The following is a 72,089-nucleotide window of genomic DNA, read 5'->3' on the forward strand; positions in this document are numbered from 1 at the left end:
AATTCTATCTAATGGAGTGAATGTGGATTAGATTTGGATTGCTTTATCAGCTATAAATTCTGTATGGTAGGGGTGTTTGCATCAAGGACTGTCTTATGCAAACTAAGTCAAAGGCAAACTAAGTCAAAGTATTTCAAATCCTGCTTGAAGTGAAATACCTGAATCACAAATACTGGAGGTGTAGGGATCTCAGTAACAATTGTTTCTATCTACTGATTTGTGTGTGTGTGTGTGTGTGTGTGCACGCCAAATACCTGCTAGGATGGATATGGCCTAACAAGCTTCCTCTTCAGGGATGCCTCTGATCTCTGACTTGTAAGCAGGCATTTGTTATGGTCAATTTATATCCATTAAGTGCTCATTATGTCTCACAGAATAACAGAAAATCTGATGTGGGAAGGCATCAGTGAAGACGGTTTTGTCCAATCAGCCCACTAAGATCAGGACCAGACTGAGTAGGCTGTTTGTAACCAAATCCAGGCAGGTTTTGAATTTCTCCAAGGACAGAAACTCTGCAACCTCCATTGACAACATGCTTCACTGCTTGACCAACCTCTCAGAAGAAAAATGTTTCCTTAGATTTACATGTAACTTCCTATATTTCTGTTTATTTCTGTGTGTTCATTGCCTGTTGTTCTGTCAGTGGGTATGACTTGGAAGTGTTTGATTCCATCTTCTTTACTTCCTCTATCAGGTATTTATACACATGAAAGAGCCCCCTGATTCTTTTCTCCTCAAGGCTGAACAGCCCTACATCTCTTAGTGTCTCCTCTCTCTTTGAAGGTCTCATCAACTTTTGCATTCACTCAAACTTGGGCCTTCTATAAATACATGATTTTCATTTTAGGGTATTCAATACACCTCTGAAATCCCATGCTGTGTGTGTTTAAAATTTTATTTAGACATAGGTCTATACAAATACCATCATGCTGACACATAACATTGAGTGTAGATTAGCTGGAAGAATAAGGCTGACAGAAAAATAAAAGCAATTCTACAATAATTTAATAGCCTTGCCTTCAAAGAAATAATTTAAAAACAAGTACATCGAGACTGCTTCCCTGTGTCATTAACTGCAGCTAGCCAGAGCTATCGTCTTGGTACTTCATAACAAGAGACTTCAGAGGAGTAAGTGGCAGGAGGCAAAAGGGGAAGGCAGGACCACTGGGGATTAAAAACAAAAGCTGTTGTGTATTCCCTCTTAGATCTTCAGTGGAAGAAGTAGCCCTATCTGAAAACCAGTGGGCAAAGTAAAGCGAGTGTTTAGCTGCCTGTGGAATTCAGTCAGTATCTACATAAGTGCATGATACCTTTCATTCCTATCAAGAAACATAATGTCAGATATCTGTGAGAGCACACGCGACATCTCAGGCTCAAGTCCCTAGATCTCAATTTCTTTCTTTCTTCTTTTCATTTCCATGTCCAAAAATGTCACTCATTTCTTATGTAATCAAATCTTCCTTTTAAGAGTTGAACAGATATTCCAGTAGCATATTCTTTGTTATTCACTAATGCTAGAAGGGAAGTCACCCTGATGGTGTCCAAATAAAGAATAAGGGGCAGCTTCCAGGCCAAATCAATTTAAAGGATAATGTAAAGAGAAGCAAAGCAAATACAGGTCCCCTGAAAACCCAAGATAGATGCACATTTCAACAATAGAACATTGAAGCAGAGATCTAAGACCCAGAATTAGATATATTTAAGATATTTAGTCAGTGTCCAAAACAGAATTTAAATGTCAAGAGAGACTAATTCCCATCTTCAGAAGATTTATATCTAGCCAGATTTTTCAAGTATTAAAGCTAGAGATCTGGTGATATTTTCAAAAGCACTTGATCACTCAGCTGTGATTGAATAAAGATGTGATTATACTTTCCAACCAGTTGTGCAGTTTTTCTCATGTCATTGGGAATAGCTGCCACTTCAGATGTGACATGCAGAAGCCATCCTAGTTAATTTTACCTTGCAGTAACCAAACAGAAATATGAGTTTTCCACTGGGAATTAAAGATCTTACTGACTCAAAAAATCATTTCAGCTGCATCATTCGTTTTCCTCTTTTTGACTAAATTTGGCAGTCATGCAAATGTCCGTAAGTTATCAGGTAAAGGCTATTCAGTTGCAAATATAGAGTTAAAATGAGTCAAGTTCAAATTCTCCAAAAAATTGTCATAGTTTATCAGTGATAACAAAATAGCAGTTAAGTGTTAAAGCAGTGCAAAGTTGTTGAAGAATTAAAAGATAATGGAGGGAAAGTGCAGTAAGTGTCCAGAAGTTCCAGACAGACTGTAGTCTGCAGTATACAAAGCACTGGAAATGGCTGAAGATGTCAAAAATACAGGATTTTCAGAAATGCTAGAGGAGTAATGAGAAGCTAAAATTGTGCCAAGCATTAAATCTCAAAATAGACTGTGAGAAATAGCCTCATGAGAATATATAAAAAGAGAAGACAGGATAAGTCTAAAGAGAGTTTCTGATGCCACAGATGACCAACAAGATAGCAACTGTCCAGAAGATGCCCATCTGTATTTAGTGCTTCAACACTAGAAGGACTCAGATGAGGAATTTTGCTTGGATGAGTACTTTCGTGCAGCTGTTGTTTCTAATTGAGTTTATGGTTCTCAAGCTTTCTTTGGGACTCATCAACACTATGCCTCTAATAAAATTGTGTATATTTTTCTGTTCCATTTGTAGAAAATGAAACCCATTTGTTTCCATTGTTAATCCTGTCTTCTTTGTAATGTTTAATTTCATTTGTGAACCTGCCTACTGAGCCCTGAGATGCCTACATACAGAAAAAACGTTTTTCCCCAGGTCACAAGAAGATTCCTCAATTTGAAGATAACCTACATCAAAGTGCGTACACAAGAAACAGTTCTAGTGCTAGGCTTCACTTCTTTTTGTAGCACTGATGTCCTACTTTTTTCAAAACGTGAAGAACTCACAGCAGGCATAAAGTGACTTAAGTTATTCAAGAAAAACTGATGGGAAGAAGTAGAGAAAGACTGAAAGAACAGTTGAGCACTATTAGAACAGATTAAATTCACCATAGATAACAAACTAATGTGGTCATCTAGAAGCAGTCAGGACACCCAGCATGAAGGTTTAAATATAACTTTGGTCAGCTCAGAGTTGGTCAAAAAGTAAGTTAATGTGCTAAGCACAAGTTAATGTGTGACTTAATGTGCCACATTCTTGCCCTAAGAAAGGTATAGAGAAGAATGACCTCATTTTTTCAATGCCATTTTATACATGAATGACAATTCATATTTGCATATGGCTCTAGTTCTGAATTTCAGCAAAGGAGCATCACATTGTCCATGTATGTATATGTGTTCATAAGAAAAGTTCAAGCTTTACTGTAAATACATGTAAACTTTACAGTTACATCTAATTTGGACTGCCAGAAAAAAATACTTCATGTTATCAGTGTCATGATATGCCTTATAAAATTTTACCACAGCTCCTTTTTCGATCTCCTGCTTAGACTTTTCTTGCTTTGGCTGACAAAGTCTAGCTTTTTGCCAAGCAAGAATGCTTACTTAGTTACCTACTTCATTATTCTTCATTACTGTCCCTGTTTGGCTAACATCTATACAGGTGTCTTCTAATGGACCAAGAATATCACACTTTCTTCAGAGTAAGCAACAGTACATCTTTCTCTTGCCAAAATCAAAATAGTGTAATAAGATCTTTAAAAAGAAAATAAATTGATGGCTATTTTCTTTCTAACACTAGGAGTGTGGAAACCTAATATTGCAAAGTGCTCCATTTCATTCCACCTCTTACACTGTTTAATTTTGTTATCTCTTGAAATGGCAGGTTTATTTTGGGCAGCATTTGGTCTGAAAAAATCAACAGTTTTCCCTGCCACTTCAGACACTTTTATTTTCCATAAACTGCCTGCTTGCCATTAGCTGTCTCACTGCCGCTGTTTGATGTAAGCAATAAAAACAGTTAAGTTTATGCTTCCTAGCAATGCTGGGTATTTGGGATGTGAATAAATTACAGGACAGAAATGCTGAAGATTTCAGTCAGGTAGCACTTTGCTCAGATTACTGGGAGTCCATATGTGAGCCACAACATTTGCAGTCCATCAGCATGTTTTGTTTACAGCTATTTAAAATGCAGTTTTAAAACACAAATACTGGTTACAGTTCTTGTGGTTGTTTGAAGCAAATTAGCTTTCACTGCTAAGAATAACATTGCCTAAAAATCTCAATGGAGCTTAACTCATTCTCCTTTGCTTTCAGCAAAAGAAAATTATAAAGATTTGTTACTTTGTAGCTTTACAGTCTCATTAAGTTTTTGACCAGAAGTCTGAAAATTAATGACACTCCTTAAGTTATTTTATTTTAGCTATTTTACGGTATTTTACTTTTTGCTACAGGTATTGGATTCCTACATGTCTTAGTTACCTTTCCCTAGTGGAAATTATCTGGACCTCATTTCTAGGATTTAATTATCTGGAGTGGAAGTTTAAAAGTTCTGCTCCTCTATCACAGAGAGACAGCAGGGAGCCCATCAATGTTTTCTGTACTGGAAGTTTTTCAGGGCTGATCTGTTCTCCTGCACATTGGGGTAAATCAACAGTAGCTCCACTGTTATGAGTAGATTTATATACCGGAAAGTATATTTGGATCATGTGGTATTTTGTAATTAGCTTTTTTCTCCTGGTGACTGATAAGAAGTGCAAAGGCAAGAACAAAACAGCCCATAATGCACAGAAGGCAACACTGTTTCATAGAGGAGCTCTTGATCTGTCCAGGCTCCTGACAAGTCTTACTCCATTGCAAAGATGCCCAGAGCTCAAATTTTGCCTCTGATCTTGTGGCAGAGCTTACAGCTTAGATATTTCTTTCTGTATTGCAGTACAGAGGGAAAACTCCTATTGACTTCAAAGTGAGCATTATTAGACCTAGGAGTAAAGCCAAACTCAAAAGCAATATGTATTCCTAAAGCAACTCAACTGGAAATGTCTCACTGGACACTTCTCTGTCCCAAACTTCTCAAGCACAGAGTGGAGATGCATTTCTTTAAATCTCTAAATCCTGTGTTCACTCTAAGGTCCAGAAACCCACATCTCACAAACAAACAATCTAACTGTTGATGGAAAAGCTACACATGCAACTCAGATTCCCATCAGGTTTCGAAGCCTCCTCTTCTCTTAGCCAGCATTGCTGGGCATATATCCTGCCTGCAGCAGTAGATTAAAGCTTCTAGCTCCAGATAGACACTTGCACAAATATGAACAAACCCGACAAGAGCAGGAAGTGAGTATGGAGACTAAGGCTTATCACTGAATAACGGAATATGAGCCTCTGCTTAATGTGACAGATGCAGTAGTGACAGACGTAGAGTCCAAAAATGACGCAATCTTTGAGGATACATTAGTAGGGAAAAAGTAGGATCAAGTTATCCAGCAGCTGAATAGCACTTACTAAGAGAACTTACTTAGAAAGTGTCTTTTGATTTCAGGAGTTGTGTGCATCTTTTTCTACTTCCTGTCAAGAATCATTTTTGTGAAGTCACCAGTTTAAGGCGCAAGCATTTAAAAAAGTGGCCTTATTTCCTCTAGTCCAAATATTATATCCTGATAGTTCTTAGTTTCCAAATTCATTTTTATGTACGAAGTCTGATTTGAGCCAAGAAAGCAGCTGTATGTAAAGAAAAGCAAGTATGAATATCAAATTCCTTGCTATGATGGTGAAGAGGTCCTTTTGAAACATATCACACACTGTACACTTGGTGATTTGAAATTTCTTCACAGAAAGTGTTTTCCTTGCTTGTAATGAATTTAGATGCCCAAATTTAAACTCATTTCATCTGCTGGTTTGTTTTTTTAAATTAGTTTACTGTTCAACTATGTACTACCCATTGTTTTTATTTTATTAGATATACTTGAAACTGTTACTGCCTAAGGATTTCATTTTTAATTTATGAAATTTACTTGAGAAAATGTCATGCCCAGGGATCTTTCAGTTTACTTACAATTTCTTTTTTAATTTACCTTTTATTCACGCAAGCATATCACACTATATATGAACAGGTCAGCTACACCAAAAATGTATATAAAGCCAATTATACCCAAGAATGACTGTTCATTTCAGTAAGTTCCTCTAAGACAAAAGCCTTTCAAAATATTAAACAATTAATATGCTTTTCAGTAAGTTCCTAGCTCTGTCTATGTTTGACAGAGTATCAAAAGTTGAATCAAGCACATTCAAGGGCTTTATTATTATAAAAATATGGAGCAACTACCTGGTAATGAAACCGGGAACATAATTTCCATTATACCGTAATTTCATCAGTGACAGCTTTTTAGCTATTTAACACCAATACCTCTTTTTACAGACTGGAGTGAACATTCTGATTTTTCCCTAAAAACACAATATGAAGCTTTTTCATCTGGGAAAGACCTGAAATAATATTTTCTATCCAATAAGATTAAGTATATAAGCAGCTGTGAAGTCTATGAGTTGAATCATATTCTTGGCCTTCATGGTTAGTCCAGTATAGAGCAGATGGCTGTATTCTAATCCGATATAGAGTTTTTGATAACTGCAATGGTAAAAATAATATTTTGAGAGGACCATTAAGTAGGCAGACTGACACAAATGTGAGACAGCAATCCTGACTGACAGCATCATCTGAGATCTCCAAGGTGTTAAAGGATACAAAAATCAACGGAGATTTAAGAGTTTTGGTGTGAAAAATAGAAAAACAACCCTGTTACAAAGTAGAAAAAATATATCTTTCCAGAGCCTGTGTCTTTCTTTTACCTCACTGTGTATATTTACCTTATCATCTTGGCCTCTTATACCCATTAATATTCAAGTATCTAAAGAACAATATGAAGACATCACATTTCATTTTCATAGTGGTAGGACAGAATTGTACATCATCCATACATTACTTTTCTGAAGCCATACCCTTCTCCACCAATTTCAGAAAGAAAATATATAAGGGCTGCTTCAGAAGAGAAGCTTCCTATTTCATTGTGCTGACCCACAACATCAGAGATGGATGTTGGTAGCATGGCAGTAGGGGTTGAACCTTCCCACAAATATTCCATAACATTTCTTTGCTGCGCAACAGATGGCAGTGGATAGGTAGTCTGACAAAATGGCATCTGACATGGAAGTGCAGATGAAGCAAGAGTATGGAATTTAATTCCTCCATGCAGAAAAAATGGCACTGATATTCATCAATGCTTGCTGAGCACTTATGTAGACCAATCAGTGAATGTAAGCACAGTGAAGTGGTGGTTAGTGCATTTCAGCAGAGGAGAAAGTGACATGAAAGACAAGCTACATTCCTGATGGTCATGCACAGATGTCATACCATGAAATGAAGTGCATCTCCAACAGCTCATCTGTGCAAATCAGCAGGTTAGAACCAGGAAACTGTGTATGGAACTGAATATCAGTTTCAGTTGAAAACAATGGAGCCAGTGTTGGAATACTGCGAAGTTTGCACTAGGTGCAGACCACAAATACTCACACAGGAACAGAAAAAACACACTAATTTTGTCAGGACCTGTTGTACCAATACAAGGCTGAAGATAGTAGTTACCTGGATCTCATCATTACCAGTGACGAGATATGATGTCACCACTATGAGCCAGAATAGAAACGGCAGTAATGACTGGTAACATATAAATTCCCCAGTGAAGAAAAAGTTCAAGATGCAGCTCTCAGCAGATAAAGTGATGTGCAAAATAACACCAAATAAAGTAGGCTGAAATTTCTTCAGTAAAAATGGAAATGAACAGCATAATCTAGATGTTCCATGAATCCAAACTTTCATGAGTAATGAAAGAAGGGAGAATTATTGTGGGATTGAAGGTGGAGGGAGGTTGCCCTTCAATGTGTTTGGTTTTTTGCAGTTTTCATATTTCTGCAAGTGTGAATGGATGGGAGTACTGTACACAGGAACTAGAATTACTTTGGAGAATGGTAGAGATGTTAACATAAACAACATCTCAGACAGTATCAGGCTCAAAGACACCCCTAAGAATAAAAATCCTTAGATTCCTTTCCTTCAGGATTAACTTCTGACACAAATTAGAGCAGAAGGAACAAGTTATGAACATGGATATATGGTTTCTGAAAAAGTGTTCCAAGTTTTGCTTTTCTTTAGTGTTAAAAGCAATAGCAATATAAGAAATTGCACATACAAGTGCACTAGTAGTTCCTAGCTTTGCTTAGTAGGAGTACACAGTAATTTAATTTGGTGTAACATGATAATAAGATGATAACCAAGGTGGCATAATAATATATTGTGGTTTCCACTGCCATGGCAAACTGGAATAGCTATTCAAACTCTTCTGAAAATAAAGTGACAAACATAGCAAAAATATTTGCCTTATTGACAGGACCAATTGGTGAATGACAGTGACTCTCTGCTTGTGTGCAAGCATCATCAAAATGAATGTTGAATATATTAATCTTTTGTTTATGAATGTATAATCAAAGAATATAAAAATAGTGTATAATCAAGGAAAATTGTATAAAGGAATATTGTATAATCAAATAATATTAAGATGTTATAATAATAAAATAAGCAAGAGAGTTAGGCAATGCAAGACAAAGAGAATAGATAGGATGCTTACCCATATCATGGGCTTGCTCAGGAAACTCCAGTAGAGTGGATCTTCAGAAGAGAGATCCTTCCCCACTGGTAGTCAGCTCTTAAATGGGTCTAGGAGCCTGGCTCCACCCCTTCCTGCAGCACAGGTGAATTGCTTTCACCTGTGCCCCCATGGCTGACTCATTGCTTGCTTCAGGTGATTAATCAGAGGTTCAGGCCGTGACTCAGCAGTTCCCATACAATGAACAATGCATCTCAGCTAGATCTAAGGACAGTGTTGGTCAGAGATATATAGACATGGAGTTTTCATCATTTTAAAAATGGCAATCAGCAGAAAAATCAGCAGCTGAAACCTTTATCTTTTCAGACATTTATTGTGATGTTCTCTACTAAGCCTATTGCAACTTTGAGAAATGAAGAAATCATAATATAATAAAATACAAACCAGAAAGAGTTACTGGAGATAGTTTATGTCTTAAGACATTTCCAAAGTATTGTTGACTCACAATTTGACTATTGGGTATAAAATGTTACTGCTGACTGAAATTCTTCTTTTAACTTTAATAGTTGTGGCACTCCTCATAGCTCAAAATTCTTCACAATTCTACTGGATGAACCAACTGATGCGCATTCCATCTCTTTTTTATGCCCACTGTTAAGATACTTATTTTCTAAATGTAAGTGAAAATATGATCTTCTTTTATTATTCCTGCTGGCAAGTTTTGATTTCTCTTATCTTTCTGTGTTGCTTCTTGTAACACTTGATAATATGTATACATCATAAATAACTTCTACATTTTTCTGCATGGACAGTTTTTTCTCGAGATATCTCTGCCACTTTTCCGCTTTCACACTTAATCCTGTTCAATATTCGCTCTGCTACCTTACCTCTCCCATTTTTCCTTTACCATTTCTATTTATAAATCTAATAAAATACCAAGGTATCATTCTGACCTTTCCAAGCAATCAATATTAAGGATAGTCAGCTATCAGCAAATATTGTTTTAGACAATAATTATATGGAAGAGCGACAGGTTCTCATTCATCACCTTAAGCAGATGTCTAGGGGAGGAAATAGGAATGTTTTAAGTACCTGAGATTCTGCTTCAGAAACATCATTTTTGACACATACCCATTAGGCAGGCTGGGTTGTGGATAGTGTCTGCTTTCAAGCAGTGTTGGCACTATTAACAGAAAGTGGTCCATTCTGTCAACTCTTTCTCAGCATAATTGCTCCATGGATGACAAATGACTGCTCGAACTATTAGCACAATGGTTTATTGTCTTTTTGCAATGGAGGCACTTCTCTGAAATTAAAAGTGAAATAATGCTATTGGATTCCCATCTTATTAGTAAAAGAGCAAGGAGAAACCAGGGTGAGAGGCAATGCCTACTGTTCAGCCTGAAGAATGAAGTATTTGGAAGCATATTGGTGTAGGGGGAATTATAGTGAAATGATGAACATTTCAGAATAGGAAGCATGGGATTTAAAAGAAAAAGAAAAAAGAAAAAAAGCAATGCTATCCCAAGGAGCACTTTCTGAGGTATAAAGAAACAAATGGTTCTTCCTATAGGGTTATTGTATTTGTCCTTAAATAATGGTACCAGGAGAATAATAATCAGTCAGTGTCCTTAGTTGCTCCCTGAAGTGGAGTAGAAAGATAAGCAATTTTTGGCAGATAAACACAAATCTATAATTCCTACTCAAAGAATAAATACTTTAGAATATTTCTTTAAAAAATAAAATATTCCACTATTCGGGGGGGAGAAGGGGAGAGATCACAAATATTTCAAGATGTCCAATTAGAAAAGATAAAAGACCATTAAGAATGATGATGCTATCATGTTTCAATAACTCCTTGTACCTTGAGGCTTAAATTGTTTCAGCAACTCTTACTTTCCTCTTTTCTTTACCTTTTTATAATACCCCCTTCATTTGTACTAGGCTTTCCTGATTCCAAAACTGATTCCTCATAGCTGAACATATTTCCCAACTTAACATTTTCCAAACTTAGCTCTAATCAAAAATTAGACATTTTCTTATTGCAGAAAGAGAGGAAACTGTGTTTCATTTACTCCAGATGTCCCATTCTCTATCTAGAATAATTGATAATGACAGAATCATTTCTATTTTAAATGCAAGTTGTTTCTGTCAGCCACCTCGTATTCACAGAGCTCCTTTGTCAGCAATATGAGGCCTTCTGCTAATACTGCAGATATTGCTGAAGAAAGGTTTTGATTCCTGGTTGTCATGATCCTTAAAAGAACTCAAAAACGAGACAATTGAGAAAGCCATTGAACCTTTTCCATATTTAGCCCATGAAAGTGGAGCAGTGAAATTATTATCTGAAGTATTAAGTAGCTGATACCCTTGATTTAGCCTACCTGTATTGTAAGATAATTATGATACATAAATGATCAGCTAAATAAATTCTTCTGCACAAAACCAGCAATGATGATCTTTGATCTGATCATGGGCCAAATTTACAATTATCATCTCAACAAACTTTAAATATCTCTAAAGATCTCATGCACTTCTGAGCTTATCACAGGGCAGAGCTCCCTATATAGATATTGGAGATAAATAGGCATTGTAGGTGTAAGTCACCTGAATTTTTCTGCATAGCTCTGTAACAAGAGACTGATTCAGCAAGTCTACATATAAGTGCTGATTATTCCTACATCTAGGAATTTAGGGTCTAAATGGTCTTTTGCAGAAATTTCAATGCAAGTACATAAAATGTCATCTAATGCCTTATACCCTCTACACACAGCTTAAATCAAGTTCAAGATGAGAACAGTATTGGGTAAGCATCCTTATCTTTTTTATCTAGAGACACAGATCATTAAAAAGATCCAACCACAAAGATGTACTTCCCTCACCACATGTCAATGTGCCTACAAAAAAAAAAGAGCTATGCTATAGAAAACTCATGCAGTACACAGATGTCAGAAAGTGCACACAGAATGAATAGAAAGATCATAATTCTGCAGCAGCATCGTGACTGTAGACTATAAACTATGCATTATAGCTGGGATTTGCACAGTTCATTTCAGTGGAAAAAGTCAACCTCACTTGTTCTTAATTCGGGGAAGTTGCCATATATGCAGAGAATATACACAAAGAATATACAAGGTAAATCCAATGGAACTGTCACTTTTATCTTTGCATTTGCCGTGCAAATGTTCTTTAGTCCAACTATTATACATCAGTCGTATTCCATCAGTTAAACTCTCTACCTTTATGTTCATGCTTTGTGCTCACTGGTCAGACCCAATTCATAAAATCCAGATAAGCATTCAAACACCATGTAGACTAAATTTCTAAGGGGATGCACAATAACTATAAACAAGTGGATCTGAACTAGGTCATTATAAAGTACTGAAAAAATGATAAGGCAAACAACATATAGATCAAATATATATACTTGCACTAAGAAATACAAAAGCTACTCCAAAGTCTTGTTCATTGTAGCACTACTGTTTTGAGGTAGGCAGATCTTTTTCTCTATCCTCCAAAAAGTCCACAGAAATTATCATCACCAAAAAAAAGCAAAACACAAGAGAATATACATTAATGTGAAAGGAGTAGATGGGAAGAGATTGCCTGTTGAGTATTTTTTTCAGTTTTAAACATTGCCAACATTTCCTTAAGTCTTCTTGTTCAAAGGTTATTTGTTGTTCTGTAGTTTTACTTAGAGGCATATCTGAGAATACTTGTAATTGGAAGAACGTTGGATTTGGAAAGAAGCAGGAAACTTGCACTCTGCTGGACATTTTTCCTATCTTTTGCATGAACCGAGTTGGGAATTAGGCAACCATAGTCTGCTTTCCCTCTGCAACATCTCTCTGGGCAGAGAATAGGAGATGTAGTATTGTGCTTCATCATGAGTTTAGTATAAACAGTGTCACACTGTAATCCAGAGACAGTTTACGGCTTCAATATATCTATTTCATGCTTTAGTAATATCACAGATTTCCCTACCAGGGGGAGATTTTTTGACCTGAGAAGGCTCTACCCAATTCCAATCACAGTCTGATTTTAGAGTCAAAACATAACACCAGGCTGACAAAATAACCTAATCCAAGCTCCTATGGAGTGGTCTCACCATGCTACCAGACACATGGCTCAGACTATATTGTCTTCTATTATGAGTCTTAAGAAAGACAAGAGGTTGCCTCTGGAAGTCAGACTCTCAGACAACCAAGTTGATGACAACTTATTCCTGGACAAACAGGTTTTCCACAGCATTTATCACAAAGTGCAGAAATATTCATATTTGGTCTCAAATCTTAGGTTGTAAAGGTGTCTTTGTAGTAAGGGAAAAACCTCCTCTTCTTATCAAGGTAGAAAGCTTCACTGTTCTGCTAATGCTAACAATGGGACCGAAGGTGGTTTCTCAGTGCTATGTTGAGTGCACCTTCCATTTTCTCCAGAGACATCTTGGACACGTTTAACAGCACTGCAATATAGTATGTGAATGCAAGAGTCTATCCGGGCTCAACAAAGATTCCTTTTCCACCACTCTGCCACATAATTTATTGCAAAACAAAACTGCCATGAACACTCTCAGTCCTCTGTGCAGCTCTATCAAGCAGATGACGATAATTACATATTGATTCATGTTTCAAGTTCTTTGGGAATATTTGTTTAAAAGTTAGAAGTAATTTTTCAGGTTTTTCCTGCTATTTGCTCTGACTTGTACAACATCTTTCTTCAGTTTACATATTCTTCTATGATACTCTCCAATGAATTAAGTCACTGCAAATGTCATGGAGTCATTTATCCATGGCATAATTTTATAAAAACATAAAAATTAGTACAATGTTTAATTGAGAAGATTGTATATTATAAAATGCTTAGAAATACTTAGGATAAAAGAATTTAGATAAAACACAGTTGCGCTTTGTTTACGCAGTGTTTAATTAAATCAGCCCCAGTCCGCCTCCAAGATGCTACCACAAGAGTGACATGGCTTGGAGGAGAATCAGAAATCGAGGCTATATTTACCAGGTCACTCAGTCAACTGGTTTCCACATCCTATATGATAGCTTTAAGAGGTATTCAAAACTGTAAGACTTCTATAGGCAATTTCAGTAGTAGAATAAAATTATCCATAGTACACTTTGCATTTACACTTAAATTCCATACAAGCATGTAAAATACATGTAGTATATATAGAAGTTTATACGTAAATAATTACTGTCGAAAAGTGTCTAGTTGCTCATTGGATTAGTCGAAATGAAAGTTCAAGGCATTTAGGATTCAGGAAAAAAAGCATATAAGAGCAAAAAGATACATCTAAAAGTAAGAATTCTATGCAGTGTGTTTTTCCACAGCACTTCAATTATTTGGTGCTTCACAAAAAGTTTGCTTTACAAAACTCTCCTATTGTCATTTTTTATTTTTATAGAGCCTGAAATAAACAAAGCAGAATGGATGATTATATCTTTTTTTAGGGAGAGAAGCTTCTACAGGGAACATGGTGCAGAAAACTGCAACAAATGTCTTACCATCTCTCCTGGTATAACAGGAAAATTGATATGATGAAATCTCAGTTACCAGAAAGAAACAGAGGATCAGTGGGAGGTAAGATGTTAAAATGGCTTAGAAAAACTATACATCAAATGAAATGCATTGGATTGAAGGCCTGGAAAACAGTAATCAACCAGTCTTTGAGGTGTCCTGTTATTTTTATTTTTTTGAGCAGAGACAGCCTCTTCAGATCCTAAAGTGATCTGTCTAATAATCTCTGACAGTCTTCCTCACTAAACAGTGATCAATGAGTGCTCCATTTAAATACTTTGTTTGGAGAGGTATCGTGTAAAATAGACAACTAGTGTCTACATAGCTCAAGTAAAGTACTGTAAATAGCAGCTGTGGACTGCAGAGTGAAAGGATAAAGGATCGTTCCCATATCCTAAACCACTCCCATATGGCCACAGAGCATGTGTGGAGCAAAGATGAGATGTTAACAAACACTGAGGAAGTTCAGTGTCAAAAGTGTAGCAGGACAGAACATTTTTCACTTTAACCTCTGTGCTGTTCAAATGTATAGTAAACCTGACCACCCTTCACAAGTCAGATTCTCCAAATGCTGCCACCTGCAAGTGTACAACAGCTCTGAACAAATCAAGTTTGTGAACGTGAATCTTGCTGACAGCTGAAGTATAGCAAGAATGGGCCCTAAATACAGGTTTTAGAATTGCAGATAAAAAGGTACAGTTTTGTGCAGTATGAGAAAGCTAGCAAGACCTTCAGAGTACACAGATGAATCCAAAAAGAACAGAGCTAACATTTATATTCACAGTGAAGTACGTTCACGCTTTTTAAACCTATCCCTCCATACTGTAGCAGAACCACTAAGAACTATTAGCACACATACATATGCACACATTTCTAACTGGCATCCAAAAGTTTTTTATCCCTTTGTATGTTTGCTTATGTTTATGTGTTATGGGTCATTATGCTTATTCTCCAGGGCAGGAGAGCTCAGTGGATCAATGCATTGTGCTCCTTTCTGTTGGGAAAGACTAGCACCCTTAAGGTTTTATATGTTGCTTGGAGAATAAATAAGTACATGAAGTACCACACAAGTTTGAGTGTCCTCCTCAGTCTTGGTGGCATTCCTCCTTTAGACAAGTAATGGCCAGGCAGAAAGCTAACAAAGGATGTGGTGGTTTTCAGCCAAATTTCAGCCAATTAAAGTAATAGAAGTCTGGGAGGAAAACCATGAAGGAGACTGTGATCATGCAAAATCTGCTGCACAGTACATTGCATTTTTATTAGAAAATTATTGGTAAACATTTGGTGTTACCAGACGTTGCTCCACTGAGCACTTCGCTTTGCTACTGCTTTCTCTGCTCCTTCTTCTATTTTTCCAACTTCCGTAACCATATTGTTTGGAGCAGTGCAGCAGCTATGCTCTGTATCACAGCTATGATTTGTCTGCTCTGGGAGACTGTGGTGCGCAGACATTTTACCTGCACAGCTGGGGGCCCAAGCACTGAATCTGCTTTTATACTACTGGCATGGATGCAAAACTGAAAAACCTATTCCTGCCTATGTTCCTTGAACATTCAAGGCCTTCCGATACTGTCACCCTAAAGATACAACAAATCAGTCAATCAATCATATAACGAATGCAGATTTTTTCTTAAAAATAATTTAGCTAAGCTCCGTAGGGAAGTGAAACTATAATGTCTGCCCTTTTCTTCATCAGTCTCTCAGTATCCGTCCCCATTGCTGCTGAAGTTGCTGGCCAATTTCAACAACCCTATCAGAGGACTACAGCCTCTGCAGAAATATTGTCATGAGTACAGTGCATTGAACAAAGGAGAGAAGCACAAATTAGTGCCTCATCTAATATATTTTGCTACCCAAATTCAATGATAATTTATTATTTTTTCCCTGATGATAAATCAGCATATATGCACTAACCAGATGAACAGCACAGCTGCATCCTGGAGGTCTTCTCGCTCAGCTGGTAACTAGAGAGCAGAGGATGCTGCAGAGAAGCATGAGGGCACAGTAGGGAACATGGATGAGCTGCAAGAAAGTGAGAGTATTTCCATTAAATGGTAGAGTACCTACTGCAATGAGAAGGACAACACATGAAGAATAAAGATTATATACGCATGTTTTCTAAATGTCATTGTTGACTACAGAATGATCTTTGATGGGATTCTGTACAAGTCTGTCTTCCAATATTCTAATTCAGCTTTTGCTAATCCCTTATGTACCATTTGATGGATGCTGCATTAACTGCTATCTGCAGGCACATGAAACATTTGTATAGCTTTTATTTCAACCTCTGTGGACTACACCCTTCATAAATTTTTCTTCTGTAATATTAGTTTCTCTCTAACCTATTTTCGTTTCTTCCTCACACGCCAGGCTTTGTTGTCTGTCTGGAAGTCACAATGCACAATTCTGAACTTGATAAGTACCTGGTGATTGTCTTCACTAGAACCAACTGTATTGAAACCTTGGCTGCTTTTTTTTTTTTTATATAAGGTAGTTTTAGGCTCATAAAGCCTTTTTTTCCTCTCTCTCTTTCTCAGTGAGGATAAAAAATAGAGTTGTGTGGAAAATAACCTGATAATCAAGGTTTCTCTCCTTAAAAAGTAAAAGGGTTGGTGTTTTTAATTTAGGATACTGTAACTAAAAGTATGTTAGGGAACAATAATCTTTAACTGTGAGAATTTTACTGGAAGGAAAAAGCATATCATTTTAGATGTAGAGTCTTCCTTATACCATTCTGCAGAGATTCTCTAGAGCAGGCCATGTTACTGAGGTTGGCTCACTGTGTTTGAGACTTCAATCTAAATAAATGAGGAAAAGAAATTAACTGCATCAAGATATATTACTAATGTTCTACACATAGACAAGAGAAATTGGTGAATCCCATCTGGCTAGTAGAAATAATCGTAACTAAGCTTTTTCTGAGTGAAGACAGTTTTACACCTCGTTTACAGGTAAATCATCTTAAGAGCACTCCTGAAACTGTCACAGAGATATTTAAAAAATTTAGTTCACATTAGATGTTTCTGTTGGTGAATGTTAGATTTTGTCTCCTTTCTAGGAATTCACTGTCAAGACAATTTGGCATGGAAGAGAATGAGCTGTTGGTCACTTGGATTGCAGTAAAACTTCAGCATCTCATTAAATACATTAGGCGGGCAGGGTGGAACATTTCCTTGGCAGCACTTTTGGAAATTCTGTCTCAACTGTGGTGATGAAGCCCAGGCTCTGCTTGTCATGGTATACAAAGAACAGAAGTTGAGTATTTGCTTCGTATTTAAGCATTTTGTCCTTTGTCTATTGTAATATAGAATTAAAGGCTGTATGATTTGTAAGAGACCTCTCCAGTGAACAACTGTTCAACATAAAAGATAAAGTCAGGAAATGGAAAAATTACACCCACAGATATTCAAACTGCGATGGACAGTAGATAACAGAGGCAGTCTTGAGGCTGCCCTGAGGAGCCCTGTACCCCTGAGGCCCCAGAGGAAGGTCAGGATCAAGGAGGAGTTTGCCTCAGTTGATAAGGACTGGGTTAAGGACCTGTTAAGCAATCTAGACACCCATAAATCCATGGATCCCAATGAGATGCACGTGCAGGTGCTGAGGGAGTTGGCAGAAGCCACTGCTAGGCCACTCTCCATCATCTTTGATAAGCTGTGGGGAATGAGAGAGGTGCCTTAGAACTGGTAGAAAACAAATATCACTCCAGTCTTCAGAAAGAAGGAGGACCCAGGTAATTGTAGACTGATCAGACTCACCTCCATCCCTGGAAAGGTGATGGAAAAACTTATCCTTGGTGTTGCCTCTAGACATTTCAAAGAGAAGAGGCTCATTAAGGGTAGTCAACATGGCTTCACCAAGGGGAAGTCATGCTTGACCAACCTGATAGCCTTCTATGAAGACATAATCAGGTGGATAGATGATCCAACCAGTGAATGTGGTCTATCTTGATTTTAGTAGAGCAGTAGGTGGACTGTGAACCAGCTGAAGGAAAGAAGCCAGAGAGTTGTGGTCAGTGGGACAGAGTGAGTCTAGTTGGAGGCCTGTGTCTAGTGGAGTCCCTCAAGGGTCGGTACTGGGACCAGTACTATTCAATATATTCATCAGTGACTTGGATGAGGGAATAGAGCACACTGTTAGCAGGCTTGCTGATGACACAGAACTGGGAGGAGTGGCTGACATGCCAGAAGGCTGAGCTTCCACCCAGCAAGACCTAGACAGGCTGGAGAGTTGGGCAGGGAGAAATTTAATGAAATATAACAAGAGCAAATGTAGCGACTTGTACCTGGGCAAGAACAAGCCCAGATACCAATAGGGGTTGGAGACTGACCTGTTGGAGAGCAGGACAGCAGAAAGGAACCTGGGGGTCCTGGTGGACAGTACAATGACCATGAGCTAGTACTGTACCCTTGTGGCCAAGAAAGCACAGGAGTATGATTCTATGAAATGTCCAACTTCATGAAAAAATCTTCTTAACTTCATAATCAGGAATCAGCATAAATTTACATGCAGAATTGCTATGATACTGTTGCAAGATCTTTCTACACTTTAAACACAACAAATGGAACTCCTTTTCTCACCCTTTTTGACATGAATATTTGCTTATTCATGTGTTGAACATCACAGTGTACCTGATCCAGTTTTGTGTGCAAGTTGAAATAGGGACTGCTAGAAAGTGTGACGCAAATACTCTACCCACACGGCTTGGAATAAGGTCAACAAGTGCCTTAGCTGTTTCAGTGCTGCCAATTGTAAGTTTGAGGACTTGGCTGAAGCCGAAGTGCTGGGACTGTAGATAGTAGGGTCATTCAGGTAATGGCTGATGGCTCTTTATCTTCTGTTTTTCTTTCTTAAATACATCAGTTCAGTGTCTCTGTCCTGCTGCTGCTGGCACAACTTTCTACTTTTACTCAGGTGTCTTTCCTCTTAGGTTCTTCCATCATCATTTATGGAAAATGATTTGCCTTGTTTCATCTTGGATTTCAAGTATCCTCCCTTGGTTTTTCTTCCATGGTCTATTAGGACTTTCTGATAGAAGGGATGATGCTAGGTCAAAACACTGCTATAGATCAGATGCAGTAAACCTCATTAGAAGGTGGTGCTGACAAACTGATATGCTTATTGCTTGTCCTTACTTTCCTGTCAGAGCCTAAGGAGATGCCTCCTCTACTCTGCCCTGGTGAGACCGCATCTGGAGTGTTCAATTCTGGGCCCCTCCGTTCAAGGACAGGGCACTGCTTGAGAGAGTCCAGCGCAGAGCCACAAAGATGATGAAGGGACTGGAGCATCTCTCTTACAAGGAAAGGCAGAGGGAGCTGGGTCTCTTTACCTTGGAGGAGACTGAGAGGTGGCCTCATTAACATTTATAAATATGCAAAGGGTGTGCATCAGGAGGATGGAACCAGGCTCTTCTCAGTGACATCCAGTGATAGGACAAGGGGTAATGGGTGCAAGCTGGAACACAGGAGGTTCCACAAAAATATGAGAAAAAACTTCTTCATGGTGATGGTAACAGAACACTGGAATAGGCTGCCCATAGAGGTTGTGGGGTCTTCTCTGGACACATTCAAAACCTGCCAGGATGAGTGCCTGTGTGACCTAATCTAGGTGTTCCTGCTAAGGCAGGGAGATAGAACTAGATGAGCTTTCAAGGTTCCTTCCAATCCCTGACATTCAGTGATTCTGTGACTCTGTAACTGGTATGAAGAGACAGCAACTATTAAAATGAAGACTTGTTAAAAAAAATACTCTTTTCACATCTTAGCCAGGATTTATTTTTTTTATAATTAATATTAATGGATTTTTTGTAATTAATAATACAATACTTTTTAGATCCTCTTCTTCTTTTTCTTTTTCTCTTCTCCTCTCCTTTTCTCCTTTCTCTTTTCTCTTTTATCTCCTCCCCTCTCCTCTTTTCTCTCCTCCCCTCTCTTCCCCCCTCCTCCTCCTTCCTCCCCTCCCCTACCCACCTCTCCCCTCCCCTCCCCATTCCTTCTTCCTTTCCTTTTTCCTTTCCTTTCCTTTCCTCTCCTCTCCTTTCCTTTCCTCTCCTCTCCTTTCCTCTCCTTTCCTCTCCTTTACTCTCCTTTCCTCTCCTTCCCTTTCCTTCCCTTTTCCCCTTCCCTTTCTTTTCCTCTTCTCTTTCCTTCCCTTTCCGTTCCCTTTCCCTCCCCTTCCCTTTCCCTTTCCTTTCTCCTTCTCCTCTCCTTTCCTTTCCATTTCTCTCTTCTCTTCTCTTCTCTTCTCTTCTCTTCTCTTCTCTTCTCTTCTCTTCTCTTCTCTTCTCTTCTCTTCTCTTCTCTTCTCTTCTCTTCTCTTCTCTTCTCTTCTCTTCTCTTCTCTTCTCCTCTCCTCTCCTCTCCTCTCCTCCTCTCCTCTCCTCTCCTCTCCTCTCCTCTCCTCTCCTCTCCTCTCCTCTCCTCTCCTCTCCTCTCCTCTCCTCTCCTCTCCTCTCCTCTCCTCTCCTCTCCTCTCCTCTCCTCTCCTCTCCTCTCCTCTCCTCTCCTCTCCTCTCCTCTCCTCTCCTCTCCTCTCCTCCTTCCCTTTGCCTTCCTTTGCCTTCCCTTTCCTTTTCTTTCCTTTGCCTTTCCTTTCCTTCCCTTCCCTTCCCTTTTCCTTTCCTATTCCCTTTTCGTCCCTTTCCTCTTCCCTTTCCTTTCCTCTTCCCTTTCCTTCCCTTTCCCTCCCCTTTTTCCCTCCCCTTCCCTTTCTCCCTTTCTTCTCCTTTCCTTTCTATTTCTCTCCTCTCCTCTCCTCTCCTCTCCTCTCCTCTCCTCTCCTCTCCTCTCCTCTCTTCTCTTCTCTTCTCTTCTCCTCTTCTCTTCTCTCTTCTCTTCTCCTCTTCGCCTTCCCTTTCCTTTTTCCTTTCCTTTCCTTTGCCTTCCCTTTGCCTTCCCTTTCCTTTTTCCTTTCCTTTTTCCTTTCCCCCTCTCCTCTCCTTCTCCTCTCCCTTTCCTTTCCATTTCTCTCTTCTCTTCTCTTCTCTTCTCTTCTCTTCTCTTCTCTTCTCTTCTCTTCTCTTCTCTTCTCTTCTCTTCTCTTCTCTTCTCTTCTCTTCTCTTCTCTTCTCTTCTCTTCTCTTCTCTTCTCCTCTCTTCTCTTCTCCTCTCTTCTCCTCTCCTCTCCTCTCTTCTCCTCTCTTCTCTTCTCCTCTCTTCTCTTCTCCTCTCTTCTCTTCTCCTCTCTTCTCCTCTCTTCTCCTCTCTTCTCTCTTCTCTCTTCTCTCCTCTTCTACTGCCCCCACCGTTGAAGACAAAACTCCCTTATTTTTCTCCAGATCTCACTAGAAAAAGGAGAGTCTCAAGTTGTGACTGAGTAATTTCACCTCAAACAGACTTTGAAAGGAAAAAAGAAAAGCTGCTTCTTCCCCGGATCCCTCTGGCAGAGGCAAGCTACAATCTGACTGCAGCAACAGCAAAGGCAGGAGTGCCAGTACCTGTCTGTGGCCTTAGGCAGCCGGGAAAAGTTGTCAATCATGACCTCTGTGTGACAGCAGGTGAGGATGACCACTGCCTGGCACAGGAAGGGCATGAACGTGCTCTGCTTCATGGACGATGCGCAGCTGCGCAGAATGTAGAGGATCATCAGCACCTGAAACGAGGAGAGAAAGAACGACTTGCTGCATCCTTGATTCTGCAGGACGTAACCATGGACATTCAGCACATGAACAGTGCCTGCTCCCTTGACATGCTGCTAAGGCCTAAGCCCAAATTTAATGCTAGCCACCCTGTCCATGCCCTGGCTCTGCACTCAGGCTGTGCTTCTTTAGCACGAGAGGCAAAGGGCGCAAAGAATAGTGCAACAGCCAGAAAAAGTCCAAGACACGTGGAAGAAAGTCTCTTACGTCTCGACAGATGTCCTTCCTGTACATCTGTAGAAAGGTGGTCATCCACTTCCCAGCAGCACGCACGCGCATTCCTTTGGCTCGTCGGATGGTCTCCTTGATGGCCAACATAAAGTCAATGGTGCGTTCTAGGGGGAAGTTTCTGCACACGATCTGCATAGAAATGAGAAGCAGGAGAGATCCCATCATTGCTCTGCGGCAGCTCTTCAAAACATAAAGCAGTGTTGAGGGCATTCTTAGTTCAGCGGCTTGCTGGTCATTCAGGCAGCAATTGCAATGCTCCTGCTGTCCATACCCTTCTATTCAAATGTATGGTGGTTGAGTCTTCTCTCAGCTTCTCCATCCATGGTGTTTGCTTACATGAAAAGCCAACCTCCCAGCAGCCACACTCACACACACACACACACAAACATACATCATAGAGTCAGCTCCTTGCACTGGGCACCTGAAGCCAGACATAGCTCAGCACCTCCTGCTACTTGCTGAGAAAAGTGGTCTCAGGGTGACAGCTCATTCTGGAAGTTGTGTGAGAGTCTGGGAGCAGCACAGGGTCATGCAGAAGCCTACGCACTGAGATCGTACCACTCCTTTTTGGGTCCACTTACCCTTGCGATTTTGGATGAGGTCCGGAGCTGGGAGATGGTGCTGCATTCAGTCAGCCCCTCACACAGGCTCCCGATGTCTCCTGTCTCGATGACTTCGTTGGTTGCTTTGGCTGGAAAGAGCACAGGGAAAAAAGGGAAATCATACTTCTGGAAATGGAACTGCTTTCCACAGGGAAGAGACAGAGAACAGGGTGGGGACAAGAAGAGAGCTGCGCATGGTGCCTCTCCCTCCTGTGAACAGGGCCCAGACCATGGTAATGGTGCAGAGGAGAGCACAGGGCTGGTACACACCCGCTCTACTCACCTTGGATTCGGAGGAGGGAGTCCAGACAGGTGACAGCCAGCTGGCGGGATGTGGGCATCGGGTCACACGTAAGAGGTGCCAGCAATCCCACCAAGGAGCCAAAGTGCTTGCAGGCATCTCCTCTCTGCAGGGGTGAGAGGCAGGAACAAAGCTGTAGGTGGTCCCAGCTCTCCCTAGCTTCTCCTGCCTGTACCTTTCCCCACCATGACACAGCATGCACAGTTGGGCAGAGCTTGCCTTCCAGCTCAGGGGCACCAAGGGAGAGAGCAGGGGGCATGTGGTGGGGCTCTTTACTCACTTGAAGCTCTTCACAAGCAGCCAGCAGCTGGGAGCAGGTCTGCAGGGCCCTCTTGCGCTCCCACATGTCGTCTGATGTCAATGATTTCTGCAGGACCTGGGGCAGAGCAACTGTCTCAGTGAGGACATCTTTTCTTTCCTTTCCTGACACCCTCTCCCTGTTCCTTCTTTCCTGGGACTTTCCCTCAGGTCCTGCCCTGTGGTTTCATGCACCCCTGCAACCTCACTGAGCACTGGCCTGCTCTCTCTGCAGACTCTCCGGTCTCCTAACCTGGGAGCTTTTCCTCGGCTATGGCCTGCCAAGGGCTGGCTCCTGTCTTTACTTTTCTGCAGGGCCCATTTCTTTGCCCATTTACATCAGCAGGAGAGCTCTCCTCTGATCGTCCTCTCAGTCCCCAGATCTCTGCCTCCACTATCAGCAGGCACCATGCTTTCTCCCTTGCCCCACACATACTCACATGGACTATATTCTGGAAGAAGCCGCCGATGGGCTCTGTCTCCATCAGGGCTACCATGAGCCGGCCCAGAGATTTCAGTGATGTTTGCAGAAGCTGAAAGCAGAAGAAGAGATTGAGGTGTGGCATCATAGCTGCTGCCATAGCATAGATTTTGTGTGCTGAGATAGGTTTCCAACTGAGAGGTGGCTGGGAAAGTTACAGCAGGTTACCTGTAGGTACTGTGCTGCTTGCTGTGACTTCCTGATCTTCAGCATCATCTTGGCTGAAGGGTGCGTCACAATGTTTTTGCAGCACAGAGTCAACATTTCACTCATGTCCTTGCTTCCTCTAGAGGGCTTCAGCTTGCTGAAGGACAAAAAAGGAAGAGAAAGCAGAAAGAGCCTTTACCAGTGCTCTCCAGACTGGTTCAGTCAACATCTGAGTTTCTCCTAATCAACAACTGCAAGGCCAACACCCCCAACCACTGCTGCTGAGCACTGTCTTCAGTTCCAGCAGCGCCTGCCTCCTCCCCAGCAGCAGTGAACTACCTCCCAGGTCTCCCTTCTCTTCCCTGCTAGGGGACAGGAACACCAGGGCCTTTCTCCCCACTCAGAACATCAGCTTCACTGGGCACAACAGCCCAGCCATCTCTCCTGAAGATGTGGCTCCTTACCCCCTGCCCCCTCCAGGCCTTCGGGAGCTACCCAAAACGGGGACCACCATCCTGACTTGCAACCCCAGACCTTACCTCAACTGCTCCAGGGCCAGAACCACCTTCAGGGGCACTGGAGATACAGGGGTGCCCATGTAATACTTCTTCAGCAAGTCCTGCAAGTCCCAGAGAGATACTGTCAAAGTGAGCAAGGGGTATGCGAGAGCTCTTCTGCCCAGCCCCAAGACAGACACAACTGCCACACACTAGCTCCATCACTGCCACATTTCCCACTGAGGCACTGCAGGATGCAGCACCTCCATAGCTGGTGGACCTAGCCCGCTGCCCAGCCGCTGCCTGCTAGCACCCAAGGTCCCCACCAGCTGGAGATGTGTAGCTGGGGGAGACCTGTACGTCTCCAGGGAAGCGAGCCTCGTGTCACAGCCCAGAACTCCTCTGCAGACATCCCTGGCTTTAGGCACTCACCATCAGGATCTCCAGCAGCTTGCCCTTCAAGGAGGGATTAAAGAAGGCGGAGCCACCCACAGCATGGACTGCAGAGCTGAAGTCAGTGATGCTCTGCACCAGCGCAAGCTTGTTCTGCAAGTCCTGAGGCCCAAGAGAGAAGAACATTCATTGAACTGTGGGAAGGGCCAAGGGCTGCAAGGGGGACACGTGGGGGCAATGCTAAGGGAAGGGCTTGGATCTTCATCTGGGCACAGACCGTTCCCTGAGGGACCTTTGGAAAGAGAAGGCCCATCTCAGCATCCCCCCATGTGGAGGGGCTGAAGCTGGGCACTCTGACACCCAGGCAAACCCCAAGCGCTCACCTGGCGGCTGCAGCTGTACAGCAGCAGGATGTTGCCCACGATGTCTCCCTCCAGGCGGGCAAGCAGCTGTTCCTTGGAGGCTCGCAGTGCCAAGCTGCCATGGGCGAGGATGAGAGCGCTGCGTGTGGCCTGAGCTCTCGTGCTGTTCAGCTCCACCTGTGAGGGGAGAAATGCCTTGAGACACTCGCTCAACAGCCCCCAGTGCCCCGCAATGTACCTGGGCTCCCAAGGCAGGAGCTGCTGTGAAAATAAGGTGAAAGAAAGACAAGATGGAAACCCGTAACACTTTACCTTCTTGTGCCTGGAAATCCTTCCATTCCGGCCTTTACAAAGCCTGGACGCAAACATGGTAAGGGTGTCCAGGACTGTGTGGAAGTTGCTCTCAGCAGCATGGCTGAGAAGAGAGATCATTCCCTGCACAAAAGAACAAGGGGCAGTTGGAGCAGGCCTGAACCTACTGGCGTGGCCAGCCACAGTGGCTGGGCTGGTCCTCGCCTGATGGAAGCAGCATCGGGGAGGAGAACGAAAGGCCTGGGGCAGAGCCAGGAGAAGCCTTCTGCCCCAGGGACAGAGCGGGATGCTGGCAGAAGCTGGAGGAGAGGAGAGCTCACCTGGGCCTCAGATGGCTCCTCTGCATTTGCTTCCTCCAGGTGCTGCAGCAGCTTCTCTTGGATGTGGAGGACTTCTTTACAAACTCCCAGCACTGTGCCCAGAGCCTTGTATAGGAAAGACTGCATGGGAAGGGGAAGAAGAAGCTGAGATGTGGCAGCAGCCTGACCTGCTGGCAGAGGGCCAGGTGGGAAGGACCCACGCTCCCTGGGAGTCACTGAGAGCAGCTGCAGGGCTGAGCTTTAGCCAGCTCCCGGGCAGTTTGCAGGCAAAGGCCCCCGGGGAGTACAGGCAGGGGAAGCAGCGTGAGCAGCCTGTGTGAGCAGAGCACCAGCCACAGTCCCAGCCGCCCCAGCCCCAGTTGGGCACCTGCAGCTGCACCACTGGGCAGAGCCAGGGGGAACTCACCTTTTCCCCAGAGCTGCTGGGAGAACTGCTCAGCTGCCGGCTCAGCTCGCAGCTCAGGGCCTTGGTCCAGGCCTCGTCCTCCATGGTGTCCAGTGATGCCCTCAGGAACTGTTGGAGAACAGGAGAAGACAATGTTCCCTTGCCCTTTGCCTCTTCCCACATTCCTTCACTGCAGCCTTCTGGGGAGAGGTGACTGGAACAACAGTCCCTCTGCCAGCTCCACCCAGCATTCCTTCCCTGGCTCATATGGGAGCTGGGCTCCTTGAGGCAGGCAAGCACTTCTCTACACCACACCTCCCAGCAATGCTGTACCTTTAGCAGATGGTGCTCCCACTCCGCAGAGTCCTGGAAGCTCTCATCTTTCCCTACACAGCAACAGGAAACAAAAGAAGTTTGCTTGGGATCAAGCCATAAAAGAAGAGCTGCTGCAAACATTGCATTCAATATTGCCAAGCTGGGACCCGCACCCCCTCCACAATGACCTGTCCCTCCCCACAAACACTGTTCCGCAGAAACACAGCCAAGACTGCTGTCTTAGGGGACGTGAGGGGCCCATCCATGCCCTGGAATGGGTAGATCGCCGGGGGGAAATGTCCCCAGGCCTCAGTGCTGTCTCCCTGGATTGGGAACAGCAGTAGAGCAAGCACTGGGATCCAGGCAATGCTTCCACTCTGCCATGCTGCAGAGCTGCATTTTCACTCCCCCCCTTCCCTGCCTCTGCCTTTCCCTCCCCACCAGTACTTTACCTTTGAGGCACTGCAGCAGCAGGGGGATCTCAGCAGCCCACGTGGCCCCCACAGCTTTGTGGATCCTGCTGTGGAGGTTTTGCATGAGCAGCAAGGCAGCGGCTTGGAGTTCGCTGCCTGCAACAGGACTCCCTGCCACCACCTGAACAAGAGCAAAGAAAAGCAGGGTCACTTCTGCAGCAAGGGCAGCGGCTTCCCCCACGAGGGAAGCAGCTTGGCTCTGCCCTGGCAGGCAAGGAGCAGCCAACAGCTTTGCCCATGGCCATGCTGCTTCCTCCTCGGGGCATGGGGCACCGGCCTCTGGAGCATCTACTCACCAATAGACGTGCCAGCAGCATCTGGGGAGTCAGCAGTGGGCCTGTGAGGAGAAAGAAGCGCTGAGTAAGACTGCAAGACACCCTGTGCCCCGCCACGCGTACGTCCGCTGTCCCTTCTGGGTGCTAACACAGGTCAGCAGAGCTCACTGGGGGAGTTTCTGCTCCTACCTTGAAACATGGAGTTGACAAAATGGGGATCCAGATCTTCTACTTCCCGGGCTGTCAGGTCCCCTCTCTCGGCCAGGGCTCCAACACAGCGGGAGACTGGGATCAGCATGCCCGAGTACTGTGCTGGCACCACAAACAGCAGCAGCCGCGGCCACAGGAGCTGTAGGGAATGAGGCAGTTGAGCATGTCAGCATTCCTGCCTCCACACAGAGATGAAGAGGACTCTGTGAATTTCCCTGAGTCTTGTGTGCTTCAGAGCACATTGGAGGAGAGACCTGGGGAGTTGGAATGGGACGAAGAACACGTGGTGCAAAGGCAAGGAGCAGCAGCAGGACAGAGTGTGACTTACTTTGGACATCCCTCTCGCACAGACATCCAGTGACCCCAGGATGTCCATGCACAGCTCTTGGATTGCTCCTTCTTCCAGGGCTTCCTGGGCAGAAAGGTTTCCAGCTGCCTGCACAACAGCGGTGTTGAAACATTAGTTATGCTCAGTTCTCAGGAGCCTCTCGGGAGGCTCAGGTGTGGCCCCACCGGTGCTTCTGTGCCAGCCTCTGAGCAGCACCTGGGGTCTTCCAACCAAAGATGCTACCCACTGTCCTTACCCTTCTTCCCGTGGCGCGGCTGAACTCGCTGAAGATGTGCCCCACCACATCCCAAGCTGAGCAGCTCCAGGCATTAGCACTAAGCAGATCATTGATGAAATGCAGAATGGCCCTCCTCACCTGCCAGAGATCAATTGTGGGTGTGATTTTTCAGCTCAGAAGGCAAAGGGAAACCACCTGCTCATCAGGGCAGCCCTTTGGGCTTGAGCAGAGACAGCAAGAGCAGAGGAGAAGCTTTGGCTCCTGTGGTGAGGGCCAGGCCTTTGCACCAGGCCTTGTGCTTTCCATACGCAGCACAAGGACCTGCCCGCTTCACTCTGCTTGCTCTCCTCACAGGAACCATCATGACTATGTGGTCAACGCCCCAGCACCTCTCTGGTCATCCCAGCCCTGCCGTGTTGGCAGCAACATCACCATCCCGACAGCGCTTTCCTTTCCCAAACCAGCTCACCTGGGGCCTGGGGTGGCTGCACAAACGCTGCACAGCCTCCACAATCTGGGGCAGCTTCTCAGTCATCAAGGGCTCTGCAAGAGATGCGCAGAAGTATGAGTGGAGGCACAACCCATATGACAAAAGGGATCCCTGAAAGTCCCAACCTGTGGTACTGACCATCAGAGCGAGCCAGAGCACCGAGCAGACCCAGGGCTGCTATGCATCCAGCCTCCCACTCATCACCCAGCTGTGACTCCAGAAACAGGATCGTTTCCTCTGGGCAGATTTGGGCTGTGGGGAAGAAATCCCGTGCTGTGTTAGCAAGCAACTCACACCCATTCCTGAGGCTTGCAAGAGAGGCTTTGGCCAGGGCACCACCAAGCATCGCCAAAGCTCCTTTCCTTACCCTGCAGCATGATGCAATGGGTCAGCTCTGTACGATCAGCCTCGCTGTGCTGCTTGCTGTCATCATAGAGCTGTGGGAAAAAGGTCCATTTGAGAAAATCACATCAGCACTGAGGATGGAAAAGACAGCTCTCGTCTCCCTTGGCACTCTCAGGAAGAGAACAGGCAAAAAAAAAACCAGCCCATCCCACAGCATCCCCGGGGGCACATGCACAGCTCTGGAGCAGCCTTGGGCATGCAGGAGCTAAGGCTGACCCGCCTTAGTCAGGGGCTCTGAGCTTTGCAGTCCTCCTGAGACTTAGCCAAGAGTGTGCTGTGCAAGGATAGGCTCCCCTTACCTGGTAGAATACGGCACTGGTGATGGCCAGAAACTTGTCCTTGGGGACGGCATACTCAGTTCCCTCTAAGGCCTCCAGGAAGATAGTGAGGCTCTGCAAGAGAAAAAAAGAGGAAGAAAGGGCTTAAGCCACATCTAGCCACTTGGGAGAGGAAAAACTGTTTCCCAATGGTTTGTCCACTGGGAGAAGCTCTCGCACAGGCGGTCTTGTTTGTCTCCCACCTCCCAGCAGCACCAAGAAAGTCTCTCTGCTCTCAACCAAGCCCAGTTTGGGCACTGTTTGAGGCATTTCCCACCCAGCAGCCCTCTTCTCCCCATCAGGTGCAGCTAGACATGGTCCCCCCTGTTGTTGAGCTCCTCAGGCACTCAGAGCCCCACAGTGGTGGGGGTGAAGCCTCCCATCCCCAGGAGATGATCCTCAGTGACTATTGGCTCCCTCCTGGCTCCTGTCCAGGTTGTTCCTTCTTTGACTGAAGAACTCAGGAAGCCTCAGACCTCCCTTGAACACCTGTTCCTCCTTTCTCCAAGAGCTCTCCGCCTTCTCCCTGCATCCCCCTGAACTCTCGTGGCACTTCATGGGCCCCATATCCACGCTGAGCCCTGCGCAACATCTCACCTTGGCCATCTTGCAGGTGTCTTGCACCTCCTGACATGGGTGCACGAGCCAGAGGAGCTGCTCCCAGACTTGCTCTCGGTACATCTCCTCTTGCAGGAGGACACCCAACATGGCAGCCACAGCCCCAAGGACGGCCTGTTTGTCCTGGAGAGGGATGGCAGTGTCTTAGCATCAAAGACTGAAGGTCTTCCCTTCCTACAGAGAGGGCTTTCTCTTTCCCTTCCCTTTCCCCATACCCCTGTGCCCAGCATAAGATGGGCTCGCTCTGGAGAGCAGGCAGGTTTTCCCCACACTCTTATCCCCAGCTCTCCCTGCCACAAAGCTGTGACATGCGGCTGTTTCCCGTCAGGGAAATTCAGCCCCAAGCTCTTTGCAGAGCTAGCCCACTCCCTCTCTTCACCCCTCTGCTCTCAGCACTCTGGGCACAGACAAAGCTACTGACATGGATGTCTCTGATGCCATGCTGGGCTGGGAATGCAGCAGTGCTCACCTCTTCCTCCTGGCAGTCCTGCCAGTTCCTCACCACAGAGAAGAAGAGCTCATCAAGATTCTCATAGATTTGCTCTTTCTCTGCGACAGGCCAGGAGCATTGTTTTCCAGAGGACAGGTGAATCTTGACTCCGTCCAACCATTGCTTCACAACTGAGAAAAAAAAAAAACAAAACAAAACATCAACAAAAGAATGATTAATTTAAAAAAGAGAGAGAGAAAAGGGAGCCACTGAGAATCTGCCGCAGGGCAGGGTGCAAAGGCTGTCCTCATCCCCTCTGCTCTGGGGCCAGCACTCACCAGCACAAGCGATGCGCAGAGTTTGGCCACTCCTCACCTGGCCCACCAGACTGCGCAGGCCAGCCAGCGTCAGCCACACAAAGGAGATGCACTGTGGAGCTGCAGAGAGGAAAGAGAGGGGCACGGTCAGAGCCCTGGCAGTGAGGGAGGCAGAGGCTGCAGCCCTGCATCCCCCAGCTCAACGCATATCATGCGCAAGGGAAGAGACCCCTTTCCCCGGTTGCTATAGGTGTCAGGAGGATGAGGACACTCTACCATAGATGCTGAAGAGTTTGCTCATGGTGATCAGAACAAACTCCTTGGACATCTCCCGTGTGGCCTTCAGGTGGCCCTGGAGCTCAGCCATCACCAAGGTGAAATGTGTCCGAGCCAGCGCCACCAGGACATTGCTGGCAGCTGTCCTCACGCTGTCCGTCACGCCCTGAAAAAGAGTCACTGGTGACACACAGCCCAGGAGACTGCCTGACGCCTTCCCTTGGAAAGTCTAAGCCACCGCCATCCGCCAGCAGAACACCAGCGCGGGCAGGCGGCTCCCTTTGCCTTCGGGAGTGACCCCTCACCTGGGCTGCTGTCAGGTCCTGGGACACCTCTGCCAGCAGCCGGTTCACCACTCCGCAGGGCGGGCGGCTGTCACCTCCCCACAGGACGTGCTCCAGCTCGCAGTACGCCTGCGCTCGGTCACCCTGGGAACAAGGATCAGTCACACTTGCTTTGCCCACTGCCATCACTATGCAGCTGTGCTGCCAGGCCTGGCACCCATGGGACCATGGCATTGGGCCAGGGCAAGGATTGATGGTTGGACATCCCCAGCTCACCTCCTGGTCTTGCAGGTGCTGCAGCAGCAAAGTCACGGCACAGACAGGGACAGGGCTTTCCACCCTGCCTCTCTCCCTGCGACGTGTACATCTGGGCATGCAGCCCACACAGGCGAAGAGTCCTGGAAGGAAAGAGCAGAGCAGCTGCTACTGGTGTTGCTTGGAGCCAGGGCTGAGCATCCAGCCAGCTCTGGGAGGAATGCTCCTCCAGCCCCACAGTGGGGGTGGGCTGTGCTGGCACATGTGTGGTAGGCAGGGAGAGGGGAGAGAGCCTTCCCCTTGCTGGGGTACTGAGAAACCATGGTGGGCAGCTGCACTTAGCAGAGCAAGGACAGTGCTGCTGGCATGTCCTTAACAGAGACATTGAAGGCATATATGTGCTCGGGCAGCATCATGGTGTCCAGAGAGGTGGAGGGACCTCACCTCGAAGGGCTCTCAGCCGCTCCATCTCAGCAGGATGTCTCCAGATAGACACAACGCTCTCTCTGGGTTCACTTCCTGCACGTCCCACAAGCGGACTGAGCTACTGCTCCCACCGCTGCCACAAGGGCATATGAGGTAGCCACTGTGACATCTTACTGCAGAGTGTCACCTCACAGAGAATGATGTGCTCCAGGCTGCCTGGAGACAACATCCAGGGCAACCTTGCAGGCCCCAGAACACAGCATGTTTTTGTGATGCACTTGGCTCCAGGGTTCTGGTTCCGTGCCTAAGTGGGGAATTACCTCAGCAGGTGAGGGAGAGAACCTGCCAGGGAGCAGCTGCTGGGCACCTTTGCCCAGTACTGTCTTAGTGACTGGGGACTCCATGCCAGGAGGCACTGAGGCCCCCATCTGCTGCCCAGGCAACCTCTCCAGACAGCTTTGCTGTCTTCCAGGGGCACATGTCAGAGACATTAAGGAGACTCCACCACATCAGATCAAACAAGAAGACCACCATCCACTTGTTGTCATTCCAGTAGGGTCATGGGAGGCTGGCATGAGGAAATGGCAGAACATCAGAGAGGGACTTTGCATCCCTTGGAAAGATGCTAAAGGTATCAGGAGCACCAGGAGTGTTCTCCTCTGTCCTTTTGACTAGTGGCTGGGTCCCAAAAGGAAGGAGGCAGATAGAGGTGGCATTCTGACAGCCTGTATCTGGATGGCACAGATGCTGTCATTAAGAGGCTGCATGGCCCTGGGCAGCTAGGAGCAAGTCTGAGCCTTGCTGCCACTGGGCACATGCACTCATACAAACAGGTGTGCACATGTGCTTGCATGCAGACACACACACACACACACACAAACACACAACTACCCTGGTGACAGAAGATGCGGAGAAGGGGGAGTTATTGAGTGCCTTCTCTGTCTCTGCCTATACTGCTGGAGGCTGTCCTGAGGAAGTCAGGATCAAGGAGGAGTTTGCCTCAGTTGATAAGGACTGGGTCAAGGAACAATTAAACAATCTGGACATCCATAAATCCATGGGTCCTGATGGGATACACCCGTAGGTGCTGGCAGAAGTCATTGCTAGACCACTCACCATTATCTTTGGTAAGTTGTGGGGAACACAACTTTGGTAAGTTGAGGTGCCTGAGGACTAGAAGAAAACAAACATCACTCGAGAAAGGACAAGAAGGAGGACCTGAGTAACTAGAGACAGATCAGCCTCACCTGGAAAGGCGATGGAAAAACTTATCATTGGCACTGCCTCTAGGCATATCAAGGATAAGAGAGTCATTAAGGGTAGTTAACATGGCTTCAGCAAGGGGAAGTCATGCTTGACCAACCTGATAGCTTTTTATGAAGATGAAACCAGGTGGATAGATGATGATAAAGAAGTGGATGTGGTCTATCTTGATTTTAGTAGAGCATTTGACACCATCTCCCACAGCATCGCCACAGCTAAACTGAGGAAGCATAATCTGGAACAATCAAGTAGTAAGGTGGATTGTGAACCAACTGAAGGAAAGAAGCCAGAGAGTTGTGGTCAGTGGGACAGAGTGAGTCTAGTTGGAGGCCTGTGTCTAATGGAGTCCCTCAAGGGTCGGTACTGGGACCAGTACTATTCAATATATTCATCAATGACTTGGATGAGGGAGTAGAGTGCACTGTTAGCAGGCTTGCTGATGACACAGAACTAGGAGGAGTGGCTGACATGCCAGAAGGCATGAAAAAGCATTATGGGATGCTTTTGGGATGAGACTAAGATGGGAAAACAGGAATTGAGACATATCAGTCAAGGGAAGTAAGTGTGGGAAGATGGACTAAAGGGGAATAAATGTGGTCACATAAACAAGCAGCTGATCAGCTGTTGCCTAGTCACTTGGTCACTGTCATTTGAGCTGTCTTCCTATTAGATCCTACTTCTTTTTTCTGTATGACACTTTAGTCTCTGCATGTGTACACATTTGTATACATGCCTGCTAGACCTATATTCATAATAGGAAAACACCAAAATCTAGAAAAACCCAAAGCCTGAATTGGTGACTTCGTGATGAGCCAGGATATCACGGCAGGCTATTAGATGGGATTAGGATCTGTGAATGTGAGTGTGCCTGGAAAAGTAGAAAGTGAAGATGTATGCATGTCCCACTAATGAGCTTCAATTCCAGTCTGGCACAGGAGAGGAAGATAGGACTATCCATTTTGGTGGTGTCCATGCAGCTTGATACATGGGGGTTTATAAAGACACCATGCTGTCTGTGCTGATATGTGGGGTCCTCTGTGTGTGTGTCTTCCTGTATGTCTTTGTGTGCATACTGGGGGCATGCATCCAGCCTCACTGCTAACTGGATCTGGTGGCAGAGAGCCACCACATTCATGGGACTGGATGGGGGCACTCTGAAGGCTGAGAGGGCACCAGAGTCAAGGACATCTTTATTATCAGGGAATGTTTTTTCTTTTAAAATTGTTTTCAAACCATCAGTCTTCTGATGAACATTTGAAGAACGGCAAGAATAGAAGCTGAAGATTAGTCTTATTGTGATTAATTTGTCTTCCCATTGTTATTATTTAAAAAAATAGGAAAAATTTTCTGAATGAGTTGAGAAGACTGATATCACAAGTTTCAACAACACAAAATTATTTTCTTTTCTCATTTCAAAGGTATTGTTGTTACACTCATTTTCAATAGACTCGTTTTCAATAACAAAAGATTTTTAGAGAGATGCTTTCTCTTGACATAAAGTTTACATCTCTGATGAACTGTTATCTGACGTATTAATTAGGTGAAATGTGTCCTTTCGATTTGACTCTTCTGGTAATAGAGTTAAGTTTCAATCTTATATTTAAAATTTTCTTTTAAAAAATATCAATTTTTAATGCAAGGAATAAATTGGTCTCACAGTTATGTAGAACTTAAAAACTGCCGTGGTACAGAATATAATCTAAAACTCTAAAATGTTTAAAGTTTATGTTTTATTTCAGTGTCATACTCAGGAGTAATAAATTCATATTACTGTTTTAGGAGGTATTACTTTCCTTGACATTTGAGAACTGTCCATGTTTGACAGGACTCAACTACCATAAGTTGGAACATGTCACCTAACAGTATAAGCAATTAAAATAATTGAGAGATCATCTTCTATAAGTGTTAAAAATCTATGCATTTCCTAAAATTCAGTAGATGTAAAGGCCCTCACACAATAAAAATGTAACATTACAGAGATATAATTTTCATGAATAATTTTGTTTCTGAAGAACTAGTGTTCATCTCTTCCTTTTCCAGTAGTAAAAATTATTTTGCTAAAAAAGTTATCAGGTTTCTTCATTTATTAATCGGAAACTAATGACATAGACATTAGAAGTCTTGTCTCAGTATTAGCTAGAAATAAGTCAGTACAATTAAAAGGATATTTCTTAATTGTAAGGCAATCTTTTTATGTTGCACCATTTTCCTTAGAAAAAAATATGCTAATAGAATTTTAAATCTACTTTAAATCCTGAACATTATTGATAATGTTCAAGACATACTGATAAATATTGAACATTATTAATCCTTCACTCATTCTGCATCATCCTTTTTGCTGGCACTGGACAAAAAGAGACAAGTACGCATGTTTGAGATTACATAGGGGGAAAATACTACTATGAAAACTAAAAAAAACATTTACAACCTTCTTATGTATCTTTGTTGATACTGCATTTTTAGTACCATGAGAACAGGTGTCCTGGATTCTCCTCTACTAGATAGAATGTCAGAACTGTTACTGAGGCTTTATCTGCAGAATATTTATTCTTATTGACAATGATAAGCTTAGAAATAATATAATTGACCTTGAGATCTCTAGCTTTATATTCATCCTGCTACTGAGAAATCCATCTTCCTCCTTCTGCACTGCTGGCTACAAACATTTGTTAATTCCTGAGCTTTTCATGTGAATTTTGAATTATTTATTCAAAAGATACAACTATTAAAAACAAATCTAATTCAAGACACGGTAACTTTGATGCTACCTCACCTTTCATAAGCAAATTGCAGGAGTTTTAGCCCTAAGTTGACTCACAAAGGAAAGCTATGTAGACACACACATTCAAATCGCAGATATCTATAGAAGAGAGATCTAAAACAAATTTGAAGTACAACAGCTTTCAAACAAGCAGACCCTTGTCTCTGCGAGTGAAATTACAGTCTTTACAGTTATGTCAGGCTGTAGGGCACAGCCCTAACCTGATTTCAAATTTTAGGTGCATAAAAAAACACTTAAACACTGTAGGAGAGACGGTCTTTGCCTCTAGCACTGTGAAACTAGAAGGAGCATAAGAGTACAAAATGTTATCACTCTTGCAAGCTTAAAACTCCTAGTAGAGAAGACCTAGGGAACAGCTTCCTTGGGCTTGAGGCAGCTGATGCTTTTGAATGTCCCTGATGCCACTGAATCCTTCATATACAGAAGCAGAGCCCCATTAGCCATTAAATGTTTGTGGGCCTTTACTTTGTCGCTAATGAAGGTTGAAGCTGAGTGCTGCACCATAAGGTCCTTGAATGCATCCCTCCCTGCACACGTCCTAAAAGCCAGCAAAATGGGATGAGACTGTCTGGCATATGCAGCTTTTCATTTCCATCTCATCATGTTTCCTATGACAATTAATACAAGATTCGCCACCAACTCACTTTTGTTCTGTGGCCATATTCACCATATTCTCAAACATTCATAATGATGGAAATACACTTTTATGTATTTTGTATGCATTCAATGCATAAAAAATCTTTTTTTTTTTCTGTAGAGGATTATGTCTATGATTTTTTAAAATTGCACTGCATTAAAATAATCTGATGTCAGAGTGGTATAATGTGGTTATACAACGGTATAATTGGAGGAAGATGACCAACAAGCCACCATGCAGAGCATATCCTTTTGCCTGAATATTGAAATGAAGCTGTTACCCAAAAGGCACAGACTTTTACCAATTACAGACAAAAAGTGGTATAAGAGCATTCATGCAAGGTGGCCTAAGCACCTCCTGGTATACCCTCTGCTCCCATTCCTTCCTTCAGTATTGTCTACAAACTTTTCCTTCCATTGAAAATTATCTTACTTGGTTTTATATGCACTTCTGAAGGCCGAGGACACTTTATTGTACCATAAATTTTATGTGTTTTGACTCATCATTATAATCTTAAAGTTGAAGCCTCATTCTGAGTAAGAATATTCAAGTTGATTAATACTTACGTGAATTTAAGCATGGATTTTATGCTAGAGCACTAGCTAGTTATCCCATGAATGAGTCCTTTTATTCCTGATATTTGAAGAGAGTTTTCAAGTGCATCTGCAGATCACAATTAGTGTGTAACTGAACATTATTCAATAAAACTGCAGAAAAACATATGAGATCTATGCCACAGGAAGAAACAATGTGGACTACAGGTGCATCACAGGTACCTGGTTTCCCATTCCCTGAACCACAAACAAGGCAGAGAGAAGATAGAGACAGGGTGAAAAATAGCTTTTTTCTATGGGAATTAGTAACGTTTCAGACATGTTAAAAGTGTCACAAAGGTATTTGTAAATACCCAACATAGCCACTGGTAGGTATTTTTTTCTGAAATTTACTTAGTTTCATTGATATACTTGGAGGTTTAAGATTTTTTTTTAGCCATTTTCTTCTGAGCATTTCTGCTCTTTTGCAGCAGCAAAAGCAAATTCCTCTTGGGAATTTTGTGTTCCATTTCATTACCATGTTGAAATGCGTTGCTGCGGAATCACAAGAATCACAGTGAAATTTTCCAGATGTTATGCAGACACTTTAACATACACTCCTACTTTCAAGAGTTTCTTTTACTGCATGTAGGCTGTTTGTAATAGGTCTTGAATTGTATGCATTGCACTTTTGAAAGTGTGCAATACATAGAATTCTATAAAGGATTATGTAAAGCTGGACTGCTTTTTATACTCATAGCTTTTACTGTCAGGGAGGACATATACACAGTGAATAACAGTATGTATTTTATAGTACTGATTTCCATGTGATTCACTTCTCCAGTTCAATATTAAATTAAAAATAATTAATAAATAAGCAGGCAGGTAGAAAAGATCCCCATTCCTCTTTTAAACCACTCTGACACAACACAGGATTCCTATCCTGTACAATGATAAGCAAAGTCAGTAAAAAGGTGCTGTTTACTGCTTGCATTCCATCAGTGCTTAAGAACTTTATCTGATAATAAATTTCCTACCGTGCACACTCTTTCACAGAAAAATAGCACAAAGAGAGATCTAGATAGCCTATAATCTCTGGGATAAAAAATATTTCAGACAATCATGCTGGTAAGTAATAGATCAGAGGATAAGGCAACAGGTATTTATTCTGGTCTTAGTGTCAGAGCATGGTGGCAGCTCCTGCAGACTGTACACGAGGCAGCAGTGGTACCTCAGTAGTGCTGAATCCTCACACTGATTCAGCTGGTTGTGTTTACAAAGGATCCTCTCTCTCCCCATACAAACACCATTAAAAAATTTAAGAATCATTTAACAGCAAATGATTTGCTATTAAACAGCTATGCAGTCCTAAATTGCATTATTTAGAAATCCCATTAGCAGCATGAGAAACGGATGTCCTGAGAAGGAGCAGCTGCAGAATGCCCTGAGGATGAGGCAGAGGCTCAAAGATCTGCCACACTGCCAGGTGATGATGAGGATAACGTGTGTAGTCATTCTTCTTCCAGTCTGGCTGTGCGCTGTGCCATGCAGGCACTCCTCTCAAATGTATTGTAAAGGAAAAGAAAAAAAAAATCAGTACATCAGTCTGTCCTAACTATTTATTCACTGCATGTGTATTTGGGCTCATCTGGTGTACTATGCATGGGGTTTTTTTTTCCTGCTGGTGTGCTGCAATTGGAGACACGGTGCTGGATAAATACAAGCACACCTTCATCAGCCTTTGTTCCCGGAACAAGCTGAAATTACCACAGAGTTGGTACTTCCTAAAATCCCATCCATTTCTGTGCTATTTCAGATGTGTTTATTTTTAACTTCACCTACCATACAAAGCCTAAACTATTAAACTGAAAATAGCACATCTCCAAAGGTCTTTTTAACATGGTAAAACACTCTTCCATTGCCTTCATCACTAGCTCAAAATTGCTCAACCTTCTGTTTTTGACACAATATACTAAAGCCAATTATGTTCAATTAAATTAAAAGATCTAGCAAAAAAAAAAAAAAAAGAGAGAGAGAGGATGTACCAGGTGACTGGTGTCTGCTTGCAGCCTCCCAGGAAACTGTGTGTCATTTTGTGGTATTGGCACGTGTTACCACAGTATCAAGCCCTTTGTTCACAAGAGCTGCTACCCAAGCAGATTGTCAATGACAACGATCATTTTTGCTTATTTTAGCAGAGTAACTGCAATTACTGGCACCAGCGGGTATCACACACTACATGCAGCAAAAGTATTTGGCTTCAGAGTACTAATTTAGTTCATGTCACAGAGGCAAGGAAACGTGCTTTTCTTTCCTGCAGCTTCTGCTGTGCATCAGGCTATAGTTTCAGCTCCGTATTTTAGGGACTCTTGGAGAACTGGACATTTAATTACAGTCTCCTGCCATGACTTTGCTGAAAGATTTGTCCAAACATCAGAAAGAGGATTACAGTTTATGGAACCAGAAGAGGACGCTCAGTAAAAGAAACCAGCTAGCTATTTATTTACATTCTAAAATGTTCCAAGCAGCAGTGCTGGCCAACTGCCATCTGCTTTAGGTTTTTGAATTAAATACTTTTCATTCCAAATGATTTTTAATTGGATTCCGAATATCAGACCTTGTGGGCTCGTTTACAAAACCACAAGTGAAACAGGTTGTCTGTCAGTGGACAGCGGGCCATCCTGGCTGACCTCATGCTGCAGCAGATTCCTTCTGACACCACAGTCTGCTCTTCTTCCAGAACAATTCACTCGCATGTTGGCACAGAGACATTTGAAGATGACCCAGCTAAAAAAGTCACAGTGCATAGCTGAATGTGGAATCCATTTCCAGTCACTCCGATCTACTGCTCCTTTTCTCTACTCTGCTTATTCCTTTAATTATCAATATCGGTGCCTAAGTTACTAACTGTTCTTCATGTGGAAGTAAACCAAGAAGTAACTTCCTAACCAACTAAGGCAGCTCAGAGGGTCAAGAACCAGTATTAGAATATAGGGGAAAAAAAAGGAAAAAAAAAAAAAAAAAAGACCAGGGAAACAACAGTATCCAGCTCAAGAGTTTTTCTAGCAGGTGAATAAATATTTGCCCTGGACAGGCGGGATGGGGTAAGGAGTGCCCTTATCTAGCTTTGGGTGTTCCTGTTCATTGCAGGGGGGTTGGACCAGATGGCCTTTAAGGGTCCCTTCCAACTCAAATGATTCTATGATTCTATAAATCAGTCATGCCAACCTCCTGCAGACGATTAACTTGCTAAACTTTGAGATATCCCATTGTAGTGCATAAAGTTAAGTGTCTAATTAACATTTTTCTGATCACTTATGCATATAAATAAAATAGTATTGGCTGTGCTAATTAGCTCTGCTGAGGATTGTAATCTGGGAAGTACTGCAAATATTAGAAGCAAAGAAGCAGGGATTTTGGTACAGTTAAGCATATTTTCAGAGTAATATGGACAGAGATTCATCATGGGAAAAGTGCAGCAGTTCAGTTTATAAGAAGCATAAAAGGTGGATCAGATGCAGGAGCTAGAAAGAAGAGGTGAAAACGAAAGATCACAGACATGAACTAGGGAAGTCTCAGTGGTCATTGTAATAACGAACATGAAGCATTTATAGGTCATTCTTCTCCAATATATATTATAGTCTTTTGGTATGAAAATAAAGCCAAAAGCCATTATCATTTTCTGCATTTTACAGAAAAGGAAACAGAAACACAGCAAAGTTCTCAGGAACATAAGAAGTGACAGGAGAGCAAACCATGTAACATCATATTTGGGCTGATTTCACTTAGATTCAGATTGTGTAGAATAACTTGTGTAGATAAGCTAAAGAGACCTCAGAGGCTGTGTGTTAGCATTCCCTAGAAAAGGCAAACTATGGAAAAGATAAAGAAATATCATCAGGAATGTTTTAGAAGGGATTAAAAAATGACAAGAATATGTGATGTCATGTCATATCATATGTCATGTCAACAAATGAAAGGAATATGTCTGACATTGTGGACAAAGTAACTTATCCAGCCTCTCTCACACTTGCCACTAAAGAGACAATAAAGAAGATAGGACAACATCTGTAAGGAACATTCATGTAAAAGCCATCCATAATACAGACATATTATGTAACAACTATCTTCTATGTTCAGTGGTTATGAGTTTGTCCTTAATAAAATGGTCTCCATCTGTAATTCCTGTGTCATGTGGAGGAAGTCCTCAGTGACTGCTTATCAGTCTCTTTTCTTCCTTCTGTCCTTTCATTTACAACCTGTGACCTCTAAGCCTCATAAAAGCATTTTATTAAAATGACACAATTCATTATTGCATGTTTAAGACCTGACAGTAAGAAATGGGTTTTATGATTACTGCAACTGTGTAAGACTGTACCCTCCACAAGGATGACTTTCACACTTAGTCCATAACATGCTGCAGTTTCAGTCATGGAACTCAAAACCAAGGGATCATAATCAGTCCTTTAGGGGAAGAAAGACAGAAGTCATTCAGGTGTCAATTACATGTAAATGTTTTGGTTTTTTATTTTTAATAATCTCACAGTATGTAGAACACTATAAAGTAAAGAGTATTTATTCTGTTACAGAAGCTCAGACAACATCTTCTAAGAAAGAGGTTAATAACCCTTCCATACTCAGATTCTCAAGACCCTCAATGTTTCAAATACCACATGACAGATCTCAGCCAAAGCTCACTCATCCAGCACTGGAACCCAGCTTTGCTCCAGTCTTTGGCTTAGCCATCTCATAAACTGCAAGTTTTAAGTGATAAACTATGCATAGTCAAATTAACATCATTTTTTAAGTTATTTCCTATTATCTCTTCTGTTCTTCAGCAGACAACTGTTTTGAATGGAATAAATCTTATACTACATTACACATCATCCTAAAAGCTTATGAATATTTTATTAATTAAAAAACATCACAGTAAACACTGAGTCAAAGCAAAGACCTGTAATGTTTGATGAGGTTTTTTTGTTTTGTTTTAAATTATAGCTTTAGTGATGGCTTCTGTTCATATGCTTCCAGCAGGGATAAATGACTGATTATAATTTTGCTACACACAGTGGAACATTAGTCATTCCTAATTGGAAAATATGAGACGATGCTGACGGCTTGCACACTACCAAAACCATGGGGCTTGTGCAGAACAGCCTTGGTAACACACTTGGTCCCAGTGCAGGCATGTCTTTTATTTTAATTACTGTTCAGCACTCCATGGCAAAAAAAAAAAAAAAAAAAAAAAAAAAAAGATCATTTCAAAATGAGCATACAAATTTTCTACTAAAGTTCAATTATAATTAGTATATAACAGGAGCAATTTTTTGCCAGCTACATTCTCTTTGATTTACATTATGAGAGGAAGTATTTTTTTCCACGTAAATTAATGTAATATTCCTAGAAATACCAACCCATTGACCTCTGTCATAGTCTTACCTTCTCAAATAAATTTGGGAAAACTTAAAACCAAAAATCTATAGAATAAATCAACAGAGAAATGAGCAAAGAGCAGCTAAAATAAAAAGTAACTCCCCAATCGCTTTTCTTGCACCCTATTTATCCTCTAGTTTTCATTCTTTGTAGACTCATTCCTCAAAACTAATTGTCAAAGTTGCCTTTTCATTCCCATTTTATTTATTTATATTCTATTTATTTATTATTTATATTTATTTATTTTAGTTAATTTATATTTTTATATTTGCATTTTATTTTTCTTATTTTATACTTCTATTATGGGAGAAAAAGAAGTAAATGTGCTTTGGTAAGGACACGGTACTACCTAACTCAGTGCAAACAGTTCCTGACAGTTAAAATATGGACCAGCACTAAACTTTTCTGGTTCAGGTAGTGTAACATTTACTCACTAGGTATGCCTGAACTGAGTTATTTCCTGAGGTAGTTGAAGCCATTTCAGAAGAGCAAAGATTCAAAGTGGCTTCCTCATGCAGCCCATTTGTTGCCATATAAATTGCTCTCACAGTCTGACAAACAGTCTGCATTTCTATCTCACTCCAAATTAGTATACTTCACATACTCATACACTTCAGGTCTTCAAGGACACCAAAGTAATGCAATACACATGTACAGATCTCTACTACAATGAATCATTTCATAATCCAGAACTGAATAGCACAGTAAGTGTGCTACTGTTTCCTTGCAGCTCAACCTGTGTGTGATAACTTGGAAAAGTCCTGTCCAAGAGCATTAATGGGAAATATCAGAATTATGCCCCTACCACCACCAATAACTACTTTCTTACTTCCACAGTAATTTCATAAAATGGGAGGTATGTGGATAGTATACAGTTTACAGGAAATAAAATGAAAAATTGTATTCTCTACTAAAATTACAGTCCTTCAGAGGCCTACCATTTTGGTTGACTGTATTGAGAAATAATCTCTGAGAAGAACATATTGGGTCTTCCATGAAACACAAAAGTGTACTACTATCAGTAGAATAAATTAGTAGACATTTCAAATTCTTATTGTGTATGTAGGGTGGATGTCTTTTATTATGATCCTACTGAACTAACAAAAATCCTTTAATATGAGACTCAAGTATGATTAATTGGTTTCTGTTCCATAGGCTTTGTTGCTCAGTTTCCAAAGCACAGCGTTTGTTAAGAATCAGACTACTACCTGCAAATATTGTAAATGTGTGCTGGTGGAATCATTTGAACATTTGTTCAAATTTCTCTTAAGATTTTATTCTGCTACTCATCTCCATACTGTGAGCACAACACTCAAAAGAGAATTTACATTTTAATGTGTTCACAATCCTTCCCGAGTTCCTTTCCCATAAAGATGAGGCACTTTAATTTCAATAGTGCAAAAAATAGTAAAAGTACAGCATTTAGTTTAAGCTAGCTAAGAAACAGATCAATCACCAATTTTTAATTTTATAATGGTTATGAATTTTGCAATCAGCACAGTGTGGTGTATTTCTGTGATTCACACTTGGGTAAAATGTTTCCTAAACAGTCAACACAGTGAAATCTGAATATTGGATTAATTCATATTTATTGTCTATGTGTTTTTAAAATTATATATTTGTTATTTTATTTATTAGGAATCAATCAGTAGAAGATTTGCATAGCTGGTGAACCAGGAATTATATAACAAACCTCCAAAGACCCTCTCTACAGTTTTGGAGTCCTGGCTGGGTAATTTTTACCATAATCAAAACACTTCAAAACCGCACATCAGTTCTGGTTTACAGTTAATTTAATAATGCTCAATTTCAAACTACTAAGCAGCAAAAAATACATCACTTAACAAGGCTCAAGTAAGCCTTTCCAGATATGAAGCAATAAAATGAATGCACATACTGAACCATTGAGGAGGAATCAATAGCTTTTTTAAAAGCATAAAAATCATTTAAAATTATAATTTTGAAAGTGAAGATGCATTTTGGCTGTCTCAGTACTGAAAACCATCATTACTCTAGATGGTCCCAGGTGCCTGTGACATCCACAGACTGGCTTTTGTGACCCGAGACCCAGGAGGACTTCCATTCTTTTGCAGAAAAAAAGTAGAAATACACTGAAAATGTAAGTTATCAATAGGCCCCTGAACAACAATCTCATCACCTTAGATGACAAGCAGTGGCAAAAAAGGGATGACAGTTTCTCAAACTGACAGTGAGAAAGAATCAATCTTTATTATATTTAAAATTCTTCTGGCAAATTTCAAATAAAAGATAGACCTAGACATAGTAAGAAATAGACCAGTTCTCTTTTTTGCCATGATTATAACTACAGCACTAGGAGGACAGTGTTCTCTCTGCTCTCCTTACCTGTATTAACTTTTCTTTTACCATTACCTGAAATAGAATCACACCTGAATTATTCAGACTATAAGTTGAAAAGATAATGTGTTGGGTAGTCACATTTTTAGAAGCCAGTCTTGGAAATTTATATGAACATTAAATTACTGAAGTACTTTTTTTGAAACACTTCAATGTATGCAGATGTCTTAAATTATTCTTCCTAGGATCCTTTCAGATTGTTACATTAGATCATGTCTTTCCTTTATGCAAAATTATTCATCACATATGAGATGCATTTTCCAATAGACCAAAACTTGACAGAATATTATAATGTACTGAGTTCTGGACACGTGAGATCATAAGAAATCATTCACATGAGTAATACAGCATATGATGTAAACATCTATATGGTAAAAAAGTCTTTCATTGGTATGTGGTAGAAGAGATTAATCAGAAGCACAGAATCATAGAATCATAGTATCATAGAATGGCTTGGGTTGGAAGGAATTTAAAGATCAAACAGTTCTAACTCCAACTTTCTGCTGTGGACAGGGCTGCCACTCAACAGATCAGGTTGCCCAGGGTCCCATCCAATCTGGCCTTGAACACCACCAGGGATGAGGCATCCTCAGCTTCTTTTGGCAATTGTTTCTAGTGCCACACCACCTTCTGAGTGAAATTTTTCCCTCAGTATCTAATCTAAATCTCCTCTCTTTTAATTTAAAACAATTCTCCTCTTGTCATATTACTATCAGACCATGTAAAAAGTCTATCTCCTTCCTGTTTATAAGCTTCTTTTAAATACTGGATTCAATGAAGTCTCCCTAGAGCCTTCTCTTCCCAAAGTGGAACAAGCCCAGCTCCCTCAACCTTTCTTCATAAGAATGATGCTCCAGCCCTCTGATCATTTTCCTGACCCTGCTCTGGAACTGTTTCAACAGCTCCAAATCTTTCTTGTGCTGGGGTCCCCAGTCTGGATGCAGAATTCCAGATGGGGCCTCACAAGAGCAGAGTAGAGGGGAACAATCCCATCCCTCATCCTGCTGGGCAGCCTTCTTTCAATGCAGCCCAGGATACTGTCTATGTCTGTCTATTGATAAAGATGTTGAAGACCACTATTCCCAAGATGGACCGCTGAGGGTACATCACTTGTCACCAGCCTCCATCTGGACATAAAGCCATTGACCACAATCTTCTGGTAGCTATCATCCAACCAATTCATTATCCACTGAATAGTCTCCCTCCAAATCCATACCTTTCCAATTCAGAGATCAGTATGTGGTGTGGAACTATATCAAAGTTTTTGCACAAGTCCAGGTAGATGAGATCAGTTGTCCTTTCTTTATCCACCAGTGTCATCACTCCGTCATGGAAGCCCACCAGATTGGTCAGGCAAACAGAGATGTGCTCTTGTGGAAACTTTCAGAAAACCTGGAAACTATGAAACATTAAGCAGTAGATCTCAGGAGCAACATGACTACAGAAAGTCACTCTGCATAATGTATTTATAGACAAGATGCCAAAGACTCTGGCCCGGAGTCTGTGTTATCCAATCAACTGAGGAGTGCGTAATGTGAACAATGGTTTATTTTGTTATAAATGTGAAGCTACCCAGATGTGTGTAGAGAATTTTTTCCAAACTGCACAACCTCACCGATCAAAAACACTAGTCAATTGTTAATGTATTTGGACTTGCTATTTTGGTATTCCCATTATACCAACATAGAGCTCAAAGCTGAAATGGAGATCTACTCCTCAAAATCCAATGAATTGAAAGACTGAGCTTGTTCAACTTCATTCATCTGTAACTAAACAGAAATACTGCAAAGCTAATTTATAAAAAAAAGCCTCCTCATTTACATAGAGTTACCACCATTAGGGAGCTCAACTGCATCAATTAACTGTCATGGTAATTAAACTGCTACAGTATATAAAAATGGCTTTCCTGAACACAGTCAATTATGTTTCCCCTCACTGGATCTCTCTCAGTAAGATGGGTTTTACCATTGCAGTGTGAATTATAGATTACCACAGAAGTGATCCTATGAGAAAAGAGGCAAAAGAAAAGGGACGCTTACAGAAGTCCTAAGTGTGGGTGTGAGGAAGTGATGGACACTGTTGTAATTTGAGTGTCCTCTTCCCAAACGACAGAGGACCACTGTTTTCACGTCACATGAGCAACTGGTCATCTGGTCCCTGTTTTCTCTATCTTCCTCTCAGTTAGCACATCTCCTTTTTTTCAGTCAAATCCCACTGCTGGCCTTTATAACATCCTCTGGAAAATGGCAATGTATTTTTAGCAAACTTATACAGCAGTTAGAAAAAAGAGTCAGGAAACAGAAAATTATAATCTGCTCTTGGAAGGATTTGGAAGCACTTTACTGATCTTGCTGCCCTGATTTAAACTCATTGCTACAAAGGCAGGATCTTGCTAGCTATGAAGAGCTTTGATTTTATTTTTTCATGCACTTATCTCGACCTCATTTTGTAAACTGCCAAGTGGATTTGTCCATTCATAACCATTTTGATGCTGTAGATGACAGCAGGGGGTGGATGTGGAGTGGAGGGGTTAGTTTTAGTACATTTGATTAGTTTAATGGGACATAATGTTCCTTTCTATCTTTTCCTACTTAAAATATTTTAATTCATTCTATGAAAAAAAAAATCAATGGCAGTCTGTCAAGGGCTGCAATTATGTTTTAAATCGGGATAAAAAATTGTGTGTGTGTGTTTGTAAGTAAAGGGAATCATTTACTTAAAAGCTGATGGTAATAATAACTCAACTACAATTTTTATATCTCATACTCTATCCTTTGGCTGTAATTTTCAGAAGGCTGCTTCCTTCTGAAAGGAACAACTAAACAACTTTTTCCACAACCAAAATGTGGAAATTTTAATTCTGCACTTTTTAACAAAGTAACAGACAACAAACACTGATACCATTTTATCCTTAGAAGATTACACTACTATCATTAGCTATAATCTGTAAAGGTCTCCCAAACTGAAAGTCAAATACGTAACTGAAAACCTCCCAAACAAACCAATACTGATGATTAGTGGTGGCTTTCTAGGCTTATGTAGTCTTAATCCACCAGAACCACAAGTCTGCTGTGGATTTGATCATCAAAACATCCAAAGTAGAAGTGCTTTTTTTTTTTTTTTTTTTTTTTTTTTTAATAATGGATAAATTTATCCTAATATTAAACTTCTAGAGAGATATAAAGAAGAAAAGACATTTTTAATGTTCTAAGGTTTGGATGTTTCGAAATCAAATACTTCAGTAAGATCAAAAATATCTTATTTGAAATTCAAAATGCAGTTTTAAGCTACAATTTATCTTTTGAAATTTGAGCTCCGTATGACAGAAGCAGCAGAGAAATGGGAACAAGGGAAGTAGAAGGGGAATGGGAAGAGGGACGGGGAAGAGGGAAGGGGAAGAGGGAAGGGGAAGAGGGAAGGGGAAGAGGGAAGAGGGAGGGGAAGGGAAGAGAAGGGAAGGGAAGGGAAGGGAAGGGAAGGGAAGGGAAGGGAAGGGAAGGGAAGGGAAGGGAAGGGAAGGGAAGGGAAGGGAAGGGAAGGGAAGGGAAGGGAAGGGAAGGGAAGGGAAGGGAAGGGAAGGGAAGGGAAGGGAAGGGAAGGGAAGGGAAGGGAAGGGAAGGGAAGGGAAGGGAAGGGAAGGGAAGGGAAGGGAAGGGAAGGGAAGGGAAGGGAAGGGAAGGGAAGGGAAGGGAAGGGAAGGGAAGGGAAGGGAAGGGACTCTATCCAGTCTGACCATGGTTTCTTCAAATTCTGGGGACCAAAACTGGACACACATCGCATAATAATCATCATAATAGTTTTCTTTTCCCTACCTTAAGCTTTATTTCCATTTCCCACATTCCTATTCAGAATCTACCATGGCACTCAACCCCGTGTTCAAAATGAATGAACAGGAAGTCTTCCCCAGCACACTGTTAGCCACAGTGGAGGTCAAATACAAGGCTTACAAAGCCCATTTGACCTGGAATTACTTTTGGATTTAAAGAAATGTGTAACTAAATGTTATTATGTTAATGGCACAGTAGAAGTGGGTTTTTTTAAGCTTGGCAGACAACTTAGTGCTGTAAGATGAATTGGACGCTAGACTTCAGCCAAGTATTTTGACAGGTAGTGTTATTTTATGGTTCTTACTACACTTCTGCTGAAAAGGCTGCTCAATATTCTGAGTAGTTAACCCTGCCTTCTTTCAGATCAAAAATTTACCACTTCAGTCTGTTAAAGTAATTTTTGCAATAGTAATCAGCAGCTACTACAGAAAATGAGTTTTATCATTAAATAATCACACCCTTGAGAAGTTCTGGGCACACAGCTGGCTCTCAGCTGGATTCAAACAGCTGAGATAAAACCATTACAGAGAAATGATACCTCTTGCCTTTGAGTATAAATTAAAACTAAAATAGTAACATCATTATTCACATTTATCTTATAACATTTCATATATATGCAAAACTGCATTCCCATATTTATTACATATGGTTGAAAGCAGTCCACATCACTGTATAAATACACCATTCCAATATATGAGCATATTAGTATATAACACAAAAACAGATTGGGTTTGCCTTTGTCTATTTGGTGGCAAGAGAAATAATGCTGCTAGCAACATTCTTCTAAATAAAATAATACAAACTTCTTTAAGTATTATATATCCTACGTAGGACTATATATAACATTATAACCAGAAATGACAGAAAAGCACCTGTTGGCATAAGCAGCTGAGCGAACTAGGTCACTCCAGCACTAGGCAGAAAGGGACTTCCCAGTGCAGTTCACTGAAGCCAGAACTGAGAGCAAAGAACTGTTGTGCCAAAGAAACTGCTGCCTTTGTAAAGATACATGGTAACTCTGGAGGAAGAAGGCTTTTCACTCTAAACCCTCCTGCATCCTGCAAGAAACCTCCTCCCATATCCTTTCCATGCAGTAGTTCTCCATTGTCTCCCCAGCTACAAGGAGGGAAGACAAGGTCAAGCATCCAACACTACGAGTAGAGGTTTCTGCTTGCAGTGTTGCCTGTCTGGCTTGAAAAACCTATCAGTAACTCCTCTGATGTAGGCTAAGTAAGGAGATCTTTTCCTCCTGAAGGTTCTCCTAAGGAGCCCTGTTTATTATTGCATTTGAACTGATCCTAGCACAAGGGAACAGGATCAGGTGAGGAGATGACTGTTAGATGGCTAGCCTTTCCTGTTTCCTAGCCTTACTGCCTGTTTGCAGTAAGATTAATTCAACAGAATACACCCTGAAAGTCTTCTTGGAAATTGGCATTCAAGACATGAATATATATAGATCACTCAGAAAGTAATGCTTCCTATCATAATTTCAATAGAAACTACAACAAAGAGCACAGTAACACTTTTTGATAGAACAAATTCTTGACTACAAAAGACTACTTTTTCAACATAGTCACCAGCATTAACTAAGCACCTTCACTGGGGTTGAATAAGAGCCTGAATGCAGTGTGCCTAAAAACCTGCACCAGTGGAAGTGACATTCTGTCACTGTCACCATTGCTGAAACAAACCACCCACCCCTCACTGTGCTCACATTCACCGTTTGGTCTTCCTAAATGTTCAGCAAGCATCGATGAATGTCAGTGGGTGCCAATTTTTCCTCATGGAAGAATTCATTCACCTTTGCTTCATACACATTTCCATGTCAGATGCCATTTTGTCAGACTTCCCCTCTGCTGCCACCTGTCACACAACAAAAAAAATGGAACAGAATATTTGTTCAACCTCTCTATTGCCATACAAAGAATCGCACAGAATCACATTGAACTGCAGGAGTTGGAAGGCACCTCAAGGAATCATTGAGTCCACCCTTCTGCTAAGGCAGGTTCCCTACAACAGCTCACACATGTAGGCATCTAGACAAGTCTTGAATATCTCTGTAGAATGAGACTCCACAGCCTCTCTGGGCAACCTGTTCCAGTGCTCTCTCACCTTTACCGTAAATAAGTTTCTATGCTTGTTTATATGGAACTTCCTGTGTTCAAGTTTTAGGTCATTGCTCCTTGTCCAATCACTACACATCACCAAGAAGAGCCTGGCCTCATCCATTTGTCTCCCAATATCCACCACCAACATCTGCCTCTGATGTCGTGGGACAATATAATAAGGTAGGAGGCATTACTTTCAGAGCAGCTTTCCTAAAAATGGAGAGAGTCTTGATCAATGCTTCAAGTGGTAACACTGCTCCATGGGATTTATGTAGCTCTGCTCTAAGTTCTGTTCAGCCTACTGAACTCTATTTTCCAATGCAGAATGACACTGTGCTGCTAAATAATAAGGCTGTTCTGGAATTGCAAAAAGGCCACCGAAGAGAACTTGATTTATCAAGACATAATCATCTCCTGGAGGGGAACAAAGATACCTGGCTGTCTTCTGCAGTCAAAATTTAATATTAACATTTATAACAACTCCCCTGTCTTACATAATGCTTACTTAATAATTTAATTATCCAAATATGTAGAGTTTATGTTTTTTCCCCCTACTGGATGCCTAATAGAGCTCACATTACTGCTTTTGTAAACACCCAGAAGCAGTTCTCTCTCCATGCTGAAAAGTTCCTGCAGAGACACAGTGCCATGCTGTGGAATTTGCTTCACCATGGAATCAATGTCATGCCAAAACAGCTTTTATCAAGAAGCACTGCCTAGATACTCATTTAGGTTGAGTTCAACAAGATATTTACACAAATGCTTACACTCAGTGTTTAAGTCTTCAAAATGTTCCACAGAGCTCCCCAAATTGATAACTGAAGATTAATCCTCTTCAAAGATACACTCAAAACTGTCAATTCCTGGACCAGGACTGTTTTCCTAAGATTCTGCCTTTTGTATGAGTAACAGTGCATGCTGCTGTTGGCTGGCAGTGTTGCTCTGACTGTGCATGGGTGGAGCGAAGACCTACAGGTTGTCCTTCTGGCATGGATACAGACCTTAATTTTTTCCTACTAAAAATCAAATTCCCACTGATAGCATTTGGATCCTGATCTACTTTGCCGATACTTCCTTTTCTGACAGTATGCCAAAGTCTAACACTTGAATAGAAACAAGTGCCCGAACTCAAAACAATATGGGACTGATAACAAAACAATTATTTTACAGAATTTCTCAAATCAACGTAAAGATTACGTGTAAATGGAATAATTGACCACAGTTTTGTCAGTCATGTTTCTTTAACAGCACATTTTTACAGCTTAAATTGCATATTTTATTCCTCTCCTATGTTACCACATAATGTTTTTTCTTTTGCAAAAAAGTCCTGGCCATTATCTACAAACAAAAGAATGCATTTGGACAATATCAATTTGCATGCAAATAATATTGCTTTCTATTGCACCTCTGCTAGCACAGGAGACTAGGTTATAGCCAATTCCCATTCTCTCTTTTAAGACACTTGAAAAGCAATAGTTCTAAGGAATATGGATCCTCTCTCATTTTCTCTTCTCAGCATTGCCAAAGTCTTTATTACCTAACTGCTTCAGATCATATTAAAAACTACTCAAAACCTCAGAGACTTTGCACAGCCTCATGACATTTATTTTCAGAAAAAAATGGGTTTGTTCTAGGCATAACATATACTTCATGTTTATTACTGAAAGCTTTTAATATCTTTGTATTGGCTTGAATAATACTGACAAGTTAAGAAAATACTTTTCTTTTTTTTTTCTTTTTTTTTGCAGTCCAAACCATCAGCAGCTCTACTGTTGGGACTTCTTTGGTTGTGGCATACATAGCTCAGGAAATATCTTGGATGGTTTCATGGACAAGCCATGGCAAGCTGTCCAAACTTTAATCTGGGTAATAACATCTAAAGGCTGTGCCAGAAAATTACAGCAATACTATGCCTGCTCATCTGCAGTCAGAATAATCCAGTTCAAGAGACAAAGTGCTACTGAAATGATTTTCTTAAATAAGTGTTTGAATCATAACTCATCCTGAATGTGAGATGCAAAGCTGGAAACTGCTTTTTCAGGATAATATTCTTCACTTTCTACAGCACCAGTTTTTCAGGTAGAACTACCTTCCACCCACCTTGCTCCAATCCCATGGTGAAATCATGCCCACTAGCCATACTGCAGTTTTAAATATATGTGTATTTTCATTATAAAAAAATACTATATTTTTCTTACATCATCAAGGATTTCTCTCTTTCTAGTACTCACCAAGTTGCTGAACATGAACTGAGTACTGAATGTGGCTATGTCTGTGGCAATAAGACATGGGAAACAGCCAGATTCGGAGACAAAATGCTGAGGACCCAGTATCCACACACTACACTTATTCTGGGACTTCTATGTCAGAATAGTTTTACTCAAATCCCACGGGCCGAATGACCATTTGGGGCAGGAGCATGCTAGGTACAATCCTGTAGTGTACCACCTGGTTTTTGTTTTATCTGAGAGGAAATTATTTCAAGATCTCTGAAAATTCTCTTAAATTTGTAACAAAAATACACTAAAACAACATCATTATCAGAACTGTTTTAAAAGAATGCTCCAGATCCAAATTTATATAGTAATGTAGACACAGCCTTTGCAATTTAGAAGCAGCTTTTTTCTAGGATCTGAGCAAAACATAAGCAGTGCTCCCCTTGGTTCCTAGTCAGCAATCAGCTATGTATGTCAGGTGTACTCCACATATCTCCTATATCAGTTCTCCAGACAGCACACTCTGCACATTAAAACTACTGAAAAGCTGGTTTAACTTTTGAAGAACTTCACTCTTTGAGTCAGAGACCTTATCAGGAGGAATGTGATGAATGGAAACTAGTAATGGAAAGTACAGCTGTAGGGACATAGAGAGAAAATGAAACTGTATAACATTTGCATAGACAGATTCCCTTGCTGAAAGGGAAATCATAAAATTCTCTCTTCCTCTTGATAAAACTGACTGAAAGTTTAGGATTTATTTCTTCTAAGGAAAAAGTTTTACTGAAAATACATTCCAGCAGGAACCTTTGCATTTTTATTTAACACAGTTCTGAAAAGCACCAAAATAAAAAGTTTACTGAACAAAGCCAAACACAAATTCTTGTATTTAAAATTCCCTTCAAATCCATTTGTGTAGTTACCAGAAAAAAAAGATTATACAAAATATTAAAATAAAATTAGAAACTACCCTTATGGCTATATTGGTTTTTTTAGCAGCTGTAATTAGATAAAACTGTAATTAAGAAATCAAATTTTTGAAGCTGAAAATTTAAATGATTTATATTTGTCTACAGAGCAACTTTCAATGACTTTGCAGTCTTCTTGATATTCTATGCAATATTTTCATTACTGCATCTGTTTTTCCTGTCACTTTATTTCGTAACAGTCTTCTATTTTCAATTCTTGCCTTGTAAGGTAGTATTTTCATTGCTTCTTTATGAAAGAGGCTGCAAGATATTCAATAATAAAGTCTCATGGCGCATATTCTTTGAACATTTAAAGAAAGAACCACCATGGTAAGAAATACAGAAGGCCTATCAGCTTAACCCAAAGTGAGGATGAGCCTGCTGAGGCTTGCAAAATGCTCTTTAGCACAGTGATCTGCTATGTTCAAATCAGGGCAAGCCAAGAATGAAAGAAAAGGGAATGCTTGCTTTCTCTGCTGGTCAAACACATTCAGGACTCTGTTTTCATTTTACTGAAGTATTAAGGAAAAAGCAGTGTGAAACAGTACAGTCATAATTTTAATTGTTTTCTCCTACATTTACTTGCAGCAAGCGTATTTAAATGTGTTCTCCATCCTGTCCAGTCATCATACTCAAAATCTGACTTCTAAGGATATGGTCCACTTCTGAAGTAAACAGTACTTCGGACCACAAGCTTCTTAATATCTATTTTCTTTGGGGAAACTGATCTTTAGTCCCAAAAGCGACAGTTCATTTAGCAATCCTTTTGTGTGAACATTTAGTGAGCAGTAAAACAAACAAGGGTAGCTACTGTTCAACACAGTCCTAGTCTCAGCCTAATGACATAACCCTTCCTTGGCCACTTTCCATGGTTGCTACTCCTTTTACATGTGTTTCATGTGGAAACCATGGAGTTTATGTCCTTAGAGCTTCCGACACTTTTGGTTACCCTCGCTTCCTGCTTCTCTGGGGCAGAAACTTCAGCCTGCTTCCCCCTCCACTGCCTGAGGTTTGGGGAATAAACACAGATTTCCTGGAGTAATACCTTTGACATCCAGTGTTTTTTCAGAGGTTTGTAGAGTCCACACAAAGGGAAGCACATTAACATATTGCCTTACTATGACACGTTACAAAACCCTGCTCCATTTACTGTCACAAGCACCACAGAAAGAAGCAGTTAAAATACTGTACTGAGTAAGGCCCAGTCTTGCAACTTCAGAGATCATAAAATTAATTCAGACTTTTTTAAGCATGGCCATTTTCCCCTGATGAGTGTTTTTTCCCAATTTATAGATACCATTATGCCTACGAAATACTAAAAGGAAGGGCAGATATAAATGTTGTTTATACTTAAAAACTTAAAGCACTGATAAATGCATTTAATTCAATGTAGCTAAGTTTATATTCTGGATCTGATTTGAGTGGTGTCAGGGACGTTCTGTCTATATGAGCACAAAGACAGTCACACTTTTTTGTTTTTGTTGTTATTATCTTTCTTACTGCTTGTCAAGTCAGATGTGAGAACTTTTCAGATACTAAAACATATGAGATGTGAGAGCATAGCTGATCTTAGTGTCATAGATTATGTTTAAAATTACTTATTGGAAATGTGTGACATTTTTAAGAGCCCTGTCAATAAAATGTAGTTAATAGCTAGGATGAGTGGTATTTTTGTTTCAAGAATACATGAATGTTTCAAGAATTCAAGAATGATAAATTGTCTCTTGGAAAATTCAGCACAAGTCTTAGAGGAACTAGTGCAAATATCTTTTAGAATTGTATTTCCTGTAGCACTCCCCATTGCCCCCCTTCAATTTTTCAGGTCTTCCAGCTTCCACTAAAACCAACACCTGAGGGAAAGAAATTCCTTCCTGCTACTTAAAATAAATACAGTGACATCTCTGAAACAAACGCCTCCTATTTTATTATGTTGACCCACAACATCAGAGGCGGATATTGGTGGTATGGCAGTAGAGATTGAACTTTCCCAGCAATATTCCATTATATTTTGTTGCCGTGTGACATATTGCAGCAGAAGTGCAGTCTGACACAGAAGTGGCAGAAGTGGTGGAAGTGGCATCTGACGTGAAAGTGCAGATGAATCACAGAATCATAGAATTACTTAGGTTGGAGAAGACCTTAAAGATCATCCAGTTCCAACACCCTGCCATGGGCAGGGCTGCCCCCCACCAGCTCAGGCTGCCCAGGGTCCCATCCAACCTGGCCCTGAGCGCCTCCAGGGATGGGGCACCACAGCTTGTCTGGGCAGCTGTGCCAGCGCCTCACCACCTCTGCATAAATTTCTTCCTAACTTCAAATCTAAATCTTTTAGTTTTAAGATATTCCTCCTTTTCTTACCACTACCAGGTCACATAAAAAGTCGGTCTCTCTCCTGCTGGTAAGCTGCTGTCAAGTACTGGACGGCCACAATGAGATCTCCCTGTAGCCTTCTCTCCCCCAAGTGGAACAAGCCCAATTCCCTCATTCTTTCCTTATAGGAAAGCGCTCCAGCCTTCTGATCATCTTTCTGTCCCTCCTCTGAACCCTTTCCAACAGCTCCACATCTTTCTTTTAGTGGGGGCCCCAGGCTTGGACAGAATACTCCAGATCAGGCCTTACAAAGGCCCATTCCCTGCTGTCACTCCTCTTCTAATGCAGCCCAGGATATAGTCAGCCTTCCATTCTTCAAGTGCACACTGCTGGCTCATATCCAGCTTTTTGACCATAAGGACCCCCAAGTCCTTCTCGCAGGGTGGCTCTCAATGAGTTCTGAAGCAGAGGTGTGGAACTGAATTCCTCCACGCAGAAAAAATAGCACCCATCATAGCTGAATTTCATTTCTTGCCAGCACACACATTCCCTATGCCTACAGATCTACTGATAACCTGAGTTAGAGAACACATATTACCCATTTAGATTGTTAGGTGTGGGCAGCCAGAAGTGCTGAACACCACCCACTTACACTGTGTCCTACATCTCCATCACAGAAAGCACAGTGCAAGCTTTTTAAAAGACGGGGGGGAAATAATTTCTGAAAATTTCAGTTAAAAACAGTATACTGGTTGGTGCTAGAATCTGGAGTCTCCTTTCTTTCTCTCCCTCTGAAGTTTCAGCCTTAAGATCCTTGCTGTAATACTGAAGGCTCATAATTACAAGCTCTGACACAGCCCTTAGTCTCTAATCACCACCTAAAACGCTGCATGGTTCAAGAGGTACAAGGTCAGTAGGCATGAAAGGACAAGATGATAGGGAACAGATTGCTTTTATTATACCTTATATCAACATGACTTAACCACCTCCAGTTCCTTTGCTAGAAAAAAATGTCAAGTAGTTACAGGTTTCTCAACTAATATCAAACTAATGGCAAATTGTGTAAATACATGTTAGTGACTAAGTCCTGTGAAAATTGGTCCTTAATATGAAGATTTTAGATTGTAATAAATAAGAAAGAAATCCAGTTAAAAATTCATACAATCAAAATAAAATTATTAGTTTCCTTCACTGAGATTTTAGTTTAATAAGTGAGTATCAGATACATAGTGGATCTTTGGGCTAGTCCTAAGTGAATGAGCAATTTGCTCTTTCTCTCTCTTCAATGCCGCTAATCAATTTGACATTTAAGGCTTTTTGAGGGTCATATGCATTACGCAGTCAGCCTTAATAATAAAGAATGAAAGGGAAAAAAGTAAATTCTTGCTAAACATCAAAAAGAACAATAATAAAAGATCAAGAAAGGGGGAAAAAAAGGAGCTCCAAATTCTGAACAGACAAGGCATGAACAAGGTTAAAGGAGTAACAGACTTTTCCTTTTCTTTTATCCTCTAGGGGCAGGGAGGAGAGTGCAGGCATACCTACCAAGAGACTTGTGAAGAAGGCACTGTCACATCTGAAACTCTAAGACAAGTTCAGTGACAGAGGAGGCAGCAAGATAGACACTGTGAAAAAATTATATTAAAACTATAATATTCTGCCTTCCCAAGAGGACTGGAACATATGACAGAAACAGACATAAATGACCTGTGGGAGGATGGATAAATACTGAAGAAAAATGAGATAATGTCAAAAAAGGTTAGTTTTAAATTAATTTGACAAAGTTTCAGTAGCAGGAGGGATTTATTCTAGGCTTTTCAAGTCAGTGGAAAAGTGATGAAGGAGCAGAGGGAGGATTTAGGTATCATTCTGTCTGACAAAATTTTCTCAAATGATTCCACTTAATGTTTTGTTTTGTTGCTTTTGTGTTCTGTTTTGGTTCTTTTCTTTCCCCCGTGCATGCAAAGTTCTATGAGAGTGAAGTTCTACCAGTGGACAACATAAATAAGGACTGCACATATTCAAGTATACAAGTCTTGTATAGAACTGTCCTGTACAGAAGACCACACCCTTTTGATGAGGAGTACCTTCTGAACACAGATATGCAGGACATCACCATGTTGCTCAGGGTAGCTTCCCACTCCAGGGCTTTCATAGCTAATAAGTGAGTATGGAAGCATTGGAATACACAAATTCTTCCCCAGATACCATCAATAGACTCATTTCTGCTATCCCACAGTAAAAAGCATTAAAAAATGTTCTCTGTAACTATAGTGAGATTACCCCATAACTTGGTGACTGACTCCATCTGGTTGAGCAGAAGGCTATACTATCTGTAACCAATTAGCTATGACTGGTTAACACAGTTAACATCACTGGTTCATCCTCATCCCAGTTCCAGTGAACATCTTCCTCCCTAGTACTGCTTCTACTGCCAAAACATCACACAGCTCAGTGATATGCTCCTGCCTCCTGCCAATGCCACTACTCCTCTGCCAACTGCTGGGCACTTATTTCCTAGCTCTCTTTGACCTTTCCAGCCATTTTCTATTTCCACAAACATAAGGTAAATATCTGTTACCTTGCACAAGAGCTAACATTTGGCATGTTTCTTTCTTTCTCCAAGATATTAAATGTAGAATTATCAGGTGCAAATAGCATTTAAGTATTTCCTAAACTGGAAAGGAATTAAAATATTGCATAAGATTGGAGTCAGAGTATGCTCTGTGTTTCTGAGAAAACAAAAATACTTGAAATCATAGAAACAGAAATGGTTTACTGCTCCACAGACTAAGATCATTCTGGAAGCATGGAAGGATAGTTGGTTATTTTTTATACTATTCCTTCAGAGATAAAGCCATCAGAGGAAATCTCTCTTTTTTTCCATTCCTCCTGATATACACACCCTCTTCTTATTTCATTTGGCAAGACTCATTTAGAGTATTATTAAGTATTTAAAGTTTGTAAATAAAATCTCCCCTCCAAACGTGCACCACTGGAAACGTGGAATTCAAGAACAGACAATTTAAAACTGTTTCCAGCTCCTTCCTGGGGTGAACACTTCTGTGGGAGAACCAGAATAGAAACACACATTACCTTCGTACTGTTCTTGACCTGAATTGCTCAGAGAAATGAGTTTGTGAAGGTTTACTAAAATGGTATTATATATATATACATAAGCTTCATAGTTCATATACACATTCATTTTTTTTTTTTCATTTTCTCCCTTCATTTTCACCTGGTGATCTTTGAGAATATGAGGTGTTATTTAAAAGAAGGGGGGATTACCCTCTGCACTGGGATTGCCGGCAACAAGTGATATAAGGAAAAAGTCTGGCCAGACTTGGCAAAGACATTTCATTGAAGCAAGGCATCATGGAGAAACAGCTATTCCATCACCCCTCATACCTACATATTGGGTGTATTTTCAGTGGGAAGTATATGATGAACAGGTGTTACTTCTTTATTGCAATTAGAAATATAATACAGTGTAGGTAGTGCCTGCACATAAGTAGAATCATAGAATCACATAATATTCTGATTTGAAAAAGATCCATAATCGTAAAGATTGAGTCCAACCCCTCGCTCCACTCAGCACCGCCCAAAAATCAAACCCAGTGTTTGTGAGTGTTTCCAAATGCTGCTTGACTTCCATTAGGCCTTGGGTCTATGACTACTGCCCTGTGCATCCCGTTCCATGCCCACCGCCCTGTGGTGCAGCCCCTTTCCCTGAGCCCCAGCTGCCCTCCCCTGACACAGCTCCATGCCGTTCCCTCGGGCCTGTCGCTGTCACACAGAGCAGAGCTCAGCGCTGCCCCTCCGCTCCCTGTGAGGAGCTGCAGCCGCCATCGGGCCTCCCCTCAGCTCCTCTGCTCTGCGCTGAGCAAACACAGGGGCCTCAGCTGCTCCTCATACGCCTTCCAGTAGATGCATATAAACCTCAATTATAGACAGTCTATCGACCCAGCGAGCTCTAGCAATCAATAAACTGCTAATTGAAAAGGCTACGGCACTTACAAATGAAAACTCAAAATAAAGTGCAACTGTCTTCCATCACAAGATGTTAATCATCACCAGCTAAGCTCCAACAGACCTCTTCATGGCTAGCAGTGTTTGGATATTTTTATCTGCAGAAAGCCTTGAGTTTAATTTTAGTTCTGTTATATTACCAGCCACTGTTGCACATTCTTGAAAAATAAATCATACTATGCTGGACAGAAATTCTGTAATTTCTTTATTGTAAAGTTTAATACTGAATATGAAATACAATTCTGTTGAGCTATCGAGTATGTCTTAATAGGACACTAATGCCTTAATTGAAAATTATTTATTTTGATGGTTACCTTTTGTTAAAATTTTATTATTGGTAAAAAGGCCATTGAACTCTTAAAATAAAAGAAGTCTTATTTCCCTGACTTGCTTTTTTACTGCCATTCGGATCAATTCAGACAAGTTCCATTTTTCTCTGGGAAAGATGAAGTTGCATCTCCAAATTGAGTTGTGTAATGAACTGATGAGTAAACTGATGCAAATTACTAGCAGATCAATGTGATTCTGATTCACTATAAATGCCAAAATAAAATCAAGAGAATTTTTTGAAGAAGAAAAAGGCTTCCCTGATACAATGCATGAGTTCATTCTGTCAGTTCTACGGCAAGCAAGCAATTGATAGCAGTCCAAGAGTAGTTTTCTAAAATTTCCATGCTTTCCAAAGCAATACTTAATTCCTTCCTACTATTATCCCTGTCTGGGTTGCCAGTATTACAATATAAGATTTTTTATTTAAGTTCTTCAGACAATGAAGCACTTGGTTCACAGTTTTACCAACAGGGAGCGATCAGGTAACCATCATCATTAAAGAGTAGGAATGGCAAGAAGAGTTTAAGAGTTAAATTACATCAGCAGCATGTTCACTGTCTCCTTGAATCTTCAAGACTGCATATATTACTGTGAGAAAGAGTTAAGTTACAGAAACTAGTATGCAAACAGCAGGCTTTAAGAGATTTAAGAAATTTACTGCTACTAACAAAAGTAGCTTAGTATCAGTGAGTAGAGAAACAGGGCAGCTCAGAGCAGAATGCACCACTTCACCCTCTGGAAAACTCTGTATCTCTCCACTGGCTCACTTTTGTCAATCCCTAACTAAGCACAAAAAGTTAAATAGTGAAAAGTATTAGTTAATATAGTCATTCTCCCTTCAACATTTTTTGGTACAGAGGACACCAGACAAGCAAACAGGGCTGAAGTTTATAGGTTTACATGTTTCAGAAATCTTTTTCACCTAAAAGGAAAACCTATATTCCCTGTAAGGTCAGAGGCAGACCACAGGAAAGAAATTTTGAACTAAGTTCACTGAGTGATTCCCCAGACAGCTGTCCCCACCCTGTGTCTACCCTGGGAATGAACAGAAAATGCTGAACACCGGACTCAGCCTCTGGAAATCAAATTTTCTTACCATTTCTGAGAACAGGTGAAACAAAGAGAGGTGTTTTTGTTTTTGAATAACTGAAAGAAGGCAATATACACAGAAATATTATCTCAGTGTTTGCTTCATAGTTTTGTGATTTGAATACTTATGTGAAAAGTAGGGGTTGAGGATTTTGAGTTTGTCTTCATCAGCTGCAGAGGTGGGAGGAGGAGTAATGGTCTCTAATACCTCTATAGAATACAGGCCACTACCAAGGAAGCAGGTTCTAGCTAGAGAGTTCTTCTCATTTTTATAAGGAAGTGAGCAGAGCTGTTTTTTTTTCAATCTTGCTGCCTCAAGTGTATAGGCTTATCACATAACACCTGCTGTGGATAATACAGAGAGGGACAGACTGCTGTGTGGGACTAGATCCCGCGTCCTTTTTCCATAAAGTAGTAGGTAAGTTTAATTTTTTCTTCACTTCTTTTCAACCTATACAAAGAAAGCCCACTTCCAGCTGCTAGTTGTAGATGTTGCTTTTACTCTAATTGCTCTTAACCGTATAACTCACAGCAAAGCTGAAGGCTTCAAATTCCTTCAACTTAGATCCAAGTCGACCTTCATTAATTAAGCAGCTGATGTAGCTGTGCTTCATGCCAGTGGTAGACGAGAAGTGTAACATACATGCTTGTCCACTCTTCAAACAGAATTATCTCTGAAGGGAGCTTGCCACTGAATTTGATTGCCTTCCATGTAAAATCAATAACCACAAGCTAGTCGCTAATAGGTTTTCTGAAATCTCCATTTCTTCCTTTTTTGAGGGTATAAGCTTGTTAATTTTTCCCTTGTAATTTTATTTCATTATCTTGTTAGCTTTATAATCCACTTATTTTTTGTAAATTTCTCATTCATTTAACACAAAGTGGAGAAGGGACTTGAGATGGAGATGTTATTAAGGTGAGTGAAGGTTTCTTAATAATTAGACAAACAATTGCAATCTGCAGAATTATTTCTGAGAAAAGCAAAGAAATTGAACTTACTGTCTATTTATTTTCTATTCACAATAGCAATTGAGAGTTTGCAAATGATTAATATTCGAGGAGACTAGTCAAAACTCAGCAGTGCACAGCAGCCTGTGGATAAGTGCATTTTGATTTCTTCCTGTGGTGGAAAATGCGTACGTGAGTGCATTAAGCACTTTCTTGTCCATTCATACACTTACTGCAATGCTCAAACAATTGTGCTCATAACTCTTGTTCTCTTTGTCATTCGGCTTTATGGTTCCTTTTTACCTTTTCCTTTTCTATGATCTTTTAGATATGGCTGCCCTGGTGCTTAAATATCTTAAAAGTAAATAGTTAAAGTATGCCCTAATATGTAATATGCAACAATTGTATTGAACAGTCACTGCAATTACATTTTAATGTGCTTTACACCTATGGCTTTTTAACAACAAACTTAGTTGAATACATCATCAATGAAAAGTCTGCTAGCATACCTTAAACAGTTCTCTTATATGACTTCTATTATAGCTCAGTACACTCCAACTAGTCTCAGAATTCAGGTGAATATTGTGAATCTTAACGTGAATTTTCCTAATACCTCATAATTACAGAAGCACTAAATAATGTTTTGATCGCCAGCTGTGAAAGTAATATACAGTTTTCATGATTTCTTGTTTCTAACACATTAAGTCACAATATATAATTAGCTTGAATGAAATAGAGGTACATCCATTTTTTTAAATTATATTTTAGCTGAAATTTTCATAGAGGACTATGTTTGAACACTGTGTGTGTTGGCATATCTACAGTAGGGTAACTTCTTCTAATGGCAGTGGTGTTAAGATGGTATTAAGCCATAAAGCAGTGTTAAGAACTGAGGAAATACACCTGGGTCAAATGTTCTTGAACGTCTTTTTCATTATGTTTGTAGTATCCCAAGATTTTCATTTGCTCAGTTTTCTTCAGAACCTTTATCTTCATTGAATGTCCTCTGAACAAATACATATTATTTATTAAAAATAATTTTCCTATAATATATCCTTCAGAGTTAATATTAAAAACAGGCAATCATTCTAGCTAAGTTTCCTACAGGGATCCATTTAAGAAAAGCATTTATGCATGTGATTAATTGTAAGTGAAATGTGTCCTACTGAGGCCTTGTTCCTAAGATTTCAATCATTCTCCAACATGAACAAGGGTAATATACTTTATCACATAAAGCCTGATCCAACCCTCTTCTAACTTTTGAAAACTTCTGTAGAGAATGTTTGAACTGATCATTTTCTTAAAATACTGTAACTCCAGGCCTCTTAAATGTCACACACAGGTGCCTCAAGCTGATTCTTTTATCTGATTGGTTCCGTCTCTTTACGTACATAGACATAGCAGATCACGTGTATATTTATCAATTCACATGAAATGATGTATTTTTAGAAGAAAATGACAGTGTTTACTTGAGTGGATGTAACTACCATTGCCATATCTTTCTTTGTGCTCACCTGACAATGTTAAGAAAGTATTTCCATTCAGATTTTAAAAACTCTGAGCTTGAAGGTAACAAATTCACCCACTCCCAAAACTTTGTTTAATGACTGACTTACCATCTCTGTTTTTCATAATGAAGAAAAAAAGGTCCATGTTACACAAGACAGAGAATAAATCAGATGCTGTATGCTTCTTTTTTTTCCATATAAAATATTTACAGTCTCATGGAATCACAGAGGTTGGAAGGGACCTTTGGAGATCATTGAGTTCAACCCCCATGCTAAAAGAAGGTTCCCTAAAGCAAGTTGAGCAGAAAAGTGTCCTGGCGGGTCTTCTCTCCTGAGAAGGAGAATCCACCACCTCTCTGGGTAGCCTAGAGTGCTTTGTCACTTTCAAAGTAAAGACATTGTTCCTTGTGTTCGTATGGAACTTCCTCTGTTCCAGTTTGTGCCCAATGCTGAATGTTGTCACTGAGCACCACTGAAGAAAACCTGTCCTTTTGAATAATACCTTTCAGATCTTTATAAGCATTAATAAGATCCCCTCTTAGTCTTCCCCAGGCTGAACAGCCCTGGCTCTCTCAGCCTTTCCTCATACAGGAGATGTTCCAGGCTTCTAATCATCTTTGTAATCCTCTGCTGGACTCTCTCCAGAAGTTCCCTGTCTTTCTTGAACTGAGAAGCACAGAACTGGACTCAGCACTCCAGATGTGGCCTCACCAGGGCAGAGTAGAGGGGGAAGATCGCCTCCCTTGACCTGCTGGTCACACTCTTTTTCATGCACCCCAGGAGACCATTGGCCTTCTTGGCTACAAGGGCACACTGCTGGCTCATGGCCAACCTGTTGTCCACCAGAACACCCAGGTCCTTCTCTGCAGAGCTTATTTCAAGAAGGTCATCCCCTAACCTGTACTGATGCGTGTAGTTTTTCTTCCCCAGGCACAAGTCTCTTCACTTGCTCTTGTTAAATCTCATCAGGTTCCTCTCTGCCCAGCTTTTCAGTCTATCCAGGTCTTGTTGAATGCTAGCAAAGCCTTCCAGTGTGTAAGCCACTTCTCCCAGCAAATGTGCTTAGGGTGGGCTCTATCCCTTCAGCTAGGCCTTTGATGAAGATGTTGAACAAGACTGGATCCAGTACCAAGCCCTGGGAAACACCAGTGGGTACAGGCCTCCAATCAGACTCTGCACCACTGACAACAACCTTCTGAGCTCTGCCAGTTGACCAGTTGTCAGTCCACCTCACTGTCCACTCATCTGTCTGCACACTTTCTAAGTTTCATAACAACAATAGTATGGAATATGGTGTCAGGTGCCTTGCTGAAGTAAAGGCACACAACGTCCATTGCTCTCCCCCCATCTACCCAGCCAGTGATGACATCATAGAATGCTGTCAGATTGGTCAAGCATGACTTCCCCTTGGTGGATCCATTTTGACTATGCCTGATAACCTTCTTCTCTTCCAATTGCTTGGAGCAGGTATCCAGAACAAGTTGTTCCATCACCTTTCTGGGGATGGAGGTGAGGCTGTCTAGTTCGTATTTTCCCAGATCATCCTTCTTGCCCTTTTTAAAGACTGGAGTGATACTGAGTATTCCAGCTGCTATCTCTCATAAAGAACAACTCCACCACCTCACCTCACCTTGCCATCCATGACATCTTGCCAATCGTGTGAGCTCTCCCACCATATCTCTGTGATTGCAATGAGATCACATCCCTGTAAGCACACACAGATCTCTAGTTTCTCCTGTTATTCCCCACGCAGCGTGCATTGCTATACAGGCACCATAGGGAAGCAGAGGGTGCAGGTATCTCTAGAGAGATGCAGGAAGGTTTAAGCCAGGCTCTTGGCAATGTTATCTTCTCTGAGGGATCTACACAAGATCCTACCAGACAACTGAGAATTTAATAAACAACAGCTTACTAAAAAGACAGCATTCTCGGGCCCTTCTACGTCACAAGGAACTCCATCCCCATCCTCCATTAAATCTAGTTTAACGCTCTGGTAATCAGTCCAGCCATCTTGCTTCCCAGAGCACTTTGGCCTCAACTGCTCAGTCGCGTTCCATCTCATGCCACCATTAGCTATGCATTTCCACCAGTGATGAAATTAGCTTGTAAAACCGCATGGCCGTGCAGAACATGGCTTTTCTTTCACATTACTGTCACCACTGTTGAAATACAATACCCACTGCCCATTGTTTGGTCTCCATGAGCATTATGTAAGCACTGATGAATGTCTATGGAGGCAATTTTTCCCACATGGAAGAGTTTAATTCCACACTTTTGTTTCACCCACACTTCCACATAGAATTCCATTGTGTCAGACTGTCCCTCTGCTGCCACCCGTCACATGGCAACAAACTGAAACAGAATATTGGTGGGAACATTCAACCTTTGCTGCCATACCAATGTCTGCCTCTTTGTGGGCCAACATAATAAAATAGAAGACATTACTTTCAGAGCAGCCCTAGTATATATACTAATTATAAATAGACTTCCTTACTTTACTTTCTAAATTTTTCCTGTTATAGTATATTTTGTTCCAGAGACAGAAAAAAAAAAAAATTATAATGTATGTATTTGAAATGTGCAGTATGCTATATCACAAATTGGTTTTATTGAAGAGAACAGAGATCTGGTCCACTAGTAAAACATGAAACTGTGAATGCCATCTGAGAGGAAGGGGAATAATTGCACAGCTCTCCTCTCTCTGATTTTCTTTAATTTTTATCCCTTTATGATGACAGTTTTGATTTGTGTGAAAGTTTTTCAGACACATGAAACAGTGACTCTTCACCTTAGGAACAGTAGCTTGAATGTAAACTGGATTCCCTCTGTTGAAAAGGAGACGAGCACATTAGCAGTATACTTGATACTTGCAGCTGGTTGTCTATGATGTTGGACCTGAGATTAAACTGATCAGAAATTCAGTATAGAGCTGTTCTGTTGCTATGTTCCACAACAGCAAAAGACAGATATAACCCAGTGCCTCTTGATGATTTTCCTTTTCCTTCAAACTTTCACCCTTCTGTAAGGCACAAAGCAGTCAATATGCACAGTAAGGAAGAAGAAGCTAAATCTGACTAGACATGTAGAGGGAGGTGATTTGTCTTGAATGTGAAAGCATGACTGGAATATATTTTAATTTTTAAGCACACAAATGTCTAATAGAATAGGAATTTGCACACTCTTCTTCTCAAAGTCTTTCTCATTATTAATATGGAGTTTTGCAAGCTTAGATCTAAAAATGAAATCCCATCACAGCGTCAGCACCATGTAAGAGAATTTGGAGAAATCTATGATAAAAGAAAAAGGCAGACTTTCTACACATCTGGTGAGAAGTAATGCTGTGTAATAAATTTGTATATCATCCCATTTAGCTAAAACCATGTTGGGCTGAGGAGCTAACATCCTTTTAGTATAGGCAAAGGCTCTCTGAAGAGATCACAAAGCCTGAAGTTCTTCAACTGAGAACCATATTAAGGTGCTTCAACTCAGCCATCTGGGGTTATGTTTTAAAGGTAGCTGAGCAGACAGAGATACAAGGCTACAGTTCTGAAAAACCCAATGAACTTTTTTCTTTTTCATTTTTTTTTTGGAACTCCTGAATAAGTCTTCAAAAGTATATATACCTTTACATATAAATATATGTATGTATCACACTGACAACTATCTTTCCAGAAGTAAAAAGACTTTCTTGGAAATATAATTCACAAAGACACAAACTCACCTTGTCAAGAAGTGGGTTTGCTTGTCACCAACTGCTTCACCTACACTTGGCATAGGAGAGATTTGACTGTAAAATGGAAAAACAGAGACCAGTTTAGAGGTGAATTAAAATACATACAGTGAAATGGAAATCAAGTAGATTCAAAGTGCAGTGGAGATGGGTTGTACCCAACCCTGAGAATTGAGCAAAAGTAACTAATAAGAGAGCACTGGTGCTCAGAAGCAGCAAAGTCAGCAGATAAAATATGTGGAATTTAACTTCTGGTCTGACTTTTCAGAACAGTAAGTGTTAAGTAAGTGTTAAGATTTCATTTTCACAAAAGTAGCATTCTGTTTTCCTTTAGCTGACTTTCTAAGAGGTCTGCATGAATTCAAACTGAACCAAAAAATGAACATATGCTTACAGATATAGATGATAGAGAGAGTGATAGAGGATACAGATAGATACAGATAAGATGTGTGGACATAGCTTAGTGATGGGACTCAGTAGGTTATGCTGATGGCTGAACTTGATGATTTTAGATTTCCAGGCTAACTGATTCTATGATTCTATAGATAGACATGTATATATAGGCATAGGTACAAGTAAAACTTGATTAAAAAAAAAAAAAAAAAAAACAGAAAGATAGATCATCTGGATTAAAAAAAAAAAAAAAGGAAAGGAAAAGTGAAAAACTCAAATATTTTACATGCTTGATTTTTTAATTGATATCAAAACAATGGAGAGTTCTTGATCCACAGATGCAAACTAAAGCATAAATATCCTTAATTTTTTTTTGAAAAAGGAAGTGAAATACAGAAGTCCTAAGAAATAAGTAGCAAGTAGCTAGGTTTCAAGTCACTTTCCAATTCCACTGGATGGCAAGATCTCAACAGTTTCTAAGTGGGATAACACCTCTTTTTGACAGATCCTGCTTTAATATTGTAATTGTTCTGAAAAAGAATGGAAATGGATTTTCTCCTCACCTCTATGGACTTTATAATCACTGAAAGAGTTTTTTCCCTAAACTGTGTAGTTAGCAGAGTACAGATCATAACAGAATTTAGCCCTCAGCTATAATCACAAGAGGGAGTAAGGAATTACATTTGCTTAGTGATTAATGTGCACCTATCATTAGATAAGGTAAATTCACTACATAATTCAGTGCACAGATTCTTCAAAAATCCTTAAAATCCCATTGTTAATTCTGAGATGCAAATTCCCAAGCACTATCTAGATCCCCATGCTCAGTATTTCTTTCAGCTAGTCTGTCAAGAGACAGATAATAGAAGAGTTGGGTTAATTTTAGGCTTGTACTGATTTCATAGGTGACTGTAGGAGGGTACACCCATACTGTTCATCCTAAGATAGCAGGCAGAGGCTGGTGAAAGATTTCTGTTACTGGATAGACTGTCTTATTTCTTCTCTGGTCTTTCTCCCTGAAACTGACCATCCATTAATTCACTTTCCCATTTCTAAGCACTGCCTTTTAGTTGTCAAGTTAAGTATTTCTCACCCTTGGTTATTTTATTTAAAAAAAAATCTCTGGTGATTTCTAATTTTTCTTGAGAAAATTGTGAAGAAATGGTAATATTTAAAAGGAGTGTCAGTCTATAGATTCATCCAAGGCCTACTGTGAGTCATGCAGTGATCTACAAAGAGTGGAAAAAGACAAAAGAGGTAAAACAAGGAGATCTGAAGATAAGATAATGCAAATGACAAGGAGACAGGCATGTATTACTTTATGGACTATGAAAAGAGTGAGTATATGTGTATATGTGTCCTTCATCTCTCCCATACACTCAAAAACTCCTGGCATAATACATAGCCACAGAAACCTCACAGTATGTCATGGTGGAAGAAAAGTTCTGTACGGCAGACTGTATTGGACAACTTCTTACAGTGTGATCAGTTTGATGGGGTTAATTTATTCCACTTTAATTAATAGTTATGTTAATAAATTAATGAGAAACTATAGCTCTATATTGGTGTTAATCAATAGGTCTGCTGTTAATACACTACATCACTCTCCATATTGTTATCTAAGTTGCCACAGCGCCTCATTAAGAGTTGTTCTTATGGTATAAGTACATATGGACAGCATTTTATACATATACAGATCTATATGCACATCTGCGCGTAAAGAGTACACGATGTGTGCTGTATAATATGTATGTTGATGTGAGAGAGTTTTATTCACTGGTTGCCAACTATAGAGGCCATCTCAAATGAGTGTTTCAAACGTCATTTTTATATGCCTTTGGTTATGTCAGTCACACATACAGAAAAAAAGAGACTAAACTAGGAGCCAATACGAACAGTATATCACAGTATTCTAAATTGTCACAGACTGAGGAATAGAAATTTCTGCACTTCCTGCACTGGCTGCCACGCTAAGCCACTTGCAAATCTGCTTTCACACAACATACAGCTTCTCTATAAAAGGCAAGGGAATGGACTTGCTTCTTCCTGCAGTGCTGCAAACCAAAAACAAACTAGACCACCAAAGGAACAGCACTGGGGTGGGGGTGTGCTTGTAGCACAACAGCGCTCCTTCTTTCTTGTATACACCAAGGGCATAGCCTGCAACAGTAAATAAGACAGAAGGAGAAAATCCAGAGTTAAGCAACAGCGACTCTCCACAGTATGGTGCATTGATGAATTCCTGACTACTCAAGATGACTATATTCTGATAAGCTAGTGTTGCTGCACAGTCAAAGAACAAGTTACCTAATGCCTGTGTTTGTCCCGAGGAGCTTTAATGTTGAGAGAGAAGACACTTGGTGCCACATGGAAGCATGAGACTAAATCTGCCAGGATGAATTCATCCTTCCACAACATGAAAGGCCAAACACTACATCCCCAGATGAAACTGTTAGCAGGTTAACATGGTAGGTCAAACCAAAAGACTTTAGGGAGAAAGTATGCTTCATTATTTCCTAAATTGTAGTGAACAGTTTTCCTTTTCCTCGTTAGCAATGAAGCAAGTGGATCCACGTATTTTGAACTGTAAGTAAAAGGTGTCACCGTCTTTTGTGCAATTATAGATTGAACGTAGGAGAGAAAAAAAAGAGCAAGAGCAAGAATTTGAAAGAATGTCAGGTATAGACTGCCCTCTTTTGGACAAAATAGGGCAAGGATGTGAAAGAAGCCAAACACTTTTTTTCGAATGTTATTTGCAGTCAATTACACTGAACCTCAAAGGCAAACTCAAGCTTTTCTCATATGAATGATAAAATGTTGACTAGAGCACTCCCATTTGTTAGAGATCAGCCATTCTCTGCATACTATCTGTGTACGTTCAAACACAGTCATACAGTAGAGTAGAGGAATTATAAAGCCAAAGAACTGAGAAAGGACTGTCAAAATGGGTGAAATTGCATTCCAAAATGCAATTGCCCTCAGCAAACACAAGAGTAACACAGTGTGCTAAAGGTACTAAAGAATTCTTTAATTAAACAAATGCAATTATCCCAAATTTTCCAAGTTGTTTTTACTTTGAGAGTACCAACTTGTTTGATCTTTCCAGGATTTTGTCAAGCCTGAAGATAAGAGTCATATTTCATTGGTTTTAAAGGCTTCAGAGATTAACCATTATGATCTGGATATTTGTCAAAGTACCTGTCCCACATCCAATCTTTCTTATGTCTGGATTAATTGAGGAGAGGTAGCCATTCTTACTCACAGCTAGATGAGTTATGGAGATTCACAGCTGTCATGAGCTAATTTCCATGCTCTCTATCCCTGGTCAGTGGTTTGCAAGAAAAGATGTTTAATTTTCTTGGAACCCACATGGATCTGTCCCAGTGTGTATGTGCTCCAGCAGATGACTGCAGCACACAGAACAATAGGCTTTAAATTGCTATTTCTACTGGCAAGGATTCAGAGAAGGATGTATGTTTCTGATATACAAATATAGCACAACCAAAAGGTGCAATCATTAGAAATTTGCTTCGTTTGAAACCTCTACTTATCATCAGTCTCTTAACATGAATAGTGAGTATAGTGAGCAACCTTAATATACCTTCTGAAAAACAGAAGGTATAATAATCATAATGCAGAATATGCTAGAGAAATGTATGCTGGATCCAACAGCCTGACAGAGATGAGAATACTGACACATCATGACCTCAGTCTAGCTGATAACAAGGCTGAAGATGTATTCCCAGTACAAACGTACACACAGGACACAGATATGTGATACATGTCTGCATACAGCCATGCATGTGCCTATATACAGCTATTCATCTATACACATGTTCAACTGGTCACATGGATCACAGACACTCAGAT

The 72,089-nt window shown here is 41.0% G+C and overlaps 1 protein-coding gene across 1 annotated transcript; it reads right to left on the reverse strand.

The window, feature by feature from the left end:
* Positions 1 to 20,611: 20,611 nt before the first annotated feature.
* LOC149919985 (maestro heat-like repeat-containing protein family member 2B) lies at positions 20,612 to 34,277 on the reverse strand. Its single transcript, XM_090124308.1, has 31 exons — positions 31,758 to 34,277; positions 31,335 to 31,456; positions 31,080 to 31,202; positions 30,775 to 30,940; positions 30,520 to 30,618; positions 30,221 to 30,372; positions 29,731 to 29,874; positions 29,116 to 29,208; positions 28,779 to 28,848; positions 28,550 to 28,663; positions 28,391 to 28,464; positions 27,940 to 28,059; positions 27,684 to 27,791; positions 27,335 to 27,494; positions 27,167 to 27,207; positions 26,850 to 26,991; positions 26,416 to 26,468; positions 26,104 to 26,211; positions 25,698 to 25,817; positions 25,378 to 25,500; positions 25,087 to 25,242; positions 24,743 to 24,865; positions 24,353 to 24,432; positions 23,835 to 23,970; positions 23,626 to 23,718; positions 23,169 to 23,264; positions 22,871 to 22,994; positions 22,567 to 22,676; positions 21,962 to 22,114; positions 21,554 to 21,708; positions 20,612 to 21,400 (listed from the first exon to the last, which is right to left on the reverse strand). The coding sequence occupies exons 1-31, from the start codon at positions 31,780 to 31,782 to the stop codon at positions 21,349 to 21,351; spliced, it is 3,435 nt and encodes a 1,144-aa protein (XP_089980434.1). The 5' UTR covers positions 31,783 to 34,277; the 3' UTR covers positions 20,612 to 21,348.
* Positions 34,278 to 72,089: the final 37,812 nt, after the last annotated feature.

This window comes from Phasianus colchicus, chromosome 1, assembly GCF_987193195.1.
Source record: "Phasianus colchicus chromosome 1, bPhaCol1.hap1.1, whole genome shotgun sequence".
Classification (NCBI taxonomy): Eukaryota; Metazoa; Chordata; class Aves; order Galliformes; family Phasianidae; genus Phasianus; species Phasianus colchicus.

Coding starts and splice junctions, on each gene's coding strand:
- LOC149919985 (XM_090124308.1), bottom strand. CDS start 31,782: ATGGAGCGGCTGAGAGCCCTTCGAG. Junction 26,469..26,849: donor GCTGCTGCAGTGCCTCAAAG/GTAAAGTACTGG, acceptor GTTGCTGTGTAG/GGAAAGATGAGAGCTTCCAG. Junction 23,265..23,625: donor TCTTCCAGAATATAGTCCAT/GTGAGTATGTGT, acceptor GCTCTGCCCCAG/GTCCTGCAGAAATCATTGAC.